Raw genomic sequence first — 72,089 nt, 5'->3', positions numbered from 1 at the left:
TTAATTTTTGGGGCTACAATGGTTGCAAAAACTTGGTCTTATAACAACATCAACTTAACAAAACAGGGCTGCTTTCTAACTCGCGGCTGGGATTCGATTTCAGGGGTATAAATCGACGATCCGGATGAGTTCCATTATGATAGCCGTGAGTTGGATTATAAAGTTCTTAATTAATTGGGAAAACCCTTCTTGTTCAAACCTTTCGTTCTCAGTCTCGCTATTAAGACCCCAATTTAAGACTAAACTCTTGGTTCTCCGTCTCCCTCTTTTTGGCCCTCACTCCCCCTCTCACTTGGGCTATTGCTTTCTGAAAACCCTAAGGGATAAATCAAATGGCAACAAAAAGTTTTTTTTTTAAATTACCGTGAAATTCTACTATACTGATGATTACTTCAGTGCGCATCTCTCGGATAGCATGCATGTATGTTACACTATCTTCTTCAATCTATGATTTTTCTTCTACAAACTTTTGATTTTCTTTAATATATATATATACATTTTCTTTTTGTGTAATTATTGATTGGAGTGTAAAATCGAGATAGCTACAAATTTTCAGTGATGTATTTACAAGTTTACGGTTTATGTATTGAATTAGGTAATGCTCATCTAAATATTTCCAAGATTACTACTAAGTTTCGAAGTTAGCAAAAAATATCTTTGCTATCAACATATCAATTTGCAATGAAGAGAAATTGTGAGGTACGTAAATTGAAGAAAATTGTTTCTTATAGTGGAAATGACTGACCTTTCCTCAGTTCCATTTGAAGTATCCCGAATTACATTTGGTCTGGAAATGGCCATGAGGAACATGAGCTGTTAACATGTAACCTGCGTAGGACACTTATGCATTTGTCTTTTTGTAATCAGGAACTATAAAATAGTGATGTGAGAATAGTTTTCATTTGGTTTACAAGTTACAACATGATACTAGATTTAAAGGTTAAGCTTGGAGAAGGCTTCTGTAAGGCTATATCGTTAACCATGGTAGTGGAATCACATAGGGGAGGGTGGTCTTCAGTTGTAGGCAGGGAGGTACTATTGTCTGGGTAGAATTGATGTATAAAAATCCTCTTATCTTTATGTATTCATCTATTTAATTGTTTGATATTATTTATCTTTTATGAATTTCTTATTTTTGAAGCCAAATGATTTTTTTACTTTTCTGATGCCTATTGAAAAGTTACATATCTGATATGGGTTATTGATATTAACTAACGTCTACGTGTCGGTGTTGAGTCAAGTTAAGAACTGTTTTGAGTTCGTGTTTTGGTTCCTTTCCTCTTTAAGTCTTTATGAATATCCACCATCTAACTTATTTGTTATTTGTTTATTTTTAATTTCTTTAAATCATGGATTGGGTACTTTTATGTGAATCACAGATCTTTAGAGGTCTATTTTGATCTTGCATTAAACACTCCATTTTGTTGTGATCATGTTGATTCATTACCTGATTTAGTGTGCTTCTGTTGCAGCCTTGAAGACTGCCTTCTATATGGGGACAATGGGTTTCCGCGCTATTATAGGTACTCTTCTTTAAGCTTTGATGTTGTATTTTTCTCTATTGCACAACTTTCTACTTTATATAGTCCTATCCCATATTAATCTATGATTTCTAATTGTAATGACATCTACTCTCTTACAAGCCTGTATAACCTAATATTTCATTTTTTTATGTACTTTTATTAAAGATAAGGTTAGTAGTTTCACATGGGCTTTATCTAAAGCAAGAGTCAATGATCATATGATTGAGAAAACATGGGTCGGGATGAGTGCCAGTGTGCCACGATGACAGCCATGAGTTGGATTAGGCAATAATAAAAAAATAAATCAAGTTCTTAATTAATTGGGAAAACCCTTCGTGCTCAAACCTTTAGGTCCTTGGTCTTGCCATTAAGACCTTGGACACGGTTGGGATTCAATCCTGCGGTGTATAAATCGAGGGTCACACTAACCCTTTTGGTTTTCCCCTCCAAGTTACAAAAACTTACAACAGTTCTCAACAAAAAAAAAAGCTTATGACAACGGTGGATTTAGTTCTCAGCCAGGTACTCATTAATTTCCAATTTCTCATTTTTAATTTTCAGTTTCATGTTTCCAACTTCATATTATTTCTTTCTTCGTTCTCATTTTTCTCTCATCAATTTTGCGTTCTTCACGTTTTTCAAATAGAAAGTTAAAGCTTTTTAATTTCCATTGGTCATGTAAAAAGTTTTGGCCAAGCAACTACATACATGTATATTACACCTATTTAGTAATTGCCACTCAGTTGTTGAATTCTGAAAAGTTAGGTTTGTTTAGCTTATTTTTTATTTTCACCATTTTTTTTGGACTTTTTTGGTTACGATTAATTTAGTAACTGATGATCTTATCAATATAAGTTTTGACGCTCATAAGTTTCGCAAAGCTTGAATTGTAAATTTCTATAGGCGTGCATGATTACAACATTTGATATATCACCTATGTATATACAATGACTTTGGCAGGTAAACCGTCAACCAGTTCCAAATTTTGAATTTTGGTGTCAACGCCACCCATTCTTTTTCATGAGCTTATACTGCATGAAGGAAGAATTTTTAGAATATACCACCGTGTCTACCAAATTCTTATGACACTTTTCTGAAGATATATGATATACAACAACTTGAGGTATATGTGTGTAGACATGTATTAATGTTGGTGTCACCACATTTCCTTTTAACTGTTTTGCGTTCCACTGATGACTTTTTTATACTTTGTATAATTTCTCCATGCAAACAACATGATGGTGCATAAGGAAGTCATACTTTATTTCTTCTCAATTGCTAAACATGAGCTGAGTGCTCCCATTTAATAGTTACCTAATTCAGTTTTCTCTTTTCAATTGTTGGAAGTAGCATGATGTTATGATCACTGATGGTTATGATCTTCGCAAAAAGCTATAGAAAATTTTCAAACATAAACTCTCACGGTATCTTAGAAAGAAATGATACGAGCAACTCGATCAATTGTTATAGAATGGAAACTTGATCACATTTTTTGTGAGGAAACTTCATGCATTGCAACAACCCAACACAGCGAAGGAACTTGAAGCGCTAAAAAAACAACATTATTGCTGCTGTTGGTGTTTTTCCGAGATGGGGAGAGAGTAAAGTTGATAATTGTATCTCTAAAACTTCCCTTGAAGAAGGTATTGAATCCCAAACTCTTTTGCTATTTTGCAATTGTCTGTAGATTATCTATTTACATTCTTGCGTTGAACCTTAATGGTCAGTCACTATTCTATTGCATATTTGCGAATTAGTAAAAATTCTGAGTGGGGTGAGTTATTGGTGGGAGTTTTCATTTTTCAGTGTTTTATTATTTTACTTTTTTTCCTTGGAATTGATTGGGTCTTTTATTATTTTTACTTAATTTCTAAGAGGGCCTTGCAAGTTTCTTCTTCTAACTGGCAAATATTAGGTTAAATTTTTATAAAATGAAAGTAACTTCAACATTCGCAGAGTCTCAGTAGTAGCCTGGTGGGTCCTTATTTGCTACTTTGTTTGTTGATGGTGTGTTTCATACCATTCCACCACGTGGATTAGGAATTAATTAAAGGTCTTAATTTGTGAAAACCCTTTCGTAGTGTAAACCCTTGGTTCTCACTTTCACTACTTCTCTCCACCCGGTTGGATTATATATTAATTACCAGTCTTAATTATGAAAACCAAACGAAGAGAAAATCTTTGGGTCTTCACAATCAAGGAATTGGAAAAAAATTTATCTATCCCAAGAGTCAAAATCCTTCGTTTCCCCACCCCTAACTACTCTTCCTCTTCTTCAGCTCTATCTCTCTTGAATCTCAACATTAGTTCGTCTCCTTGATCTATAATCCGCTTAGGTATTGTTCTTCTCTCTCGAAAGTCAGTGTCTTATTATCCTCTCTATTTAAAACTAATTTCTTCCTCTCTTTTCATCATTATCTTTTTTCAGTTGTGAGGCCCTCATCTTTCAGGTCATCTATCATTTTTCCTTTGTCTCTTCTCAAACTCTCTAATTTGACTTTTACTTTCTTTTAATTGGTTTATTGGCAAACGAATTAAGAATGACAGAAAATAGGAAATGTCAATGATACTTAAATGGATTCATTTTGTCGATTGGTGGTACTCTTTTGCATGCTCTATTCAAGTAATTGGAATGGGGTAACGGTAGGTGATTTGGTGGAACAAAGTTTTTAGTTGTTGCTATTTTTTTTTTTTTTCTAATATAGTGTGTTGATGATTTCACTGATCAAGTTTTTATTGCCTTGTGTTTAGAAATGAAGGAAGAAAATAAAAGAATTATTGAACCTCTTCTGGGTAATCCCGGTGAGTCCGGTATGTTCTAAAGCTAACAACTAAAAAATTATATATATATGATATTTGTTTTTTGTTGTCGTTGCTAAGATGTACGTACTGTAAGACAACAATATTGACTATAAAATATTTTTTTAGTTATTAATTTTAGATTAATTTGATATCTGCTGATATTCAACTGAATTAGAAGGGTGGCTGAGGATAGAGGAGCTTAACCAAACTTTGGTTTTTTATGCAGGCAGTAAAACCCAGAGAAGAAGGATTGCCCAATTGTCTAACCTATGTTTCGAGTCCTCATCCAATTGCTGCACCGTTGCTAAAATTGTGCAATTTTCAGAGGTATGTTGAGATTATATAATTGTTGGGTTATCATCTTCATCCATTTGTATCAAATAGAATAATGAATTGTGAACGATCTTTTTAGATAGCCTACTTTTCTTATGGACAACTATTATGGAAATATAATGATGCGTAGAGTAATTTTGACAAATTTCTCGCGGCCAAGCAAACTAAGTGTTGTGAATTCTATGGTTGCAAGCTTTATTCCATTTTTTAAATCTCTTTTCAAATTGTCAGTTCACCCTTGAATAGTTTGGAGAATAAATACGGTTGGAGCATCATTTCTATGAACCAGAAATACATGGAATGTCTGACGAAAAAAAGAAAAAGAGAATGAGAGAACTCAACGCAGCATGGTTACATATAAATTTTTTGTCATATCTATTTGTGTGGTCCATCCTAAAGAATGCATTGGTGTTGAGGTGAGATTCCATTGATTTCATCTATATGTGCGGTACGGTGTTAGTACCTAATCTTTTGCGTTCTGATGCTTCCTATTTATGCTCATTTAGTAGTTGTTTTACTCAATAGGCTTATTGTCACTTTTGGAATCCCAAACTTGGTTATTGTTATTGAATTGTTTAAATACCGCGTGATTACTGTTAGCCATCTTTCTATCATTTGTCTCTTTTCCATGTAGTGCTCAAGTAGTCTGTCTAACGCTTGAAATCGAAATCTCCCGAGGTAATTTCTCTTTTCCAAATGTTTCATATTATAGTTTAGATATAATGGGTTCATGTTTTACGTTCCAGTTCCTATTCTTTGATTGATTGCTTTTAATTCATTCCTTTTAGTACGTGGCCATTTTTTAGTTGAGGTTAGTGTTCGTGATATCACAATGTTTTTTTAAAAATGGTGCTATATTTGCAATTTTCATAGTTCTCCCATGCGCTTGAATGGATTATTATCATTGTACCATTGTAGGTTGTGCTATTTTCTTTTATACACGTGTGTTTAGGGTGTCATTTATTTCAGCCATCTTTTTAGCAATAAATTTAAAGAGTGTGTGCTAAAGGCTTATATGTCTCTTGCATGCAATCTAAAAAGGGTGGTTTTAGGATTTATTTCAAAGGCTCATATATTACTAAATACGTTTGAGATATTACACAACGCACTCTCCTTAATCTCTTCTCTCACATCTTCAATAATTGTCTCATAATACTGAAAAACTCTTCGTTTTACCGCTTAACATAGAAACCATCTCTTTCTAATTCCTCAATTTCTTTCCCGAGCACTTTGCCCAATTCAATTCTTATCCCCTTATCGGGATTTCCAACATTAGGGTGTTCAAGGGATCACCCTCATCAAGGTTTTCTTATTAGTTCCCCTCCCTCAGTCCCTCTAGCTTAGAACATCTCATTTGATTGATTGTGAATGGAGCATGCCAACATAGCTTTAACTTTGGTTTAGGAATTCAATGCGATGTCATTTACTTATTAAAGTCTTACATCGCATGTCCCTCACCCCCTTGCAATTATTTCCATTGACGTTTTCAATAATATTTGATATCTTTGGTTGTGTGACTCAGTTTTAGGACTCTATTAGTTATCTAGAATTTGCATTTGTTGTTTTTGTTTTATGTGAAATGGTAAGGGGTTCAATATTTCTTTTTTCTTGGAATAGGTAATGAATTGATTCAAGAAATTAGTATGCATTTTGGATTGATTCATAGATAATGGATTCTACGAGGAAGAAACTTATAAAATCCCTTATTACCCTTGAAAGGTTAGGTTCTTCATCTTTTGATGTTATTTGATCAAGTTGCGAATTTACACTGTTTTACAGTTCCAAATTTTCGATTGATTTCCTAATGTTGGATCTTTGAAGAAAGTTGCATCATGAAACCGACCTTTGTGGTCATGTGATAATGTTAGATATGAATATCGTAGTTTGTTTTTGTATATAATGATTGGTCTCATCACTTATTCCAAACAATGCATGCATGATTCATTGGAGGTATGCATGCATTTCTGATTTTCTATAATAGTTCCATCATCCTTACATTTTCATAAAAATAAACAATTTTTGTAAGAAACAGTTTCACTTGAGTTCTCCCGAGTCTATATAGGCATTTTTTTTTATCCATAGGAAATGTAATGTATGGAGTTATCATTGGTGTTGGAGTCGGATTCTTTTTCCGAATAATGACCGTTCATCAGTATGTTGCTGCAAATTAGAAATAACATAAAAAGTACTATGCAGTGTAGTTTTGACTATGATCAATTATAATTCATTTGGTTCTAGCTTATAGGCTTCATTTTAATTTTTTTTTAAGTCAAAATACGTGTCTGCACCAAAAAGAAGAAATAAACAGTTTCACTTGAGTTCTTATAAGGCGAGGCATTGTTTTTCCAATAGGAAATTATAACACCCCGTGTTTTAATTCTTTTATTTTCCTAATAATAATAATAATAATAATAATAATAAAGATAATAATAATAGATAATAGATAAAATAAAATAGGATAAGTGTTAGTGGAAATAGGAGACGTGGGTTTATAGGATAAACCTTCTTCCCTATTTCGGGGGTTTTGTTTTGAACAGAACAAAAAACAGAATAGGGTTAGTCAAAAACACCACGAGAGTTTTACAGAAAAGGGAGAAGTTTTACTGACAACAGAAAAGGAAGATTTTTCTTGGTAGCTGGCTGATAGTCGGAGCGCGCTAAAGGTGAGTAGTTATTTTGCTATTTCACCGGATTTATAGTTTACGTATATCGGCGTATACTGTCTAATGTTTTTTTTTTGTACTGCTCTTTGTCTTGTTTTTATTCTACGTCGTGTTGTCGAGTTGTTAAAACTCTAGAGAAACTCGGATTTGATATAGAACTGTCAAACTGTAATACTGTGATACTGTGTCTATATTCGGTCGACATTGAAAGGGGTGGTTGAACTGTCGGTGGTAGTGGGGAGTTTGGGTGTTGATTGAAACGTCAAGGACGCGAGAATGGCAGTCGGATCCAGGGACGACCCTGCGATACTGATGGTGGTTTTGTTTGAACTCTCCTGGTTTTGGTTTTAAACCCTCACTAAGGTGGTTATGATGGAATGATGTTTGGTGGCTGTGGTGGAGTGTTGGGTTTGAGGTATTGACGCTGGGTTGGATTCTGTCGAAGCTTGGGGAGGCTGTAAAGGGAGGCGCGAGCCCAAACCTCCTCCCCTGTAAAAAAAAAACGTTATTACTGTGATTCTGGGGATTTGTTTTGATGCGTTTTTAAAATAGTTTAAACTGTTTTGTTGGTGATGGGTTGGTTAATTTAGGTTTGGGGGTAGTGTGAGTGTGGGGATGTATATGGTGCTGTCGAGTGGAGCTTGAGGCACCATTAATGGCAGCCCGAAATTTTCTGATCTAGATTTAGGAAGAGTTTTGATTGTATGATTTTCGGTTTTTGGCTTTTGTTAATGTTGTTTGGTTGGTGATGAGGAGGAAAACCGTGGGGTCAAAATGGGTGGTCAATCGGAATTGGGGGTGGCCGGTTTTGGTGGTGGCTGTTGGAGAAGATGACACTGTTCATCTTAGTTGGGCCTTGGGCCTTGGTTGGTTTTGTTTTGGGCCTGCTATTTTGTTTGGTTGGGCCAGTTTGTTTTGTTTTGATTGGGCCCGATTATGTTCTAAATTGTTGGGCCAGTTCTAATATTTGTTTTGTTTGGGCCTTCTCCCATTTGTTTTCGGGCCGAACTCAGTTGTGTTTTGGGCCAGTTCAGTCTGAAGTTTTTGGGCCAGTTTCTAATATTGCTTGGGGCCAATCCATAGGAGTTAAAATAGATTTTTTTTGGGTCTTTCAATGTTTAGACTTTCGGGTTCTGAGGTTTGGGGTTGGCCAGTTGGGTCCGAATCATTACCTTAGTCATGAGCCCATGAGCCATGCACATTGACCTTAGCCATGAACCACAGCTATGACCCTGAACCTGTTGAACATGAAAACGGCAGTTTGACTTTGACAATGACGTGTTGACTTTGACAATGATGTGTTGACTTTGACCAGAGTTGATTGTTGACCAAGGTTGACTTTGACCAGTTGACCCAATTTGACCTTTTAACTCGGATTATGATTCGGTCTATTAGGATAGGTCTAGGGCTATTAGCATGCTTGGCTTTAGGCTAAGACCTTTCTATATATACATGTGTACGTGTATTAACTACTCGGTGATTTTGCAGTATTTTATGATATGCAACGTTATGACACTTAGACATCCATGAAATGAATAACGCGTAAACCAAAAATACATTTATCAAGATACTCATTCGTTCTCTGAAATGATATATACAATAAAGTTCAATAATGCGTAAACAATTTACCGCAACCTTTTAGAACTCTCCACGCCTAAAGTTTTGGAATTGAGTTTTATGACTGTTGATGTCATATGTTAGGTGGGCATTTATTAAATGTGTCATAAATGGCCCGTTAGCGTTATATAGGGGTATTCATTGAATGTGCCATGAATGACCAGATTGTTTGGACTGCCCTAGAGAGGAACTAAGGTATTCGCCTTGCGGGTTAGTGGTAATAATTTGATTATGTGAGTGTTTGGGTTTACTTTTGAATGCCTAATATAATATCTACAAAGGTTATATAGAAGTTCTAACTTTCTTTTGCAGGAGGGTAGGACTTAATAACATTTTGTGTAGGGACGCGGTCCTACCCTTATATAGCAGTGGATATCGGTAAGTTTTAATTAAATGATTTAGATATTAAAACGAGTTATTTGAATGAGTTAATATAATGGAAGTTTTGCTTGGGAAGAAACTATGCCGGTTGAAATGACGGAACTACCTGTCTTCCAAGCTGAGAATGATTAAGTTATGGGAAAATATAAAGTGATTGTTTGGATAATTAAAGTATGATAATGTTTATTTGTGGTTAGTCTACTCATACCAGCAAATTCCATTTTGCTGACCCATGTTTGCTTTGTTTTGGCAACGTGGGTGTGTTCTTGGGAACACAGGTGGAAGGCAGTGGAACCGCGGCGTGTGATTTGGATTCTCGCCTGGAGCAGTCTGGGAGTTTAGTTCATTAGGTCTGATCTTTTGGAAGTATGTAATAACGTAGTTTTCTTTTCATATGACATGATAATCCGATGTTGAAGACCTGTTATTCTTATAGTGGTTTGCTGTTTTATTGGGACGGAAGATAGTTTTTTTTATAAAGTAATAAAGAGAATTTTGGAGATTGAATTTGTGGTTAAGATTGTTTATGATGTGGGAATTTAGGTTTTGACATGTGTTGTATCCACCCCGTCATAGCCTGGGTTTTTAGACAATTGAACCAAGTGATGTTTGAGATATTTATATTTCAAATATTCATTTTTTTTAATTGTTTAGAAATTCGGGCTGTGACAGAAATGTAATGTATGGAGTAGTTATTAGGGTTGGAGTTGGATTCCTTTTTCAAATCTTAATAAGAGCATGTTGTTGTTGATTAGAAATGTCGCCAAAAACATTCCACACAATGTAGTTGCAACTATGATCAACTATGATTCATTTGGTTCTACGCTATAGGCATTCCAATAACGTCCCTGCCCTACAATTAATTTGAATTAAGTTGCAGTGTATTCTTGGCAAACATAAGGATGGGACAAACATAAAAAAAAGATTGTGTTTTTAAGTTAAGACGTTGTAAAGTCATTAAAACATTGTAAGACGTAGATATTGGTGGCTCATTTTTTCTAAATAACTAATGACAAGATTATAATTGTAAGTAAGCTATAATTAATAGTTTATTCATTAGACATTATCGTTCTTCTATGACCTTAAACTAATGATTAAGTTGTTGTCTCAATGGGTTGAAATATTTGTAAGTGGCACTGAAACTTTTTTGGTCGTAGTTGTTATATTTTGTTGTTTTGTAAATAGGCAATGCATATCTTTACTTATCTATTAGCAAGCCTATGTAAAGTCAGTATTGGAAGTTGTTGAACATGTTGCTCTTATTAAAATAAACTTGCATATGCACCAAAAGAAGTTTTATATTTTTATGCAGGAACAAAGGAGTTGTTGCTGCAGTTATTAAAAATAAAGAAGACCATACTGTAACAGATAATCAGTTCCCCTATCTTTTTAAGCATCTACCAGGAGGATGACTAGAAGAACTCCACAAAGGACATGGAATTGTTTAATAGCACTAATGACAAGGACCATGTTAGACCTGACCAATTGTTCTTCAACTTTTCGGAAAAGGGAACCGAGATGGGTGTGGGTGCAAAAGGTGAGGAGGGCACAAGACAATGGAAGAGAAGTAGTTTCACGTGAGGACTTTAGTTCAGATGATAGGCTTTTCTTCTTCATTGTCATTCTGTTTTAGATAGTAGGTTGTACAATTTTGGTACTAGGTTATAGTTTTAAATATTGTAGTTGTGTTGGATTTGATTAATAATAAGCGAAAAAGTTTAGTAAAATTTTGTCTCTGAGTTGATTTTGCATGTAATAACACTGAGACTCATCGATTGCTACATATATTCTGACTTTTACACCTGATGTAATTACAGAATTCAGGCCATATACAATGATTCACCATTTGCATCAACTTATTAAGTGTAACATTTTTATTTGTCTTTGCTACCTTTGTGATGAAAAACAAGAAAAGGTTGCCCAATGTAGAGGTGACTTTAAATCTCAGACGGAATGTTTGATTCCTTCTGAATGTAAAAATTGAAAAAAATGAAACATCTCGTCCGAAAAAAAAAACGAAAAAAAAGTCAATAAAACATGCGGGACGGAATACATTTCGTCAAAAAAAAAACCAAAAAAATATAAAAAAACATACGAGATAGAATCAAACAACCCGTCCAAAGTTCACAACTCAGCTACTATCTCGGTAACTTTAGAAATAGATAGGGACGTTACTTGGAGGGACGTCCGAATGTTTCTTTTGTTCAGACGTGTGTTCAAGTGTCGCCCGAGCTATTTATCAACTGATAACAAGATGGGGAATTCCCCACCCCCTCTATCAACTAATAATCTATTACCTACGGTTTAGCACCCCCATTGGATAGAGTTTTTTTGACACTTGGGGTGTAAACTTTCCACTTTATACGGTTTACAGTCTTACACCCCCATTGGAGATGCTCTTACGAGTTAAAATCCCTTTGATAGTCTCTTATCGCACAATTCCTACAAGAATAATTTTGTAATTATTACGTTTTCCAATAATTTTGTATCGTACATTTCCTTCTTCGAAATGTTCCACGTCACTATCCTACTTCAAAATGCTTTCTATTAATTTGGCACAAGAATTATCAAAGTAAACTAATCTACGTACATCATTGAATTGAATAACACATTAATTAGACTTTTTATCAAGCTGCCTACTTATCAATTTTTTTTTCCCGTCACAATAAATAGTAAATGCATGTGGAATTTTAAATCACATTATCAATAATGATATTTCTTTATGGAATCCGTGCCGAAGGCACGAGCATTAACTAGTATATATAACAAATTAAGGAAGTGTAGGGCTCGCAAGGCCTCCCATCCAATGGCCCAAACAACTTTCTCATGTTTTAATGCTACTTGTGGTATGGCGAAATGTAGGGTTAGTTCTTTGGTGGTATGTCATTTTATCAACACAAACCGGCCCATAGGATCATCTCTTTTCTTTAAGTCACACTAATAAAGTAGTGGTCAACAAAGGCTACATGGATTGGATACTCTAACCATTTCGACTGGGCTTTTTCGTATGACCTTTTTACACCATTTGGATTGTTGCAACATCGGCCCCTAAACACTTTTTACCATTTGGTATGGGCTTTTAAAGTCGGTTGACTTGCGTTGAGATTTTTACAACTGTGTCGTACGGGTAGGAGTGTAAAAAACAACCGTTGACCCATCACCCGGTCTTCACCTGCAACCCAAACCTGCACCGACCCGAAAATAGACCCGCCCCGCTCCGCCACCATTTCTATGCAGTCGGGCTATGGGTGTAGGTTTTATGCTCAAACCCGACCCGTTGAGCTGCCTGACCCACACCGTGGCATAAGCCGTTGACCCAACCCCATTGACCCGCACCGTTTCAAGACACTAACTCTAATATTTTTGTATTTTGTTTATAATTTCTTTTAACTTTTGTAGAAATTTCAGATATATGAACACAAACTTATGAGTTCAACATTAATTCCAAATGTTCAAGTTTGAACATTGGGCAAATATCAAGAGTTCAAATTCAACTTTCGAATTATGGAGAAGATGAATCATTCATCCTTGTATTAATTTTAAATTCTTTTAGTTTATATTTTATTGTTTTGTACCATGCATAGATGATAAAGATAAAAATGATCGTTTACCTACAAAATGAACGATGAAACTCAAAACGTAAGTAAACTAAAACTTATTACGAGCCTATAATTATCAAAGTTGTCTACTCTCAATTCTATCGAAATAGAGTGGAGTAATAAATTCGTTCCACTCCTAGTTCTCTAGCATGGAATGTTTTCTAGTCAAATTAATCGGTCTTAAGTCTAATGAGAGATTTACGAAGGGAATTCTATACTACGAGGGGAAAACAATTAACAAGTTACGAATAACGAAATGAGAGAATGCTAAGGGTTTGAATCTAGATAAAGAATTAAAGGGAATTGAATCCACCTTTAACTTCGACTTAATCCTACTAACAAGACTGTCGTCGATCCATATTGAATGCTTTGCATATCAAAATAGTAGTTATAATCCCTAATTATACATGGCATTTCTACCAATTCATAACTAGCATGTGAGCGATTAAACCCATTCTCATGGTGAATTAATCGGTCCTAGAGTGGAATAATTATCACGACGATTCTTAAGTTTAACAAAGATCAAGCGTCATCAAGGCTTCTTTAACCCCTCTAATGGAGGTTTAGCCTTGATTCATACCACTATCATTTCCCATTGAATTATAACTAGACATCATATAAAAATTCTATCTTTATGCAATTTATCTAAACAATAATTGAAATCTTAGGTAATAACTAGGAAATGAATAACAAGTAATAAAGGAATTTAGATCTAAATAATTGTAAATGACAAAAATCGAAATTGACAAACTAACTATTTTATTTGTCAAACTAATGAAGAACAACGATTCTAAGAGTTTAATTTAAAATAAGAATTGAATTTAAACTAAATTTAATTTAATTAATGAAAACTAGATTTAGAATTATCTATAGTTTTAGGTCTAACTAGCAACCATTAACAAAGAGCTAAGCTTTGGTTTTTATATGTTTAGATCCAAAAATCGTGCATGGGCTTGGATCCATGTTTTGGGCCAGAGAATCAGGCCCAAAACCCAATACTTTCAGTCCAAAAAAGCCTCTTCAGCTGTAGTTGGCTTCGACAGACTTTTCGTCTACTTCCGCTCCTCTGATTGGGCCAAGGCTTAGACCATTGGAAAGCTCTTTCCGAGTCGGTCGTTTTGACATAAGGTAGACCCAATTCTGAGGTCTGAGTCCAAAGATACGGCCTTCGGAAGTTCTACTGACTTTGTGTGCTGTTTCTGCCCGCGTTGACTTTGACTTTTCAGCTTTGACCGAGCTTTAGAAAGGCTTTGTCTTCTTGAATCTTGGCCTTTAATCACAGAACTCCTTAGCAACCAACCATTGCTCCTTTATCTCATCAAAGTGGCATATTTCTGCACATAATTGACTTTGAAGCCTGAAACGCATAAAAACACGTAATAAGTATTAACTCTTAATTATTACTCACATAATTGGTCTAAAAGTATGATCATTATGGGTTAAAAAAACTAGTTTTGGGCTCTTGTCAAACCACCCCCAAACAGCATTTTCCTTGTCTTCAAGCAAATATGAGAAATTAGAATAAGTGACCAAAAATGGAGTTCTAACTACTCTCGTTTCGCTGAGTGCGATTACATTGACCATATGCAATAAGGCCTTAAACCACTAGGAGTTCCCTAGTGGACGAGTTATAGCCTCGTGAGAGTTTTCCAGTGAAGGTACTCACAAACTTCATCTATACTACAACGACTAAGAAATAAAACTATTGTTTCCTCATTCATGTCTCAACTATCTATTTTTCTCACTAGCAAATGAATAAGAATAACCAAGTCAAAAACCTAAACTAATATATGTATAATAATCAATCATCTATGATACAAATATATATACTATGAGTAATACTATGAAATGCCTAGCGTGTTTCGTTTCTCAAAACTCAAATAAGCGTCCTTAAGTAGGTCCTCACATAAATGTCAAGACAAAAACCACTCGATTTTTCCGGCTCAAGTTTAAGTTACTCTCCAGGTGTCAGGCAGTGGGCACACTTTACCTTACAATCTCAATGACAAACAAGGAAGCCGAGTCGATCAAACACATCTGCCACTTACTATCACACTAACCTATTCCTAATTGAGCTAGAGGTCTTTATTAGGTGTTACGGGATTAGGAGATGGTTTAAGAAGGAAGGAAATGGATATTCAAAAGGACAAGTCCGAGATAATAGAGTCTTCATATTATGTAACTTAGAGAAAACCTTGTTATTTTCTTTTGCTTCTATACTTTGTTTCCATCCTTAGCCATATTTTTCTTTTTCTTTCTTTGGCTTTTGACTCCTTTTTATTCTATTTTTGGAGTTTTTATTTATTTCTATTTTTTTTCTTTTCCTTGGATGGAAACTTCTTTTCTTTTCCTCAAGCAACTAACTAATTTTTGTTTACACGGGTTTTCTCTTCTTCTTTCTTCACCGATTCTATTCTCGGACTTATTCTAGATTGGGTAAGTTGAATTTTTTATTTTGTTTTGTTTTTGTAACAGGGGTAAAGGAATTGTGGTTTATGGAAGGCTAAAGAAAGGCTCGGAGAGGGGCTTACTTAGCGGAAAATAATTCATAGGTTTGAATTTCTGGCTATATCGATCCAAAGAGGGCCTAAATTCTCGCTTAGGATATGGCATAGTGATCAAGCAAGTGGACGCGTGATTTCTCTATCCGATTTTACTTCTCCCTTTGTGTCATTTCTCAAATGTTTCACTCATATAAGGCTTTAGGCTATATTCTCACAGGATTTGTAGAATAAGTACTCTAGCCTAGATTTCGAAACTTATCGCTAACAATCATAGATACTCATGTAATATATTTATAGATAGATGCAAAGATTATTACCTATATATTAACCTAAGTTTCTAACAATTATTCTGATGCAAAAGCTATGTGAGACTTCTAGATTGTTAAGAGCATAGAGAAAGAAAACAATACCAATATTCCTAAGTGTATAGCATAAACTTATTTATTTATATTTTTGAAAATTTTAACTTGAAAACAAATGCATATTATACATATCTATATCCTAACAGATGCCTTAATTACACGTGTTTCTATGCCCACCCCCAAACAAGAAGCATGCTTTGTCCTCAAATCATTTAAATAAAGAGGGTAGAAAAATACCATGGAAACGTGTGAAATTCTGGAACATCTGCAAAACAAGGTTAGAACATACTAATATAGGAAATAAATAATAAAAAAAACTGACGCAACTCTATAAGAGTTCCACCCGTTAAGGGGTTAACATAATTAACTTGCTTGGGACATAAGCGCAAATAACAAAAAACTAAAAACTTACCTTATCTCCCCGCTTTAACATCCTCCTCCTCATCAAAGAGATGAGGTTCCTTCGCGATCCCCGCCAGCCATTATAACTTGCCAAGCTTGCCGCCATTTATCATCTACTAATGCTAACCCGTTAAGTGTTATTATGTCCGATGGGATGTACGGGGCTACCAAATGAGGTCGCACCGCCATCCAGGCCAAGTCATAATTCGCGAATGAAATAACCACCCAATTGGTGGGTCTCATGACTTCAACCCTTTTCCAATCTGTGAATTGTGCACGTAATCACGTAAACAACTACGATGATGCGGCTTACCAAAACAGGCATAAGAAGATACTTACGCCTCATGCTTTGGGCTCTCTTAAGACTAGCGACTAAAACTTCGGGGAATGTCATATCGGGCGACGCCCCTCATTCAAAGCGAGGAAAATGTCACCAGCATCGCTTCGTTAAGTGAACCGCCATTCTCCCAAAATATTCATCGAATGAATAACATGGTGGTGCCTACATTTAGGGACAAAGCTACCAAGGGCAATGCTATATATCGCCTCGGTCCATTACTTTCAAATACCGCTCCCCCCATAATACTCATGAAAATATGTATAATCATAAAGGTATGCATTATCGGTCATATATCCCCATGTGTGAACAGGATCAGGTATTGGTAATCCCGGAAGTAAAGCTACCACATATTTATTGAATTCTAGTGTCGTGTCATCGACTACGACGGAGAATTCTTATTCTCCATCCTGATTACAATAGAAACTAATGTGGTCGTAGAAATAAGCAGTAAGCTGTGCTGAATATGAATCGTCATCACTTACCAGTAGATGGCGCCATCCTAACTACACGATCCGCTCGTGGAACGATGCTCCATAGGTATCGGTTCCCAACACGTCTTCGAAAGACTGTTCAGGTATGACTATAGGAGATGTCATCTCAACTACTCTTTTGAACAGCTCCAAAAATCCTGGAACAACCCTCAGAAAATTGGAAATTTTCGTGTTCACGGAGGGAAGGGCGCGGGTGCGCTCCACTCGGGCGCAAGTGCACTCGTAAGTTTTTGAGTTTCTCAGGTGTTTGCCGAAGTCGCTAACTCAACTTGGTTGCGCCTCGATAAAATTTTTGGCAAAGTCTGTCTAGGGTGCAGGTGCGCTCTCTCGAGGCGCAGGCGCCGTAAGGCCGGGCGGCGAAGTTTAAGAGAGGAAAAAGAAGGAAAAGCTTGGAGTGAAAGGTGAGGGATGATGGTGGGGTGTAGTGTGGTTTGTGAGTGTAGAATGAAGGTAGTTTAAATAGGTTCTGAGCTTCCAAAACGAATCGACAAGTTGCCAAATTGTTTTAAGGCAATTTCCAGAAATAGAAAAATTCCAAACCCGAAAACGGAAACAACCCATATTCTTGATTTTCTAACAACTCTGGTATCTTTTATACTGGATTTAGAATAGTAACTGCTAAACTCTCCTAGGTTTCATGCTACCACCACACATAATCATAGATATGCCGATATCGGCCAAATTTTCAACCTTTACTCCAAGACAACCTTACAGAAGATGATCATATAACGAATTATGCTCGGTATAAATATTACCACCCCCAAACAATTCGGGAAGGTGGGATTAATGATAAAAACACGCACAATTCGAAAATAACCAATTATATTAAAAATAAAATTTAAATCCAAACAACATAAAACAAACACATTAATATTTAAATTTAAAAACTGAATTAAAATCCAACTAATAAAACAATAAAAACAATGAAATAACAGCGAACACAAACTGATGGTGAACACCTAGCCATGTGATGAAGATGGACCCTGAGATGGAGATTGGTCCTGGGATGAAGAATGGCTTGAGCCATCTGTCCTTCGGCGACGACGCTCATGCCTCTCAGACTTGTCTGAGCCAGAATCCTCCAAGGTTGGCATGCGACGTAGCATCTCTATTTGAAGCAAGCGCTGTGCTTCCATCTCAGCCTTTAGTACTATATAGTGGTCCTTTTGGCGCTGGTGCATAGTCTCCATGTTAGATAAGATATCTTCCTGACCCCTTTCGAGCATTTCAACTATCGTCTGAAGGTTCGTTTGTTTATTTCGAACTACAATCTGTCTATCTCGGATATCTTCACAAATACCATAAACGCAACGCAAGCCAGTTTGCAACACTTGCATGCGTTCTAAATTAGAATTACAACTATCTAATGCATCGTCATCCGTATTATGTCATATCCTCCCTTTCATCCTCCGACTCAACCACATTTCCTTCGCATAACGGCCAAGTCTCTTGGATGCAATCCAGATAAATACTTGCATTAGAATGCAATTTGATCTTAATAGGAGCAGATTTTGCGGCGGCTCTAAATGAGAGCATGATCTTAGTGATCAATACGGGAAGAGGCCATGCTCTTTCCCACTTCTCTAATCACATTAAAAATTAAATCGAGGATGCAGAAATTATACTTATTCGCTTGCAAAATCCGAGAACGTCACGGACATTGCGCATCGATGTCACGCCGACTTTGTCTTTCCCGGGATCGTTCCTACCAATCCACCGAAGCTACACCCAGTTGATTGGTTCTCGTGGTTGCTGGCGCTTAACGAATGAGAACTCGTATTGTATTCACCCTCCACGACGGTATCTTTCATCAAAGCAGGAACTCCAAATCTAATCGATTCCCGAATGGTCGCTTCTAGGTTGCTTTCAAGCCGTAATTCCTAACAAATTTCAACAACAACCGTCTGCGTTACTTCCTACTGCTCCTCGCTACCTTAATGAAAATCCTATCCCCCTCCAATTCTCACTTCTTATAAAACTGTTCTACCAAATCATAGTGATAGAACTCCTCAGTCGAGTACCATAGTCCATTCCAATTTCTCCTAATCATCTCCGGCGTCAGAAAATGGCGCTGCCGTCGGCCGCAAAATCGTGCTCGAAATTCAATTCTTCGTTGTAGCGCCATTGAAGTTTTTGAAACAACCAATGGTTTTGTAGACGGTGGAGGAAGAAAGTTTGATGAAAAACAACTAAAAACAACGGTGGTGGGGATGTTGGGTATGGTGGCAGGTTGAATTGGTGGGGTTGGTGGTAGTAATGGTTTGGAGAAGATTTCAGTTTGGTTTAACTGCTTGGCGTGGGTGTAGTTAGGTTTTCTTTCATTTTTTTTTTTTTTTTTAGGTTGAAAACTTTGTTAATAGCGGTGGTGGGATTAGAACGCCGATATCGTTCGCTTTGGAAGGAAGGAAGGCGGTGCGCTTGCGGGTTGTGAAGTTTGGGCCCAAGCCCAGTTTGAATTCCGAACTTTTTTCGGTATTTCGCACAATTTCAAATTTAATTTGCCGCTTCGTTACTGGTCCGATTTTGGCGAATGAGTTATGGAAATGATCAGTAGAGAATTTCCAATCCAATGATCCATAAAACACTCAATTCCAACCATGGGTGACGTATAAGAAGGTAGAAAAACGTCTCAAAGTGCGTGTGTGACGTAAGTTATGCGAACGAAGGAATCTAAGTTTTAGATAACGTCAACCCAAATGAACTACAACTAATGGGCCTAAGCAACACAAATGGAAATTTCGAGCAAACCGGATGGAAAGACCGACTGCCCACCCCCAAACAAATTTTTAAACACAAAATTTGTTTTAAACGTCATCGCTTAAAGTCAGATTCCCAAGACTTGTTAGATTGCTATTTCTATGATTTTAGAATTTTTATTTTTATTTTTATTTTTTTATTTTTTATTAGTTTATTATAAGAAAAACAAAAAACAAAAAATACATAATTCACCCCATAGAGGAACATGACTCAAAAACTGAGAAAACATGCAAAAGTGGAAAACGTGAATTATGTGACACGTGGACTTAGGATCCGGTACTTATAGCCACACACTCCATAGGGAGGGCCCGGTTACCTGAATGGTGTACTTACCACTATATGGAAGTGAAAGAAAGTACACCAAATGACAAAGGTCAATCCTTATAGGCAGGGTCCTGTAAAAGGACTTCCTCTACATCAGGGGACATAAATTCGTGAAAATGTTTTAACCGTTGACCATTAACTTGAAAGGTACTGTTGTCCATGGGATTTACCAAGGTGATTGCCCCGTAAGGGGTGACTTCAGTAACCATAAAAGGACCAGACCAACAGGTTTTTAGTTTCCCTGGGAAAATATGTAGACGGGAGTTGTAAAGCAATACCTTTTGACCGACCACAAACTCTTTGCGCAAGATTTGCTTATCATGAACACGTTTCATGTTAGCTTTATAATCCTTCGCGAGATCGTAAGAATCGCTTCGGATTTCTTCAAGCTCATTCAATTACAACTTCGTTTGACACCCGCCTCATCAATATTGAAGTTAAGGCTTTTATAGCCCACAAATACGGGTGCTCTAATTCAACGGGCAAATGACATGGTTTCCCAAATACAAGTCTAAAGGGAGACATACCTATAGGAGTTTTGAAAGTCGCCCCATATCGCCCATAAGGCATCCGATAGACGCTTCGACCCGATCTTTCCTATCGATTTTACAGTTGTTTCTAAAATCTTTTTGATTTCCTTATTAGAAACTTCTACTTGTCCGCTAGTTTGTGGATGATAAGGAGTTGCTACTTTGTGTGTAACTCCATACTTTTTCACTAGGGATGCAACAACTCATGTTGCAAAATGTGTTCCACCATCACTAATGATGGCTTTAGGAATGCCAAACCGGCGAGAAAATATACTCCTTAATAAAAAATACAACCGCCTTATGGTCATTGATAATGACAAGCCATGACCTCTATCCATTTAGACACGTAGTCCACGGCAACTAGAATATAAATGAAACCGTGGGGAACAGGGGAAGGGACCCATGAAATCAATGCCCCAAACGCCAAAAATTTCTACTATCAAGATTGGATTTAATGGCATCATATTACGCTTCATGATCCGCCTTCCAAGTTGTTGGCAACGAATACACGCCTTGCAATGCACTTGGGCATCCTTAAAAGGGTAGGCCAATAAAATCCACATTGAAGAACTTTAGCGGCTGTTTTCATTCCACTAAAATGGCCACCACACTCTTTGTCATGGCGAACGATAGAACTTCATTATATTCCCAATCGGGAATGCAACGACGAATAATCTGATCCGCACAATACTTAAAAGGTAGGGCTCATCCCAAGAGTATAACTTAACTCGCCAAGAACTTCTTACGTTCATTTCTTGACCAATTATAAGGCATAACATCAGCCGCTAAATAATTTACAATGTCAAAGATACCATGGTGCTTGAAAAAATAGCATCTGATGCTCATCGGAAAGAGTCCGGTATGGACTTAGAATCACTATTATCGTCGTTTGTAAGTCTAGATAAGTGGTCGGCAACTACGTTTTTGACCCCTTTTTGTCCTTTATTTCTAATGTGAACTCTTACGGAAGGATCCATCGGATTAATCTCGCTAGCATCCTTCTTTGCAAGAAGGTACTTAAAAGGTCGCATGGTCCGTGTAAACTAAAGTTTTAGAACCAACCAAATAAGGACGAAACTTATCTAAAGCATAAATGACAGCTAAGAATTCTTTTTTGGTAGTTGAATAATTTCGTTGAGCATCGTTTAAGATTTTACTAGCATAATAAATAACAGTGGACTTATTATCTAGTTTCTGTCCCAAGACAGCACCAATTGCATAATCACTAGCATCGCACATGAGTTCGAAAGATTTAGACCAATCGGGAGGCTGTATAATTGGTGCAGAGGTTAGGGCGGCTTTTAAAGTTTCAAAAGCCTGTTTACAGTTAAAATTAAAATCAAAGATTGCATCCTTCAAAAGTAGATTAGTTAAAGGCCTAGCTATTTTCGAGAAATCTTTAATAAAACGCCTATAAAAACCTGCATGGCCTAGAAAGGCTCTAATATCACGGACAGTCCATGGTTTAGGTAGAGTCGCTATCTTATCTAGTTTGGCCTTATCTACTTCGATGTCATCACTAGATACAATGTGACCTAGTACTATGCCCTTTTTCACCCTGAAATGACACTTTTCCCAGTTTAAAACGAGGCTCTTTTCTTCACACCGTGTCAAAACCTTAGACAACCGAGGTTAGACAAAGCGATGTGGAAGGAGTCTCCATAGATAGAAAAATCATCCATGAAAACTTCCATAAAGCGCTCTACCATGTCACTAAATATATGAAGCATACACCGCTGGAAGGTACCAGGAGCATTACAAAGGCTAAAAGGCATTCATTTATAGGCATACATTCCAAAGGGAAATGTGAAGGTAGTCTTTTCTTGGTCATCAATATCAATAATAATCTGAAAATAGCCTGAGTAGCCATCCAGAAAATAATAAAAAGCATGACCAGCTAGGCTTTCAAGCATCTGATCTATAAAAGGTAAAGGAAAGTGATCCTTTCGTGTCATAGCATTTAAACATCTGTAATCAATACAGATTCTCCATTTCATAGGACCTTGTGTGACAACATAGTCACCCTTTCCGTTACGTACCATGGTAACTCCCGATTTCTTAGGAACTACATGAATGGGGCTTACCCATTCGCTATCGGAGTTGGGTTTATTGATACCCGCATCGAGTAATCGTAAGACTTCTTCCCTAACCACCTCTTTCATGGCAGGGTTCAGACGACGCTGAGGTTCGCGAGAAGTCTTCGCGTTATCCTCCAAATGGATGCGATGAGTGCAAACATTAGGGTCAATTCCCTTAATGTCAGCTAGGGACCAACCAATTGCAGACCGATGTTCCCTAATCACCCTGATTAAACGTGTCTCTTCACTCTTAGTTAACTGAGAAGATATAATTATCGGATGACTACCATTCGGATCAAGTTGAATATATTTTAACTGCGGGGGAAGAGGTTTAAGCACTGGGGTGGAAGGAATGTCAATAGATGTTTCATCAGGGTCCCCATTTTGCATAATGAATACTTGCTTAGGTAGCAAGTCTTCATACTCAGTATATGGAGCAACCGAAGGGTCTACAATTGGTGTGGACTCAAGGATGGTGTTGACTTCCTCTAAGTAGGAGTCATTTACAAAATCGGAAGTTCCAAAAGAAAGGAATTTATAAATCTGGTTTTCGGGAAACGTGTTGTTAAAATAATCTTGAGCTAAGCTCTCAATCATGCTAACCTCCCCATCTATAGACGATTCTGGTAACTGTTTCATCATTTTAAAAACATTTACCTCAACAGAAAGATGGCCAAAAGATAAGGACATCTTACCATCGCGGCAATTTATAAGCGCATTGGCAGTTGCCAAGAAGGGGCGCCCTAAGATGATCGGTACAGAGTCGTTAGCGACTTCTGTATCGAGGATAATAAAATCAGCAGGATAGTAGAAATTCTGAACCTTAACAAGCACGGTTTCCACTACACCTTTAGGATACTTAATTGACCTGTCCGCTAATTGCAACGTTATTCTTGTAGGTTGCATTTCCTGTAGACCTATTTGTTTATACAAATAATACGGGAGTATGTTAACACTCGCCCCCAGGTCTAATAAAGCGGTCGTCGTGTGAGAATCTCCTAAGGTGCATTTTACAGTAGGACGACCAGGGTCCTTGTACTTAACAATTCCATTATTTTCGGATAAAGTTGGGAACTGTTCAGTTAGAAAAGCGTCTTTAGGTATGTTGGTCTTACGCCTAGTAGTGCACAACTCTTTAAGAAACTTAGCGTGGTTAGGTAGCTTTTTAATAGTTTCGAGAAAAGGAAGGTTTATCGTTAGATTCTTGAAAACGTTCCTAATCTCCTCGAAGTTTGTATCCCTAGTTAGCATGGCTAATTTCTGAGGGAACGGTGGTTTCGCTCAATATTTAGCGTATGGCTCGACTTGATGTGTAACCTTGGCTTTCTGTTTCTTAGTTTGTTGTTTAACTGGTACCTCTACAGTGCTAGGCTCTTCAGTTTCTATTTCGGTATCTAGTTCGATATCCGGTGTAGTATCTTGATGGGGTAACTATAGGCATAGTTACTTTGTTATCAACCACTCTTCCGAATCGGAGAGTGGTGATGGCATTTAGGTCACCTACGATTGTAGTTTCCGTACTAGTATTACCGTTTACCTCAAAGGCTGTGTTTGCTATTTTAGGGTTTGGTATCGCTTGTCCTGGAAACACGCCTTTTGGTTGGGTTTTCTCTTGGGCTAATTGTTGTATGCCCTGATTTATGGATTGTAAGATCTGTTGGTTTGATTGAGTCATTGTTTGGAAAAGTTGTTGGGTAACCTCAGATAAAAAGCGTCCGATACGATCCGGTTGTGTAGGTGTAGTAGTCACAGGTGGTGCGACTAGAACTATCTCACGTTGATTATTTATGGGTGGGTTGTGATAGTTACTATTGTTAACCGGAACGATACCTCTATTGGTATTATAAGTATTATAATTACCCTGACCTTGTTGTGGTTGCGCTTGGTTGTTATAATTATTATAATTCCCCTGACCTTGTCCTTGTCTAGGTGGAGCTTGGTTATAATTGTTTGCTTGCCTAACATTTTGGTTATTAAACCCTGGAGGTGTAACTTGTTGATTGTTTCGCCAACTAAAGTTAAGATGTTGTCTCCATGGGGCATTAGGAATAGGATAGCTATTAATGGAGCAAACATTATCTTGCTCTAATTGTTGTTGTTCATAGGCGAGAGGATAATAGGAGTCAGGGTGCTCAGGACTCAAACAGAAATTACATGGGTTGGAGTTTACATTCATGACGAGGATAGGCTTTTGTTGAACAGAAATAGCCTCTACTTTTTTAGTTAGAGATTCGATTAAATTTTTAAGTTCGGATCGGGTTTCATCTCAAACATACCGCAGCCTTAACTCAAGAAGAAGAACTAGCGAGGAGGGGGATATCATCACTACCCCCCACAATTATTATTAAGGCTTTAGTTTGATCTTCTAAAAATTTGTAAGCCTCCAGGCTCCTCCTTTACTTAGGAAACTACCCCCATTCATTATGTCAAGGACTTCTTTATGGTGGTGTAGAAGTCCTTTGAAAAGGCACGAACTAACGTGTCTTTTGCTAGGTTATGGTGTGGACACTCTATAAGCAGATCGGTGAAACGATTCCAAGCCTCGAGAAAATAATTCATGAGGATTCAAATCGAAAAAATGAATCTTGGAAAGCATCTCATCCGCCTTTAGGGGTGGGTAAAAATATTCCATAAACAAATTGAACAAGTTTAGCCCACGAAGTTCCACCGGACTTAGGCTTTTGGCAATTAACCAAGACGCTTACCTTATCGGGCTAAGGTGAAGGGAAATACTCTCGGTTTAATTTGTTCCGCACCAACCGTAGGATGATGGAATGTTGTAAGGACTTGTTCAATCCTACGCATGTGTTGATAAGGTTTTTCATGGTCTAAACCATGGAAAACGGGTAACAAATTAAATATGTTTGGGGAATTCGAAAATCCCCCACTGGGTCTACTAGAACGATGCAAGATTTAGGGCTATCGCTCGGGCTTTGTAAAAGTCGAGAGAGGAGTCTCTTTTCTTCACCCATTATGTCAGGTGTGGTGGGTGGAATAATAGCTAGAGGTGTAGTGATTGGTATACTCGATAGACTTGTTTGTTGACGTTGACGGTTAATTACGTTCGGTGTTTTTCTCCGACCAGACCTTAATCTCATGCAAGTCTAAGTCTAAACACGACAACACTCCAAATAATCTTGATATATTAGTATAAACCTCTAACTGGAGATGCGAGGTTTGGAAGAAAGGAATACCTGATTGCGTCTTTGCTTCATTTATGAATAACGTCTTGTTTACGTGTGTTCAGTGTATATAACAAGTTAGAACACTGAAAAACTTAAAAAATCAAAGTTCGAAACAAACCTGTGGAAATCCGGCAAAATTCAGCTCGGGCGCGGGTGCGCTCACTTTGGGCGCGGTCCCGCTCCGTGTAACTTCAAGTTACAGTGTTTTAGGGCTGGTCGCTGATTTCGATTTGGCGCTGGTCGCTCAAAGGTTCCAGCGTTTGAAGCAGTCGCCAATGTAATTTTTCGCGGAACTTTTCAATGCTGAAACGGACAACCACAGTATGAATCAAACAAGGGTGGGTGGGTTTAATGAGACTTAAAAATGACTAATTATACTATGAAAACAATGCTAAAGGTAACTAAAATGGCAGCGACGCCATTTGATAAAGATAAAAATGATCGTTTACCTACGAAATGAACGATAAAACTCAAAACGTAAGTAAACTAAAACTTATTACGAGCCTATAATTATCAAAGTTGTCTACTCTCAATTCTATCGAAATAGAGTGGAGTAACAAATTCGTTCCACTCCTAGTTCTCTAGCAGGGAATGTTTTCTAGTCAAATTAATCGGTCTTAAGTCTAATGAGAGATTTACGAAGGGAATTCTATACTACGAGGGGAAAACAATTAACAAGTTACGAATAACGAAATGAGAGAATGCTAAGGGTTTGAATCTAGATAAAGAATTAAAGGGAATTGAATCCACCTTAACTCGACTTAATCCTACTAACAAGACTCGTCATGATCCATATTGAATGTTTTGCATATCAAAATAGTAATTATAATCCCTAATTATACATGGCATTTCTACCAATTCATAACTAGCATGTGAGCGATTAAACCCATTCTCATGGTGAATTAATCGGTCCTAGAGTGGAATAATTATCACGACGATTCCTAAGTTTAACAAAGATCAAGCGTGATCAAGGCTTCTTCAACCCCTCTAATGGAGGTTTAGCCTTGATTCATACCACTATCATTTCCCATTGAATTATAACTAGACATCATATAAAAATTCTATCTTTATGCAATTTATCTAAACAATAATTGAAATCTTAGGTAATAACTAGGAAATGAATAACAAGTAATAAATGAATTTAGATCTAAACAATTGTAAATGACAAAAATCAAAATTGACAAACTAACTATTTTATTTATCAAACTAATGAAGAACAACGATTCTAAGAGTTTAATCTAAAACAAGATTTGAATTTAAACTAAACTTAATTTAATTAATGAAAACTAGATCTAGAATTATCTATAGTTTTAGGTCTAACTAGCTACCATTAACAAAGAGCTAAGCTTTGGTTTTTATATGTTCAGATCCAAAAATCGTGCATGGGCTTGGATCCATGTTTTGGGCCAGAGAATCAGGCCCAAAACCCAATACTTTTAGTCCAAAAAGGCCTCTTCAGCTGCAGTTGGCTTTGACAGACTTTTCCTCCACTTCCGCTCCTCTGATTGGGCCAAGGCTTGGACCATTGGAAAGCTCTTTCCGAGCCGGTCGTTTTGACATAAGGTAGACCCGATTCCGAAGTCTGAGTCCAAAGATACGGCCTTCGGAAGTTCTGCTGACTTTGTGTGCTGTTTCTGCCCGCGTTGACTTTGACTTTTCAGCTTTGACCGGGTTTTAGAAAGGCTTTGTCTTCTTGAATCTTGGCCTTTAATCACAGAACTCCTTAGCAACCAACCATTGCTCCTTTATCTCATCAAAGTGGCATATTTCTGCACATAATTGACTTTGAAGCCTGAAACGCATAAAAACACGTAATAAGTATTAACTCTTAATTATTACTCACATAATTGGTCTAAAAGTATGACTATTACAGGGTTAAAACTACAGTTTTGGGCTCTTGTCAATAGACCCTCCCATATTCATTTTATCTTGCTATGGAAGATAATCAATTTACAATTAGTAAATTACGATAAAGAAGTTTCAAATTTTCAAATATATATGGTTTTGGGTTCAAGTTATAGTTTTTCATTTTTGTTTATTTTTCCTTGATTGATTCCATTAATTTTCTCTATGTTGTGAATTGGAAAGATATTTCTTGCAGAATTAGGAAGGTTTTTTTTTTTTTTTTTTTTTTTTTTTGTTTTGTTTTGTTTTGTTTTTTTTTAGATTTTTTTGATAATCTTGATAAAGAATTTTACAAATAATTAGGACAAGCGTGCAAACAAGTGCTGCCCAAGAAGTCCTTTCTCGAATAGCAAATCCTATTCTTCTAAAACAAACTCGTTAGAACCAAGCTTGTCATAACATTATTCGTCCGTAACTTTCAAGTCTCTTGAGAAGTTTAATGATCATTGTTCCAAGAAACCGAAAGTGTCGAAACTAAACGAAATGAAACAATCTTTGGTTAGCCGCGCAAGCTTCCTCATGCTTCTCCATCTTCCCCGCCGCTGCTCTCTTAGCTGCTCCCCACCTCAAAGACTCCATTCCCAAGCCCTACCAACGGAGAGGCTCCAGCTTATCAACACATGCATGTCTCCCCTCGCACTAACAATCAGATATCAATATATCTGCAGGTCGGCGTGGATCTTCCCTCATTCGGATCAGTGAGAAAATTCATAGGAGCCTCCTTCTTCACTTGTACCCCAGTCCTCCAAAATGCATCACATTTTCCAAAATTCACAGGAGCCTCATTTTTTTTTTTTAAAATTGGGTTAAAATGACAATTTCCACCCGACCCGGATGACCCACCCAAAACCCACCCGCCCCGTAAGCTGACCGAACAGGCCGGGTGGTGGTAGTAAGACATAGCACTTCAACCCGCCCCGTCCCGTCGGGGACCACTATATTTGTATCCCCTAGACCCGCCATGCCCCGACCCGACCTATCACTATTTGACCCGCAGTTGACCCGCCCCACCTTGTATTACACCCTACCTACCGGGCACGGGCAAATACTACTTAAAATGAAAGTTAAGTTTAATACTAGTTACAATCAAAGATAAGTTTCCCTTGTCAAAAAAATAAATAAAGAAAGATAAGTTTCCAATTTCAATTTTTTGTTGGATGAATTGCATGGATCTAAGTATTTTTAGAAGCTTGATTTACTATCTGGCTACTAATAAATAAGAGTTCATGAAATGGATATTCCAAATGGGTTCTTAGTTATGACTTTTGGCCTCACCAATGATTTGGTATTTAGACCATTCTTGCAAAGTTTTGTTTTGGTCTTGTTTTATGATCTCCTGGTTTACACTTGGAACAACAATGCCAACACTTGGACACAGTTTTTAGTACTTTGCCGGATCATTAATTATTCTTAAAGCCGCAAAAATGCATATTGGAAACTCTTGAAGTAGGTTAACTGGATTATATTATCTCTGCACAAGATGTGGCAGCTGATCCTCAACATATAGCTAGCATGCTGGATTGGCTTATACAGTTATACCATAAACACTAAGGCATTCGATCATTTCTAAATTTCTTGGTCTTATTAGTTATTAACTTATTATAGGAACTTTATTCATACCCATAGTGAACCCTGGACTCAATTATTAAAGTATGGCGCGTTTACATGGACTGGTGAATTGATGGGTCTATGAAGGCATTTTATGCTATGAAGCAAGCAATGACTTCATCCCCCGTTCCGGTGGTTCCTGGTTTTATTTGGTGTAGCTACAATTAAATTGACATAAGTGCATCTCCAATGGAAGGTGTAAACTGTATAGAGTGGAAAGTTTACACCCCAAGTATAAAAAAACTCTATCCAATGAGAATGCTAAACCGTAGGTAATAGACTATTAGTTAATAGAAGGAGTAGGGAATTTTCCATCTCGCTATTAGTTGATAAATAGTCTGGGCGACACTTGAACACAGTTTGAAAAAAAGAAATGTTCGGACGTCCCTATCTATTTATAAAGTCACAATTTGAAAATTTTAGACTTGGAGACACTTGAAGGAAAATTAAAGAGGGACGTCACTTCAAGTGTCATCCGAGTTTAAAATCAAACTTTTTTACACTTCTCCGTTAGGAACAATAGAGAGTGGATATTTATGAACTATACAATAATTTGCAATTGGAGTTGTAAAATCCTAATAGCACCTAGGTGGAGCCTATATGGAGGTGTAATTTTACACCCTCTATTGGAGATGCCCTAATGAGATATTGTATGTAGAGTTATATAAAACCGTGTTCACTTAGGATCACCCAAGGCTGGCCCTAACTTCCAGTAGGCCCTATGCAAGTTCTCTAAATATGGGCCTTTTTTGTTTTGTTTTTTTGGTGGATTGGGCTTTTGTAATGGATTTGTAATGGTTTTTTAACACTATAGTAGGCTTTTGTAAGCAGAATGGAACCCTTATTTTTTCTTTATTTTTGGGGGCCTCTGCAAGGACTTAGACAGCATAGGGGTAACCCTGTACAAAAAGGAGAAGCAGTCAAGAATGCAGGTGGTGCTGCAATGGTGCTTACCAACAGTGGCGGAGCCAGGGGGGGCCCAGGGTACGCCTTGGCTCACCCTGAGTTTTGGTATAAAAAGTGATTAGTCTTGGTAAAACTGAGAATATCCCTTTCCTTGCGGGCTTGAGCATACCATTAGTCTTTATATTGTCAATTTTGCCTATCAAATGTAAAATAGAATGAGTGTCTCTAGTTAGATATGTTAAGGGTCTAAAAGTAATTTCGCCCTTTATTAGTTAGCATTTGAAAACACGGCACATGGGTTATCACACATACACTTCAACTGAATATGGTACTTGATGGTGTGCTTAGGTAAGTTTGTTCAACATATGGGGGCTTGACAAAAGAAGAACATAAATGAGAGAAAAAAAAAATAAAGTATAGACAATATAATTAGATAGTACACCTTAATTATAGAAATTATTAATTAACAAAACAAGCAACTTAATGAACTATTCTTTGCAATTCATGATCTTGTTTACTCCCATGAAGTACAATAGGTTTGAGTTATGACTATTCTTTCATATTAAAAAAATTCGTTATCTGAACTATAAATGATTTTGATTTTGAAAAATTGACAAAATAAAATAATAATTGTCTGTTTGCATTTAAAAGAAAGCAATAGACTGACAAATATTACACTAAAGAGAAAAAGCAAGAAAAACACGTGTATACTCTAATTGAGTTGTGCTGAAAATTTGTAGCGCTAATCGGCTCACCCTGTAGTAAACTCCTGGCTCTGCCACTGCTTGCCAATATGGGTAAATTCGGAGAAAGTGTGAAAGTTGATGTTATTAACCTACTCCCCATATTGGGTATCCCTATCTCAGTTGCACAAAACGTTTTCGAGTATTTAGCCTCATCCAAAGATCCAGTACGGGCCATGATTGTCTTACGTGGGACTAAGTTGAATGTCAAACCCGCTCCAACAGTCAAACCCGCTCCAACAGTGGCCATCTTCTCATCAAGAGGGCCAAACGAAATATCAAGTTTTGTGATCAAGCCTGATTTAGTTGCTCCAGCCTCCAGGTGTTCACATCTTGGCGGCTTGGCCAGATATTGTAAGTCCTACAATATACTCCTGTGACACAAGAACGACACAATTCAGTATCTTATCTGGTACTATACATATAACAATCCCAATTTTTAAAACAACGTAAATTACATTATTTAAATTGAAAATAATTATTATAAATTCTAGCTTGTTTTAAAATTTGTTATTCTTTAGTGAAACATTAGTATTCATGTTGTTGTTGATTTTATGAAGTAGATTATTTGAATTTGTTGTTATAACTTTTGTGGGTATTTGATAATCATTTTTTCGACTTGAAGACACTGTTAAAATGTACCCATTCATTCATATAGGTATGGATATTGGGTGTTTTTAGACCCTTATGTGGCCAATATATTAATTTAAACAGTCTTAAAATATTGAATAAAGAAAACCGAATTTTCTATTTAAAAAATATTTTTATTCAAAAACAAACCCCTAGCTTCCATTAAAAATAAGAATATTTTTTATTGAAAGAAAGAAAAGAAGGGGAAGAAGAAGAAAGATGATTTGAGAAAATGAAGTTTTGGTATTCTTTTATTAGTATTCAATTCAAAGTGAGTAGTCTAAACTTTATTTATTTTAAAATTTTAATTGGTTGATTATCATATGATTTATATTAGTTGAGTATTGATTTATTTATTAGTTTTTTGTGATCAAACATTATTAATTTGATTAAAGACATACTAGAAATATTAAGTTATTGACACCAAGATTCTTCTTTTTGAAATGCAAGTTTTATGAGTATGCTTATATGTTCGATAGTAATCTAGTGAAGTTAATTATTGAATAGCTTGAGTAAGAATTTAATTTTTGTAGAGTTATAAAGAATTATATATTGCTGTTAAAAGCTCTCTATGTAGTAATTTTCATATTTGAATGGTTGTGCTTTATTAATTGTTGATTGGTTATTAAATTTCACATTTTGATAATTCTAGGTAAATTCCCATTATTATATGAATTGTTTTCTTAAAACATGTGTTCCCGTTATATTACAAGTTAGAATAAATTGATTCCAATTTCTATACATAGAACTTTTGAGTAGGTGTGTTTAGGCATATGATTCACTGTTTTTGGATAATAAATGATTTTGCTATGATTTTTGCTAAATATATGTTTTGTACGATTTTTAGGAATTATTTATGACCGTCAGAAAATTCTAGATTTTTGTGAGTAGGTTCCTGTAAGTTTCTACTAGACGCTGTATTAATTTTGTAATTTTTGGAGTCCGTTTTAGAAGGTTGTGAACTTGTGTGCTTATAAGATTTATCGGCCAATATTGTAATTAATTAGTGCAGCGTCATTAATTGAGGTTTTCTGCAAAACCCATCAGAAATATCAGAAAAGTTCCTTATGACGAAACGTAGGTATTTTCAATACGATAGTTTTGGTATATAGCTTGTTCTGTTTGGATATATGGTTAGAAAGTTATATTAATTTTTCCATAACAATGGTTGGTATTGATTATGATAATTTATTGTATGAGCTATATAGTTGATTTTTCGGATGATTTGAATGTTTATTATGTTATACACCCCTTAGCATTGATTTTACTATTTTGGAACATGCATGATATTATACTATATTAATATTATTGTGAGAGTTCTATTGTCATAATGAATTGGATAGTATGGATTTATATATAGTTTATCTTGGTACAAATTACCAGTGAAGTATATTGTCAAAATGAGAAATTGACGATGATAGTAGAATCTTGAATGTAGATTGGATGTAGGAAGACATTAATGAATTGTAGGGTTGTATGTGAAGAAAACATATTTTGGATAGAAAACACTACTCATAAAACTGTTTTGTGCAGTCTTTTCTTTCTGCCAAGATAGAGATCCTTTTGTACTCGGATGTCTTTCAAATTTATTAATCAGTTGTTTCCTGACACATTATAGTATGACATATTAGATTTTTAGATCTATCCGACGGTTGAGTTTCTGTTAAGGCTTCCATTAGTGGGACTGGTTGTAGTAGTAATAACTACACCAGAAAATTGCAGTGCAGTCTTTGCATCTGATTAGATGGAGGTTGACCCATTTTGAGATTGACCTCAAATTGCATTTGTAACTTTATTGTACTAGAAAGTATGACATATTAGAGTTCAGAGAAATCCAATGGTGGATTGTCAGTCGAGACACAGATTAACAAGGTTGTTAGTATTAGCTAAAGTTTAAAATGGATATAGTTAGGTGTTTAATTTGGGTGATTACATGATGGCATTATATGGTCAGCGTTTATACTTTCGATATATTCTTACTATTGTGGAAATATTGGCGTGGAATGAAAAGATATCTATATGTTTTATTTTATCGTAATTATTAAAATATTTGGAGAATTGGTTATGGCTATAGCTAGTTATTGAATTTTTGTTTGTGTATCTTGAATTTTTTTGCATTTGTGATCAGCGGTATGTGAAACTTGATTGTACTCATACAGAGTGTTGCTCTCCAATTGGGAGTGTATTTTAATTGAGGAGGCATTCAATTAATGCGTTGCTCATGATTGAAAATGTTGATATATATATATTGAGGTGAGTTGAATGGCAATTGTGTTTGGTATGTTTCGTAATTATTATTTTGCTTGAGAAGATGATTTCATGATGAAAGAATTATATTTAATAAGAACTCTTGGGTGTTAAAACGTGGTGTAAAAAGTCTTGTGAAAATTTAATGTGTCGCCCGCATTTTTAGATCTCTCCACGCCTCTTTGTCAAAAAGAAAAAGAAAATTAAGAAATGTTTATGACTACTGATGTCATGTGAAAAGCCACCCTAGAGATGAACTATGGTATTATATATATATATATATATATATATATATATATATATATATATATATATATATATATATATATATATATATATATATTGAATGGCAATTGTGTTTGGTATGTTTCGTAATTATTATTTTGCTTGAGAAGATGATTTCATGATGAAAGAATTATATTTAATAAGAACTCTTGGGTGTTAAAATGTGGTGTAAAAAGTCTTGTGAAAATTTAATGTGTCTCCCACATTTTTAGATCTCTCCACGCCTCTTTGTCAAAAAGAAAAAGAAAATTAAGAAATGTTTATGACTACTGATGTCATGTGAAAAGCCACCCTAGAGATGAACTATGGTATTCGCCTTGCGGGGTGGTTATATTCCTTGGGTGTATGAGAATGTAGGTCTAGATTCCTTGAATGTACGGGAATGACCTGTTATTTTTTTTATGCCCAAATGAGGCTTTGTTTATGTGCTCGAAAAGCCCAGAGATGACTGTGACCCTCACAAGTTATGAGTTTACAAGATGGAAATATGTTTCTTGGAGGTGATATCCCTGCTTGGAACATATATATGTCTTGTAGTGGTACTCTGTGTGAGAGAGGCACACGGATATGTGTAATTTGACAAATGTGTGAAGTGCAAATTGTAGAGTAGGAACTAAAGATTGGGCTGTGTCTATTGATAAATGAGTAAACAAGATAATTAATAAGCAAAGTGAAATATTAATTTTACATTGACTAAGTTATTACATATGAATATTTATGTATTGTGATGTATATGATATATTATAAAGGAATGTGTATATGGTTTGTGTGAATTGATACTCACGATGGATGAATGTACTCCCTAGATGTGATTTTCCTTATTCTCATAAGTAGACGAGTGGTTTTTGAGTAAAAGATGTGTATTTGGTTTGTGGGATATGATGGATATGGTGATGTTATGAACATTGATATTTGTGATATCTCTAGTCTGATTATGTATGCCCATGGTGGTTGCTGTGAGAGTGAAATAGATGCATATACTTTAAAATATTATGTTTAGGAAATCTAACTTTGTTTTACAAGAGGGTAGGACGTATTAACTTTTTTATGTAGAGACGTTGTTCTACCCTGACATGATGGGATATATTAAAGGTAAGCCATAATTTGTTTGTTTACGTACTAGTTTGAAATTTTGTATAGTGAGCTTGCTTGGAAGAAACTACACATCGTTTTGGAAAACGAAATTAGCTTGCCTTTCAAGTTGAAATGATCGGTAATGTTATATTTATTTACTAAAAAATTGAATGTAGTACTGTATATTTTATTTTTAGTCTTACTCATACCAGCAAATTCAATTTACTGACCCATGTTTGATTTCTTTTGCAACGTGAGTGTGTTATTGGGAACATAGATGGTGAAGTACAGTGGATGAGGATGCTTGATTTGGATTTGCTCTTGGAGTCTTCTGGTTTAAGTTTTTCTGTAGTGTACGGTTTTGTTTTGAGACAGATGTAATAGAGTTGGTTAGTTTGTTTTTGTTTAAATAATATAATGAACGGATTGTTCTTTTGGTTTTAATTTGATCTTTATTCGTAATGTTGTGTTTGATAATAGGTTAGGTTTTCAAATGATTGAATAGGGTGGCAATTGAGATATTTATATCTTGAATAATTTCCTGTTGTAATTGTTTGGAAATTCAGGGTGTGACAATGCATCTATGTACGTCTTGCCCCATATTTCAGGTGTTGCCAGGCGCTATTAAAACAGGCGCATCGTGATTGGTCACCCTCCAGAATCAAGTTAGCCTGCAATCATGACAATCCTATGTAGTTGACAATGTTGGAAATCCAATGCTCGAGGAAATTGCCTACAATGCATCCACGCCTTGGGATCATGGATCAGGAGGGTTGGTTTATGATCTTGCAAGTGAAGACTACATCGATTTTCTTTGTGCGTCTAACTACAATCAAAAGGATATTGCTGTGATTTCAAGAAGAACAATAAGCTGCAAGAAGGGACTGAAAGCTTGGGATTTAAATTACCTATCAATCGCCGTGGCATTTAACCAAATTGATGCCTTGAGATACCAAGTTATGGTTACCTGGACGGTGGCTCTGGTAAGTGAAAATGCCTCCATCTACACTGAAAATAGAGAATCCCCCTCATGTATTGGTAACCGTCGACCCTCTAGTGCTGGAATTTAGTGAAAAGGAGCAAAACTTAAGCTATGTGGTAAAGATTTCAGCAGAAAAGTTTGCATCACCGGATAATATGACAACTAGTTCCTTTGGTAGGATCACTTGGAGAGATGGAACACAGAATGCTAGCATGGCTGTTGCTATTACACAGTTTAATGTATGATGTTTGATTCCCATGTAGATAAAGTGATAAACAAACAACACATTCAAATAACTCACTACACCATTTGGGCCAAATAGGAACAGTATAGGGCCTGTTTCTGTTAGGTCTATCTCTAAATTGTGAAGACAACTGCTAGACTTTTAGCCTAATTTTGATATGGGCCTAACAGAAACGAGCCCCATCTGTTCCTGTTTGGCCCAAATGGTGTAGTGACTGATGAACATATCGAGTTTCTTGAGAGCATTCCTAATGCAGGTAGATATGGTGGGTTTGTGACTTTATTCACCTCTTTTTTGTTCAAAACCTTTGCCCAATGCAAAGGTGAATATGGTGGTGACTATTTTCCCAAGTCAAAACGAAGGTGAAACATTCAACCGAGAGAGTCACTGAGTTGTGAACTTCGGACGAGATGTTGGATTCTGTCTCGTGTGTGTGTGTGTGTGTGTGTGTGTGTGTGTGTTTTTTTTTTTTTTTTTAAAATGGGTTTTTTTTAGACAGAATGTTTCATTTCGTCTCGCGTGATTTTTCAACTTTTTTCTAGTTTTTTTTAAAAAAAAACAAAAAAAAATAAAATCAAACGGGATGTTTCATTCCGTCCGGAGCGTTTTTTCAATTTTTACGTCAAGACGGAATCTAACATCCCGTCCGAGATTAATATTCACCTTTGCATTGGGCAGCCTCACCTTGTTTTTCACCAAAATGGTGGAAAAGAGGAGAAATACTGCTTATGTGGAGGTGAATAATAGTCAACTACATTGGGAATGCTCTAAGAGGTAGAATTTAGTATTACTAGAAAGATGCCACGTGCTATTCATTAATTTGGCACATCTGTTGTGCCTCTTAGTTCAGCCTAAATAGTTTACCAAATTAAAATTAAACAAGACTAAATTTGTAAATATGCAAAAGTATATGGGTAAAACTATATTAAATCAGACAAAAAGTGACAAAGTAATTGAGAGATACATAAAAAAAAAATATTAAAACACTATTGCGGGACCTGTGTAGATGAGAGGCGCGATTATTAAAGTATTTTAGATTACAGTTTACACATCATATGAATTCTCTTACATTTGCCATACTATCAAATTTTCCATCAGCCATTGCACATGCTAGCTAGTATTGAAGAATTGTTTTAAGCTTTCTTGGTTAGTTCTTATATCATTCACTATTTAATAAGTTGTACTTCCTTTTGCTTAAAGCACCACGCGGTTCAATGTAATTATGTAACAAATTAAGGATGCTACACAGTGTATGTATCCGCACAGAATGAACTGAGCTAGTGGATTGATATGCTTAAGTTCATCTCTGTACATTCACACTTGTATAAGAGCGAACAAAAAAAAAAAGGTTATTAGACGTGCTTTTGAAATCTTAATTATGTGCACTTTTATGTGTATTAAAGTAGGAGTTTACTTTGGCAGTTACTGATTCCAAATGAAATTTGCAAGGGCATGGTGCATTAATTAAGGTTGAGTTATGTTGAAGTATGTAGAGTCTCACACATTCTATAATTGTGAGTTCATATCTTATTTAGTAGTTTCTATTTCGGTGAAACCTATCACACAATATAAATATATAAATCGTAGGTTAGAGTAAATATACTCAAAACCCTACCTTCTTCTTGTGCCTCCATCCTTCTTCTTCTCCACTTCATCTTTTTAAGCTAACCAACTAACCACTATATGAATCTCCTAACATAATTTAACATGGTATCGGAACCGACTCTGTTTAGAGAATGCTAGGAGAAAGATCCGCAGTTTCAAGGTTCCAGTTTTAGTATTAATTGCCGTCTTAGTATTGTTTTGCTTCCGCAATCTCTCAGTATTGATAAAGAAGAGTACGTCAAGTTTTCAGAGGGGAAAGGCGTGGTATCACCATCTCCATCTCTCAGATTTCTAGAAATTCTAAGTACAAGCCAAGACGCCGGTTTCTCCTTTGCCAAACGCCTCGGTCTCAGGTCTATCTCTCAGTTTCTTGTTGCAGCCGCACACGCGCTCAGTTTCTCCTTTGCCAAGGCGCACACACGCTCTGGGTCAGTATCTTGCAGTTTATCTTCCTTTCCATATAGTGAGTTTTCCTTCTCTTTACAATGACTGAAGTTATTTCAAAATCCGATGAATTTGGTAATACGTCTGTGCTCTCTGTTGGTATGACCTCTGTCAAATTGGAGGGTGTTGCCAATTACCTTCAATGGGTAGAAACAGTTACTGTTTATCTTACTAGAAAAGGTAAGAAAAGTCATATGATAGATTTCTTAAATGATAAATTAAAGACAACCTGGACGAAAGATGATGCCTTGGTTAAGAATTTTCAGTGGAATACTATGGAAAAGGATGTTTGTAATATTGTGCGGTTTTTCAAAACCTCTAAGGAGATTTGGGAGTATCTACAAGAATCATACTCTCAATCTCAGAATACTTCATGTATCTTTCAGTTGTATGAGAACATCTTTGATCTAACTCAAGGCGATATGTCTATCTGAGTATTATAATTCTCTTCGTAGCAAGTGGGAAGAACTGAATATTTATCACCCACTTACTACATATATAAATCAGTTGAAGAAACAATGAGAGGAATTTCGAGTCTCAAAATTCCTATCTGGGCTATGTCCCGAGTTTGCTAATGTGAAAGCCCAATTTCAAGCTGAATCTAAGCTCCCTACTATGTCTGAATGAAGCATATTCTTGTCTTTCTTGTATCACTGCACTTCCTCCAAAGCACAATGATAGTGCAGCTTTATTGATCCCTCCAAGCAGCAATAACTCTAACAATCCCTCCTCTGGTTGTGTTAATGGAGGTAGAGGGGGTAGAGCCAGTCGTGGACGTGGAGGTGGTCGCAACCAAGGGATAGGCTGTGGTCGTGGTATGGGTGGTTTTGATCCTTGTGGGCGCACAAATCATAGTTCTGATTTTTGTTGGGATATAACAGGTCACCCACCTTTGCACACAACCAACAATGCCACAGTAGTTGATCAGAAAGTGACCGACTTTCAACAAGTTCAAGAAGACCTTGCATCCCTGATGAAGCGAATATAAGCTATTCCAGTCAGTTCATCGAGTCCATCTAACCAACCCTAGCCGACTCAGGTAAAACATGTCTTCATACAAGTGGTAACAACTCTTGGGTCATTGACTCAGGAGCTTCTGATCATATGACAGGTAATCCTCAATTGTTTTCTAATATTGAGTATACTCATACACCATCATCTATCATATTAGCAAATGGGGCTAAGGCTAGTATTCGTGGTCGGGGTACTATTCAGTTAACTCGTTATGTGTCACTTGTCTCTATCTTGCTTATTCAAAATTTCCCCTTTAATCTATTGTCTGTTCATCGTCTCACCCAATCTCTTCACTGTAATGTCATATTTTCTTCCACTCATGTTGTGTTTCAGGATCTACAGACAAAGACACTAGTTGGTGGGGGGTATGAGCACAGCGACATCTATTACTTTCAAGAGAGTTATGGGCACTCTCACCAGAAGCATGCTATCACAGTCTCGGTCTCTCCTGTTCAGTGGCATAGACGTCTTGGTCATCTTCCTCTGGCTAGTTTGCGAAGTTTAGTTCCCAGTATTTATTCTAGTATTCAGTCTTTAAGTTGTGAGGTTTGTGAGTTAGCTAAACATCATCGTGCTACTTACAAAAATAGGTTAAATAAGTATTTTAGTGGTCCTTTTCAGTTACTTCATTCAGATGTCTGTGGTCCTTATAGAACCATTGGCCTTTCTGGAGCCAAGTACTTTATTACTTTTATCGATGATTTCTCTCGTGTTTGTTGGGTATATATTATGGAAAATAGTTCTCAAGTATTCTCTGTTTTTCAAAAATTCTATGTTGAGATTACTAATCCGTATTCTGCACACATGCATGTTTTTCGAACTGATAATGCCAAAGACTATACCTCTGCCATATTCAAGTGTTTTTTTGATGACCATGACATTACACATCAAACCTCATGTGTGGATACACCTCAACAAAATGGGGTTGCTAAAGAACAGACCCATTCTTGAAGTTACCCGATGCTTAATGTTTCAAACAAATCTCCCAAAGTTTTATTGGGTAGAGGCAGTCCTTACTGCCACATACTTGATTAATCCTATGCCCTCTTCAATGTTAGGTGGAAAAATACCACACTCTGTTCTTTTTCCTGGTCAACTGTCCTTCCATCTTCCCCCTCGTATTTTTGGTTGTGTTTGCTTTGTTCATAATCTTCAACTGAGTCGTGATAAATTGGACTATCGTGCTATTAAGTATGTTTTCCTTGGGTATTCATGTACACAGAAAGGGTACAAATGTTATAGTCCTCATCTGCGCAATTCCTTTGTTTGTGCTGATGTTACTTTTTTTGAAGATGTCCCATTTTACTCTTTAGTAGGGAAGGTGTCCTCTGAACCATTTGAGGATTGTGTTATGCCATCTGGTGTTGTTGAATCTTCCTGTGACTATTGGTGTTCATGGGGGAGCTAATAATCAGGTTATCACTACTGATGTTGGAGAGCCAGCAGACGGAGTGCGTGCGTGTCCCTTGCATATAGCTAAAGAAGACGGAGTGCGTGCGTGTCCCTTACAGATGTCCTTATAGGAGCACGTGCACGCCCATTGCCTGCAGCTGATGTTCGAGAGTTTGAGGCCGAAAGTTTAACTGCTCCGCTGCCCTCACCTCTTCCCACTATGTCTGTGGATCCTATTACCATTTTGTCTGACCTTGATGTTCCTATTGTCCTACGGAAACTTGAACATCCACCTGCCAGTATGTGTCTTCCTAGTAAGACGTATGCCCAATATTCTATTTCTCAGTATGTTTCCACTGATCATTTACCACCATCTGTCAAGTCTTTTGCTACGTCCTTGTTGTCTGTCTCTGTCCCTTTTGACTACAGGGAAGCTCTATCCCATCTTGGCTGGAAGCAAGCAATGGACGAGGAGTTAAGTGCCTTGTATTCTAATGACACTTGGGTCCTTATAGATCTTCCTTCTGGGAAGAAAGAAGTTGTTTGTAAGTGGGTTTTCATTATTAAGCATAATCCGGATGGTACTATTTCTCGTTTAAAGGCCCGCCTTGTTGCAAAAGGCTTTATCCAGACTTATGGATATGGTATTGATTACTCCGAGACGTTTTCTCTTGTTGCAAAGTTAGCCTCTGTGCGTATTGTTATTTCTATTGTTGTTCATCATCACTGTCCTCTGTTTCAGTTGGATGTGAAGAATGCATTTTTACATGGAGATCTCCTGGAGGAAATCTATATGGTACAACCTCCTGGTTTTGTTGCTCAAGGGGGGAAAGTCTGTCGATTAAAGAAGTCTCTTTATGGGCTCAAGCGGTCTCCTAGAGCTTGGTTTTATGGGTTTAGCCGTGTTTTTGATGGCTAATGGAATGACTAGGTGTGAATATGATCATTTCGTGTTTTACCAAAAGACCCAGCAAGGAATTATTGTCTTAGTTGTGTATGTTGATGATATCATTGTCACAGGGTCTAACAAACCGGGTATTGCTCGACTTAAAGTCAATCTATCAAGACAGTTCCAGACCAAAGATCTAGGAGAACTGAAGTATTTCTTAGGCATTGAAGTTACAAGGTTCCCTGGTGAAATTCATCTCTCATAGAGAAAGTATGTATTGGACCTACTTAGTAAGACAACTAATTTAGGAGCTCGCCTAGTAGAGAACTCCTATGGATTTGAACGACAAACTCCAGTAAGATGTTGGAGAGTTGTATGCCGATATTGAGGGATACTGTAAACTGGTGGGAAAGCTGATATATGCTACTATCACTCGCCCAAATATCTCGTTTGCAGTTAGTGTAGTATCTCAGTATATGCATGCACCACTGATTCCTCACTACCAGACAGTTATTTGTATTGTGCGGTATTTGAAAGGTTCTCCTGGTCGTGGATTGGTATATCGTTATAATAGAAATTTTGATGTTGTTGGATATTCAGATGCTGATTATGCAGGATCAGTTTCAAATAGACGATCCACCACTGGGTATTGTACCTTCCTTTGTGGAAATTTGGTGACATGGAAGAGTAAAAAGGAAACAGTTGTGTCAAAGTCTAGTGCAGAGGTTGAGTATAGAGCTATGGCTCAGGGGGACTGGTGAGTTAATGTGGATTTGTAATCTGCTACATAAGTTAGGTTTCGAGGTACATCTACCGATCCCTCTTCATTGTGACAATCAAACAGCCATTCATATCGCTTCTAATCCAGTATTTCATGAGCGAACTAAGCACATAGAGGTATATTGTCATTATGTCAGACATAAGGTTGAAACAAAGGAGATAAGTACTCCTTATGTGGCGTCTCGAGATCAATTAGCTAATATCTTCACCAAACCAGTGATTCGTCCAGTTTTGAATTATATTGGTAACAAGCTGGGCATGAGCAATATCTATGCTCCAACTTGAAGGGGGGTGTTAAAGTATGTAGAGTCTGACACATTCTATAAGTGTGAGATCGTATCTTATTTAGTAGTTTCTATTTCGGTGAAACCTATCACCCAGTATAAATATATGAATCGTAGGTTAGAGTAAATATACTCAAAACCCTACCTTCTTCTTGTGCCTCCATCCTTCTTCTTCTCCACTTCATCTCTTTAACCTAACCAGCCAGCTAACCACTATATGAATCTCCTAGCATAATTTAACAAGTTAAAATTGAACTAATGGCTCGAAATAGACATACTGACTTATTGATACTTGAACGCGATGCACATTAACGTGAGTTTAGACTATATGTTCTTTCTATCTAATAAATATAAATATACATAATTTAGTTGAATTAGTATATAAGTAAAAGAGTCAATTACCAATTCCATGGATGGGATTGATTTCTTGGGGATCAAGTAATCTATTACTCTCTATAAATGGTATCTTTTCCAAAATATCCTCTTCTTTTGCTACTTTAAAGTTATTTCATTGGCGCCTTTCCAGTTTCTTCTCTCGTGTAGTCCTTCCATCATATTTCCCAACGTTTTCAATTGTACGTTCTCGTTTTAATACAGAGCAACCCCTTACCCCATGCCTTTTTGGTTAAAGCATCTCAAAATCTCTTCATTTTCTGAAACATTTCATCCTCAAAATTTCCTCATTATCATGTTATCCTCACTACATTTTATTCTCTTAATGTATGCAAAATTCTTCTCCAGCAGCAATGGATCTCTAACTTTCATGATTTCTCCAATGGTATGCACGTATTGATTCATCATCTGAGAATTGTTATTCCCTTTTTTTTGCACAACAATCCGATCTCCCGTTCATGTTTTATTGTTGAGATGGTACGTTTTTTGTTACATCAAAAGGGTTATCTTCTTCTTCTTTTTTTAAAATATTTAGAGGGTTAAGGCTGACCCACACCGGTTACATCGAAGGACTCTAGCCTGAAGACTTACATTGCTCGAAAGCTTATCAACCTCGGAGAGACACTAGCCCGAACTTACACTGCCCGAAGACTCATTAACCCCGAAGGGAACCTAGCCTGAAGGCTCTTGCCAATATGCCATTTTGAGTAGACTCAATCACTTCCACCTTGTCCATGAAGACTTGCTTTCACTCCTTGGTCCACCTATCTTAACAACATCCTTGTTACTAGCCCGAAGGCTCACCTAGCCCAAAGGCCCATCACATAATTACACAAGGAAGAAATCCCAACCAACACTTGGTGGGATTCAAACTTGCAACCTCTCCCATGAGGAGAGGGGTACACAACCAATTGAGCTAGAAGCTTTTGTGTTAAAAAAAAGAGGTTATCTTTAATATATTTTAAAATAAACTTTTGGGTTTAGGACACAAATCTAGAGATTATTTGATTGGTTGCAGACTATATACATGATTTTCTATATGATACTAAAATCTCATGCCCCTGTGTCCGTATTTATATCACAGGGAGAAACTCTCCAAGATAGATCGGGAAAGAAAGTAACTCGGAAGGAAACTTTTTTTTAATCACTCACAAGAATCGGGTAGATGAAAGTTCAAGTATACCCTTGATGCGAAATTAAAAACGGCTCGAGTAGATGAAATGTCAAGTATACCCCAAATACGAAATAATAAGCGGCCCAACCCAACTGAAATGACCCAGTGTATATAAGATGAACAATAGTGTATGAGCAATCATTATTCATACCTCATCATGGGCATTGAACAATCACAGTTCATATGAACAATCAATGCTCATACCTATTTGGGGTTTGAACAATCATTGTTCATACCTTAATATAATGTATGATCAGTAAGAACACCTATTGGAGTATAAACAATCATTGTTCATATCTATTTGGGATATGAACAATCAATGTTCATACATTTTTTTTTGGTTGGTCAAATGTGTAGGCAAGCCTAAATGTTCATACCTCAATATAATGTATGATCAATAAGAACACCTATTGGAGTATGAACAACAATTGTTCATATCTATTTGGGGTATGAACAATCATTGTTCTTACTGGTCATACATTATATGATGTATGAACAGTATGAACATTTATTGGAGTATGAACATTCATTGTTCATACCTATTTGGGGTATGAACAATCATTGTTCATACCTCAACATGAGCTATGAACAATCATTGTTCACACCTATTGATTGTTCATATCTCAATGTAATGTAAGAGCAGTAAGAACATCTATTGGAGTATGAATAATCATTGTTCATACCTTAACATGAGCTATGAACACTTATTGTTCATATTGTTCATACATCAATATAATGTATGATCAGTAAGAACACTTATTGGAGTATGAACAGTGATTGTTCAATTCATACTTATATGGGGTATGAACAGTCACTGTTCATAACCCTATATGAGCTATGAACACTCATTGTTCATATCTATTTGGGGTATAAACAATTAATGTTCATACCTCAATATAATGTATGATCAGTAAGAACACCTATTGGAGTATGAACAATCATTATTCATATCTATTTGGGGTATGAACAATCATTGTTCATATATCTCAACACGAGCAATGAAAACTCATTATTCATATGAACAATCATTGTTCTTACTGATCATACAGTATGTGATATATGGACAGTATGAACAGTCATTGGAGTATGAGCAATCATTGTTCATACCCCAAATCACTGTTCATACCTCAACATGAGCTATGAACAATAATTGTTCATACCTATTTGGGGTATGAACAATCAATGTTCATACCTCAATATAATGTAAGATGAGTAAGAACATCTATTGAAGTATGAACATCATATTTGGGGTATGAACACTCATTGTTCATACTTTTTATACATCAGCATAATGAATGATCAGTAAGAACACTTATTGGAGTATGAACAATCACTGTTCATCCCCCATAATGAACTATAAACACTCATTGTTTATATGAACAATTATTGTTCATATTTATTTGGGATATAAACAATCAATGTTCATACCTTAATATAATGTATGATCAGTAAGAACACTTATTAGAGTATGAATAATCATTATTCATATCTATTTGGGGTATGAATAATCATTGTTCATATCTCAACATGAGCTATGAATACTCATTGTTCTTACTGATAATACATTATGTGATGTATGAACAATATGAACACTTATTGGAGTATCATACCTATTTGGGGTATGAACAATCATTGTTCATACATCAACATGAGCTATGAACAATCATTGTTCATACCTGTTTGGGGTATGAACAATCAATGTTCATACCTCAATATAATGTAAGATCAGTAAAAACATTTATTGGAGTATGAACAATCATTGTTCATACCTATTTGGGGTATGAACAATCAACATAAGCTATGAACATTCATTGTCCATACTGTTCATATATCAACATAATGTATGATCAGTAAGAACACTTATTGGAGTATGAACAGTGATTTTTCATACCCCCAATATGAGCTATGAACACTCATTGTTCATATGAACAATTATTGGTCATATCTATTTGGGGTATGAACAATCATTGTTGTTATTGATCATACATTATGTGCTGTCTGAACAATATGAACACTTATTGAAGTATGAATAATGATTGTTCATACCTATTTGGGGTATAAACAATCAATGTTTATACCTCAATATAATGTATGATCAGTAAGAACATCTATTAGAGTATGAACAATCATTGCTCATACCTCAACATGAGCTATGAATACTCATTGTCCATACTGTGCATACATCAACATAATGTATGATCCATAAGAACACTTATTTGAGTATGAACAATGATGATTCATACCCCAATATGAGCTATGAACATTCATTGTTCATATGAACAATTATTGTTCATATCTATTTGAGGTATGAATAATCAATGTTCATATCTCAATATAATGTATGATCAGTAAGAACACCTATTGGAGTATGAATAATCATTATTCATATCTATTTGGGGTATGAACAATCATTGTTCATATCTCAACATGAGCTATGAATACTCATTGTTCATATGAACAATCATTGTTCTTACTGATCATACATTCTGTGATGTATGAACATTATGAATACTTATTGGAGTATGAGCAATCATTGTTTATACTTATTTTGGGTATGAATAATCACTGTTCATACCTCAACATGAGCTATGAACAATCATTGTTCATACCTATTTGGGGTATGAACAATTAATGTTCATATCTCCTCAATATAATGTATATGATCAATAATAACATCTATTGGAGTATGAACAATCATTATTCATATATATTTGGAGTTCATACCCCGAGTTCCTACCTATTTGGTGAGGTGTGAAGGCCTTTCTTACTTGTGTTTGTTGAAGTCATACGAGAATCCAGGATAGTATGGAGTATGGACCAAGTTCCTACTGATTAGTTTTGTCCTTATTTTGATTTTTTTTTTACTAATTAATCGTATGAACACGAATTATAATGCATCATTTCTATTCGATCCAAATGCACAAAGGCATTCCCATCCATATAACACACAAAATAGAACTAACAACAGCCAAAATCAAATCAGATATCAAATCCAACCCAACATTGTTTGCAAACTCATTCTACATTTTACAATAATTAGTCAACACAAACACCAAAACCAAACATCTCCAGATTCGAAATTGGAATTATTCAAACTCTTTAAACTTATCATTATAAATCACACTTACCCATTTCGGCTATTCATTAGAAGATTGATTATTATTACTATTACCACCTTCAGTATAATGTAGATCAATGTAAATAGACTTTCACCTCTACCATTTAACCAGGATTAAAAGCTTGCAAGTGTTCGAGTTATTGAAAAACGAGTAACGAGTACAAACATAAACAGCATAACAAGGGTCACCTAGCATAGCCAGTAATCAACACCAAGAAATGCAAATAAATTCTAAATTAATATAAATTCTAAATTAATTTATAGTGGTGGTGGGGTCGGTGGAATGAAAGACATCATGATCATGCAGAATGGGTTTGGTGAGCATTACTTGATGCAAGAACACCTTTCTAATAATGGCGAAGAAGATGCTTCACTTGTATATCAAACTACGAAGGGTATATTTGGAATTTAAAAAAAGAAAAAAGTCTCATGTCAAACAATTTTGTCATTATGAGCTATTTTTTATTTGAAATATGGTTTCGTGGGCCATTATAACTTCGGATTTGGTTGTGTGGGTGATTTTCAAAAAAGCTTGTCCTCTGGAGTTGTTTTAATGCGAAATTGGGTCTTGGGACCAATTTCTTGTTTATATCAATTATACCACTATCGCAATTAATTGTTTGTGTTACATGTTATTTTCCTTGCAGTTCTTGAATGTATATACGTTGGTTGTCTTTTGAATTCTTACACCAATACAGCTTACGAGGATAGGAATTTTACGGATTGATGTGGAACTATTTTACTTATCAATGTGGCTAATGTTTTGCCGGCTTTGAAACCTCTTTGAGTTGTTAGTTAAAATGTCAGTCGATTACAAATTGGATTCAAAAAATGTATGTTCACGTTGCATGACTGTACATGGAAGTGTTGAGGTACCATATATCTAATTAAGCTAATTTTGGCCACCTATCATACTACTATTAGTTTTCAAATCATTGTGACTAGAGATAATGGCGACTCTAAGGGTGTGTTTGTTAAATTTTAACTCGTGGAAAGGAAAGGAAATAAAATGGGTGGTTCACTATGGAATGGAATGGAAAGAAAATAATTTTAAATGGTATGTGTTTGGTAAACTGGGGAAAGGAAAGTAAAAACTGAGGAAATGAATAATCATGTTTGTTTGCAAAAGCTATGGAAATGAATAATTGTATTGTTGGGTCATGGGTGTATTAGTAGTAAGCCCTATCTATCTATTTCCTTTCCTTTCCTTTCCACAAAATTTTTAGGGGTTAGCTAAGGAGACAAAACCTTTTCCATTTCTATAATTTTGTTTCCATATGGAAAAGCCCATTTCCTTTCCATGGGTAAACAAACGCCTTAAAAACTATGGAAAAGGTGGACCACTCTTATTTTCCTTTTCTTTCCATAGTGTTTCCATCATAACAAACACACCCTAAATGTTGCAGTTGAGATGAGATAAAACTCGCTGTATGATGTATATGTTAGGAACTTAGGATGGGTCATGGGTCTGTAATAGAACTGGTCGATGGGGACACAGGGCCAAGGCCTGCTGATCGCTTTAGGCCTTCACTATTCTCTCTGTCGAGGAGACCATCCCCATACAATGATATGGAGGCATGGAGATATGGTGAAAGAAAGGGCAGCCTGAGTTGCCCTAAAAAGATAAACTATGGGCCACAACATATATTCACAATTCTTCTGATATCAAAAGAAAATAAAAAGAAATATAATACTTGACAATTCTTCCACGATGCTATGGAGGTGATGTAGCATAACAACAGTAATGTTACATTGATTAAGAGAAGCGCAAGTACAGAACAGCCACACTACGATTGCCTCGAGTGAAAGTGAGCGAAAAACTAAACTCTTATTTGAAAAGACAATTGACAAAGAAATTTCCTTGTGTGTTTATTTGGATGGATCAATTGGCCTGAAGAATATAACAAATTACTTTCACAGCATGATATGATGGAAATTGAGTATACTCGTTTACTTTACTTGAAATCTTTAAGGTTAGAAAGCAATTTCTTCCATAAAAAAAGAATAACTTAATAACTATTAGCCTGCTACTGATGCTAAAAAGAATCATTTGCTCATTTAACGGGATGCAAACCAGAAGGTTAGGATGTTTTCTCAACTGGCCTTTTCATTGAATTCGTAAGGATGCAAATAATAAATCAGAGTATTCCTTCTCCAGCAACTGCTCTGCACGTATGGTCAACAACTCTTCTGTTCGCTGCTAGAATGCAAGTAACTCGAAACCCTGTCCTTCTCTCGTTCCAAACACTCCTCAACCTTCAACAAGTACTCTGGAAAAGAATTTTCTTCAATCCACTTAGAAGACATTTTACAATAATAAGCAGAAGTATCATCAAGGAAGTCCACTTCAAAGTCGTTTTCATAATACTTGAGGCCAAGTTGAACGAAAATATCCAATACGTTCTTCAACAACGTTCGATCAATCCGCTCGCCCTCCCGCTCTCGGTCAATTAAAGAGATTACAACATCTTTCACTTTTACTTTAATATTTTCATAGACCAAATCGCGGAAGCAATTAAGGCCAACATCTTTAAGTGATACCAAGTTCCGCCGAGTAATGTAAGAATGAAAGAAAGCCACTTTAGCATAGTTTTATGATTAGCCCACCTTTCGACAAGTTCTCTCCGCATGCATTCATCCTGCGTTTCTTGTATAGATGGCAAAACGATGGAGGCGATATAGTCATCAAACGCCTTTTTGTATCGGTAGTAAAGTTCTTGACTGTGACGGCAATTACGGCTATATGCGGCACAGGTTGTAGATAACTGTGTATAGCTGCATCTTTTCTGCTGGCTTCATTGGTGACTCCGGAAGCCCTTCAAGAATCCTTATCAGCTTTGTTATTTCCAACTCCATGAGTCGCCATCCTTCCTTCTCGTTGCCATAATAAAAAACTTGAACAAAGACACAAATATTTTGATTGGTCTACTCGTAACAAAACTCTATAGAATGTCTTATTGTCTTCTATACATGGCCATTTTCAAGCTCAACAACAATCATATTCATCTTATCCCTCTTCTTTCTTGTTCTCTTCTCTTATCATCATCTTCTTTCTCTCAAAACTCTTCCACCACGACACTTTCTTCTCCAACTCACTATATTCTTCATCTTCAACACTTCCTACAAAACAGGAGGACACCCCAAATTCTGTAGTTGTCAATGCAGTGAAACTACCAAAACAGAGGAAAAACAGGGCAGAGACTAATTTGATAAAAAAATTGAGTTCTTGCGATTTTTTTTAGTGGTACTTGGGTTTTTGATGATTCTGACCCGGTTTATAAACCTGGGGCTTGTCCATTTATTGATGATGCTTTCAATTGTTTAAAGAATGGAAGACTAGATTCTGATTTTATGAAATGGAAATGGAAGCCTATTAGGTGTTTGATACCGAGGTCGATACTCGACACACAATCTTTTTATTGAGTTATGTTATCTTGCTGTGTTTTGAAAACTGTGGCGTTTTTATTTATTTATTTTTTTTTTTGTAGGTTTGATGGAAACATAATGTTGGAGATGTTGAGAGGAAAGAGACTAGTTTTTGTTGGTGATTCTTTGAACAGAAACATGTGGGAATCACTTGTGTGTGCTTTGAGAGAGTCTTTGGATGATAAAACTAGAGTTTTTGAGGTTTCTGGTTGGAATGATCTCAGATCAAAAGGGTACTACTCATTTCGATTTGAAGTAAGTTTGAGAACTTAGTTTTCTTTAGTTCAATGGTGCATTCATTTTTGTTCTGTGTTTTAAGAAACTCAAGCAATGTGTCCATATGTTCTTTGTCATAGGCTTCATTACAGCATAAGTTTGTTTGATGCGTGTCATTTTATTGGACTGATTCAGATAAATGAGACTAGGTTTGTTTGTGGAATTTTTGTAGGATTTTGATTGCTCAGTGGAGTTTGTCCGAGCGCCATTCCTTGTTCAAGAATGGAAAACCTTAAATTCAACTGGAGCTCACAAAGAGACCCTTAGACTTGATCTGATAAAGAACTCATCCTCTATTTATCAGGATGCTGATATAGTCATCTTCAAGGGTAATTTTCTCAAAATTTCTCAAGTACATGGTATTTGATATGGTCACAACTCACAACCACCTATTAGATCAACTGTATGTCAATGCATGTGTATGTGTCTGTGTCTGTCTAACACATCTCATTTCCTATTACTTCCCCTTTTATGAGAACCTTCAAAATGCACCCAGATTATCGTTTTCATATCCCAGTCCATTTTATTTTCAGAAAAAACTACTATCAGGAAGGTACTTTTGTCTACAACTACTTGAAGGTAAAAGACGCTTATACTAAGGCATTGCATACATGGGCAGAATGGGTTGATGCTAATATTGACCCAAGTCGAACTCGGGTCTTTTACAGAGGATATTCAGTTTCTCACTACAGGTATACTGCTCTCAACAACCAAGCAAATGATGAGGTGAAGTTGTAGTTTTAACATATGTGTGAAGATTGGGATATGTTTCCTGATGTTATTGCAGGGGAGGTAGATGGAATTCAGGTGGAAACTGCGACAGAGAAACAAAACTAATAACAAATGTCACCACTTGGCGAGATATCCCTGGATGAGGGATATACTTGAATCAGTTATAAGGGAGATGAAAACACCAGTGTTCTACCTCAACGTTACAAGGATGACAGACTATCGAAAAGATGGCCATCCCTCGATTTATCACCAGCCAGAGACGCAGAGAACTGCAGGGATGTATCAAGACTGCAGCCATTGGTGCCTCCAGGAATTCCAGATGCTTGGAATGAGCTACTCTACACAACTATTCTACTCTTACATCATGATTATTTAATCCATTACTGTTGATTAATGTGTAAATTTCTTTTTGCTGTACTTTTGGCAATTCGAGGAAAATGTTGTATGTCAATGTATGTTTTGTTCAGAATTGTATTGATGTGGGGAATCGCATAAATTGGAAGCCTGTGAAGCACATGAAATATAATAATTTTGTACATCTTCTGCATCTCAATCAATTTTCTTTCCCCTCGTTGATGTTTCCTAGTTCAGTTCCTTAGCAAAAACATTAACGTGAACCTGTCATTTCAGCTGATGGTCTGAGACAGCTACTTGGGAGCGGCGTCACCTAGCTATTTAGATAGGTTTTGATTCAGAAACAGACTTCAGTATACCGTCAAAGAGATCACGTGTAATGATGAGAACTTTAGTCTATGTTTGATTGCACAGGCCGGAGGCCGGAGAAAGAGCACCAAGGGAACTTTGCACCCTCTGCAAGATCTTTCCTGTACGCCACATCTACAAAACTTTTATGCATCCCTATGCAATTTTTACCATCTAAATTGTTCTTGACAGTGGGGGGAAATTCCCTTGTATGCTCCTTTTGCTTGAATTCTATTTCCAACAATTGTGTTTCCCAATAAAAAGTTCCCTTATGCGCGCAATTGAACACACCCTTAGATAATTGTTTTCAACACTCAAAAGCTTTGGATATGTGTCCCAAGTAGACACACATTAGATACGGTTAGCTAATGTGTAAGAGTATCCAAAACTCCAGACTATCCACCACCACCACCACTGGGTAAGAGCACCAATACAAACAGAATCTCATAAAGTATACACCATCTGGGAGATGAGGTTCAGCTACAACGACCAGTGGAACTTTTTTGGGTACAACGAACCCAAAAACTTCCTCCATATCTAAGTCCCTGGGTTTCATTTGGTTGGGCAATTTCCAAGTGAATCCATGTATAAGATTAGCCAACCCAGTTTCAATGAATTTCAGTCCAAGACTATACCCTGGGGACCTCCTCCATCCTGATCCAAAGGCCAATAATAGCTCAAAATGTTGTCCTTTAGCATCAATGTCTCTTCCAATGAGCCTTTCAGGGGTGCATCCCACAATGTGGGATCTCTACCTATACTCCACGTGTTTATAAGTATTCGTGTTCTATCACTTGTTTGGTAAGTGTTGTGTTATTTTGAATAAAACAAGATGTGAACTTGGGCTTGGGCTTGGGTTCTTTGATCCCTTATCTTTTTTTTTTTTTGGTAAACCATTTTCCTTAAACTGTTTACGGATAAGTTTGGAAACATAATTGGATATGGATTGGGAAACAGAAACGGGATAGACTTGTAGAATCCAATCTTTATCAAGAAACTGAAGCAGTTCCCTAATCTGGATGTACTAAGTCTCTACGTTTTCCTCTATAAATACTCCTATAACAACAGCCTATGAGATATGCGAAAAACTATTTTCTATACTAAGTTGAGGGCTATCATAAGATCAGCATCGTGGTTCTTCTTTTCTTCTTTGGTTTATCTACAGTAAACAAAGGAGAGTATAACTGGCTGTTGTATCCTGGAGGTTGACGAGTTTTGTCTACATAAAGAAGAACAGACGTGAAACAACCTTAAAGAAAGCATTTGATCCGTGCCTCAGCCAGCCTTCTTATTCACAGTTTGTTCTTGTTAGTTGCAGCAATTGTTACTAACAATTTTAAGGTTGTTTGATAATGGAACATGAAGAAGGTAACCAGTCCAGGTCCCACAATGACAACAGTCATAATCGACCGTTCAAGTTTGTTGGTGAGCACTTCAAGCGGTGGAAGGAGAAGAGATGATATTCTATTTGACCCTAGTGAAAGTGGAAAACGTTCTAAGTGAACCGATTCCTGATGAAGATGTCTTGTTGGAACCTGCTCTATCTATTGTTGTTGATAAGTGGATCGCTGCGGATTTCAAGTGTAAGAATTACATCCTGAACTTACTTGCTGGTGATTTATACGACTTATACTCTGAACTTTCGTTTGCTTTTGATGTTTGGGAAGCCCTACAAAAGAAGTATGATATTGAGGAAGCTGGTTCCAAAAAATACGCTGTAAGTCGTTATCTTAAGTTTCAGATGATAGATGACAAATCTGTTGTGTCTCAGTGCCATGACCTACAGATTATTGTTCATGAGATACTTTCAGAAGGGATGAAAATTGACAGGCAATTTCAGGTTGCTGTCATCATTGATAAGCTTTCTCCCTCTTGGAAGGATTTCAGGAACATACTAAGGCATAAGTCTAAAGAGTTTTCGATGGAGAGTCTTATTATGAGACTCCGTATAGAAGAGGAATCACAAAAACAAGACCTTAATGAGGAAGTTGCCATGTCATCTGCTAAGGCTAAGGTTAATGTGGTAAACCAACAAACCAATAAGACTAAATCTAGTTTGAAACCTAATAAGAAGGCCATGAAGAACAAACCTATTAACAAGAAAGCTCCACAAAATTAGAACCAGAATCAGGTGCATATGAATCGAAAACCACCATTGACATGTCGAGGAAGTTATGCGCTATACTTGCAAGAAGAAGGGGCATTATGCTAGGAACTGTAAGAGTCGTAAAGTCAGTGAGGCTAATATTACTGAGGAACCTTTTGTTACTATGATAACTGAGGTCAATTCTGTTAATGTCTGTGAGGGGTGGTGGGCTGATACTGGTGCTTCTAGGCACGTTTGTTATAATAGGAACTGGTTCAAGAGTTATACCATAACTACGAATCAGGAAGTCCTACTTGGTGATAATCATATGACCAAGGTTCTGGGTACTGGTGATGTTGAGCTGCAGTTCACTTCTGGGAAGAAACTGGCATTAAAGGATGTGCTTCATACTCCCCGAGATTAGGAAGAATTTGGTTTCGGTTTTATTTTGAACAAGGCCGGATTTCAAAGAAGTCATAGGTAGTGATCAGTATGTGATCACTAAGTCTGGGGTTTTTATTGGTAAGGGTTATGCATGTAATGGGATGTTTAAGTTGAATGTTGCTGATATGAATAAAACTTCTACTTCTGCTTACATGATCTCTTATTCTGTTAATGTTTGGCATGGTAGATTATGTCATTTTAATAGAAAGTATGTTAAGAACATGAGCGTACTTGGCTTAATTCCTAACTTGGATGATGATTTCACTAAGGCAAAAATCACAAAGAAGCCTCACAAATCAATTGAGAGAAGTACAAGCCTGCTAGACTTGGTACATACTGATATCTATGAGCTTGAAGGAGTTCTGACTAGAGGTGGTAAAAGATATTTTATTACTTTTATTGATGATTGCTCGAAGTTTGCATATGTTTATTTGCTGAAGAATAAAAGTGATGCATTTGATGCTTTTAAAACTTATATACTTGAGGTTCAAAATCAGCATGATAGGAACATTAAAGTAATTCGAAGTGATAGAGGTACTGAATATAGTTCTGCTGATTTTGATCTTTTCTTGCAATCACATGGTATAATCCATGAGACGACAGCTCCTTATTCACCTGAAATGAATGGAGTAGCTGAACGTAAGAACAGAACTCTTAAGGAATTAACTGTTGCTATGTTACTTAGTTCTGGAGCACCCTCAAATTTATGGGGTGAAGCTGTTTTGACTGTTTGCTATGTGCTGAATATAATTGCTAATTCTAATACAAAGGTTACACTTTATGAGCTATTGAAGAACATGAAGCCTAATTTGAGTTACTTCAGAATATGGGAATGTCTGGCTTTTGTAAGGAAGCATGATCCTAAAATCTCAAAGCTTGGGGGTAAGGCTTTTGAGTGTGTCTTTTTAGGCAATGCTATGAAGAGTAATGCCTACGTTTTTCTAGATATGAAGAGTAATGTTTTTGTTGATCATCTTATATTGTGTTTCTTGAAGATAGATTTCCATATTTATCTAGAAATAGTGGGGGTGCTAGTGGGGGTATTATCCTCCAAGGCCCCTAATATTGATGTTTCTGACACTGACATATCTAGATTGTATGATAGAATCATGGACATAGAAGATGAACCTAGAAGATATAAAAGAGCTTAGGGTCATTAAGGTTTTGGGACCCGACTTTGTCACTGTACTTTGGAAGGAAATCTCTTCTCTATTAAAGAAGCTCTCATATCTTTTGATTTCGAGTTTTGGAGAGAAGTCATTCGAGTGAGATTGATTCTCTCATGGAAAACAAAACTTGGAAACTTGTTGATTTGCCTATTAGTTGTAAAACTATAGGAATCAAATGGGTTTTAAGAAGGAAGCTTAAAACCGATGGTTCAGTGGATAAGTTTAAAGCAAGACTTGTTATCAAGGGCTTTAGACAGAGAGAAAACTTGGTTTCTTTGACACATATTAACCTGTTACGAGGATAACATCCATTAGAGTATTATTTTCTGTTGATGATGTTCATAATCTTGTTATTCATCAGATAGATGTTAAGACAGCCTTTCTAAACGGGGATTTAGAAGAGGAAATTTACATGGATCAGCCAACAGATTACGTGGAACCAGATAATGGTAAAAAAGTATGTAGATTACTTAAGTCACTTTATGGGTTGAAACAGGCACCTAAATAGTGGCATGAGAAGTTTGATAACTTTATAATTACCAGTGGGTTCAAGATAAATGAAACTGACAAGTGCATTTATCATAAGTATTCTGATGGGATATGTGTTATTATATGCTTATATGTTAATGATCTACTAGTTCTAATTTACATGTTGTGAAAGCGACCAAGAACCTGTTGTCTTCTAACTTTGATATGAAGGACTTAGGTAAGGCTGATGTAATGTTGGGAATCAAAATTACAAGATCATCTGATGGCACATGGTTGGATTAGTTACACTACATTGAAAAAGTGTAACTACTTCAATTGCGTGACTGTGAGTATTCCTTTTGATCCCTGTATTAAATTATTGGCGAATAATGGTGAACCTGTGAGTCAAAAGGAATATGCAAGTATCATTGGTAGTTTGAGATATGCTATAGATTTTATAAGACCTGACATTGCCTATGCAGTAGGTGTTATTTGCAGGTACACTAGCAAGCAATAGATTCGGATTGGAATATCCTTTCAGAAAACTCCGAGGTCACCAGTGGCTATGTGTTTAGCATTGGTGGAGGTGTTGTATCTTGGAAGTCCAAGAAACATACCATAATATCATAGTATTCTATGGAGTTTGAGATTATTTCTTTGGCTAGTACGAGTGAAGAAGTTAGTTGAGTACTAGGCTTTCTTACTCATATACTAGTCTAAGATAGACGGTATTAGTTACAATTAATGATACTTTGTTGAGAGCATTACAGTTATAACTGGGAGAATCCATATTATTTTGATTTTGTGAGATCTAAAGATAACCTTGCAGATTCACATACCAAAGCTCTGGCCAGAGATACAGTGTGGATTGCTCTACTAGCATGGGATTGAAGCCAATTGAAAGATGAATATCTATGATGGTAACCCAACCTAGGGACTGGAGATCCCAAGAACTAGGTTCAATGGGAAGAACAAATCATAGAATGTTGGTTGTGAGACATACATTGTTACTTATCTGTCCCGTAGTTGGATAGTAAAATGTATGAAATCTTGCAGCGATAAATAAAGGTTGAGGTTTTCTGGGAAAAACTCTTAATGAAGTTCTATGGTCCTTATGGGCGGAGTGCATAGCTACAGGAAGCACTCTTGATAGACTCACCTAGTGAATGTGAAAGTAGAGGCCGCTTTCTATGAGAATAAGGGCTGATTCTCTAAATCATTCACGAATCCAGGAGAGCACAGAACCTTTAATGTGCAGAACATGAAAGGAGAACACTGGATATGTTGTGCGTGATTATGACTTATTGTATACTCAAGACCTAAGTTTAATACTTAGTCACTTATGGCTCTTATACTTTGAGTAATTTTCACTACGTAAAGGTTTAAGTCGTGGACACCTTCATCTATGCATAACATGTTGATACTTATATTGATTGCCCTTAAGTATATTTTCTATTTTGTTTTTATCAAAAGTAAGTGGGGGATTGTTATGTTATTTTGAATAAAACAAGATGTGAACTTGGGCTTGGGCTTAGGTTCTTTGATCCCTTATATTTTTTTTTATGGTAAACCATTTTCCTTAAATTGTTTCCGGATAAGTTTGGAAACAGAATTAGATATGGATTGGGAAATAGAAACGAGATTGACTTTTAGAATCCAATCCTTATCGGGAAACTGAAGTAGTTCTCTAATCCAGATCTACTAAGTCTCCACGTTTTCCTCTATAAATACTCCTATAATAGCAGCCTATGAGATATGCAAAAAACTATTTTTTATACTAAGTTGAGGGCTATCATAAGATCAGCATCGTGGTTTTTCTTTTCTTCTTTGGTTTATCTGCAGTAAACAAAGGAGAGTATAACTGGCTGTGTATCTTGGAGGTTGACGCGCTTTGTCTGCATAAAGAGGAACAGACACGAAACAACCTTAAATGAAGTGTTTGATCCGTGCCTCAGCCAGCCTTCTTATTCACAGTTTGTTCTTGTTGCAACAATTGTTACTAACAGTAAGTAATTAGAAGAATAGGAACGCAATGATCTTTGATGAGAAACATTCGAGCATCAAGGGCAGATTTGCTACCTAATCAAGAGAGCAATGATTAGAGCATACCATATGTCGAAGGGAAGCATGGATAACAACACTTTATTTGGATCTTGAAGTGCTGCATGGACTGACGTTGGGCACTAAACAATGAAGGGCACGGAGAATTCTGGAATGTTATTGGGTTGATCCACCTCAAGGAATCATTAAAGTAAACACAGATGGCGCTTCTAGAGGAAACCATACCCGGTCCTAGTGGTTGGGGAACATCTTTTAGAGGAAACAATGGGGTGTTTTTTGGAGCCTATGCAGGTGGTATAGGGATCACTACAAGCTACGTAGCAGAGAGCCATACTATAGTGGAGGGTATCAAAAAAGCATTAGACATGAGATGGAATCAGACTCAAGTGCTGCCATCAAAGCATTTCAATCAAACAAAGTTCACTGGAGCATCAAAGGGCTTTGGAATCATGTAAAAGATAAAGCTGAATGGTTAAATCTCACATGCTCGTGGAGGGAAACTAACTTAGCTGGAGATGCTTGCACCAGATTTGGAGCCAATTTAACAAAGGGCACCAAGCAATGGTAGGACGATAAACCACCTTTCATGCTTCATATAGAGAATCAACACCAGACGTACTACAAATTCTTGTAGTAACCTAGTGAGATTCAATCTTAATGTAAATTTGGCTAAAAACGACTACAAAGGGTATCGAACTGTACAAGTTTTGACAATATGGGGACTAAACTTTTTTTTTTTTGGTCAAATTGGGGACCAAACCTTTTAATTTTTACAATGTGGGGGCATATGTAACATGACATCTAAATTTCTCACACAGTATTTCACAATTCAAATTAATTTCTTTGGTCATGAGCTTGTAGTATGGATATACTTTGATAAGAAAGTGTATAACAATGTATGTAACTTGTGAATTATGAAACACCGTGTGAGAAATTTAGACTACATGTGTAACTAGTCCCCACATTGCAAAAATTAAAAATTTTGGTCCCCAATTTGACAGAAAAAAAAAAAAGTTTAGTCCCCATATTGTCAAAACTTGTAAAGTTCGATACCCTTTTTAATCGTTTTTCGTAAATTTGGAGATGTCTACATAAGACACTCAACTGATACAATTTTATTTTATTATTTTATTTATTTTTTATTTTTTATTTTTGCTATTAATACAACTAGTAAATGGGCACGCGTGTTGTGCCTGCCTGCAATGGCTAGAATGGTCTGAAAGATGTATTATGTGGTAGCTGGTTTTTAGAAGGGGAAAAAGATAAGTACACAATTTTGCAATATCTAAATCAATCAGAGACTTCCCTTAGTATCCCATCACTTTCAATTCACATGTTTGTAAGAGTAAAAAAGCACGATGATAAAGCAGAGGGCATGAAGTAATAACTGCAACGGCATAGGAACTTTCCATTTTAGCTTTTTAATCTGGAAAAAAAAATTAAAATTAAAAGCACATGATATGTTATATGAACTGTAATGCCCGTATTTAAAATATGTAATTTATCTATTTATTTATTAATTAATTAAATTATTTATTTAAAAATCGGCTGGATTGGATTTGGGATACGTGGGCCTGGTTTCTGGGCTCGGGTCTGTGTTGGGCTTGGCTTTCAAACCCAAGTATATAATCACATTGTTCTAGAGAATAGGGTTTTTAGAGAATAAAAAAATAATAAAAATGGAGGCAGAGATAAAAGCTAGATTGCTAGAGGGTGGAGCGCGACAATTCGGACTAGGAGGAATTCGTCGAGCTTTTTATACAAGTGAGTAGATATTTTATTGAATTTCTTTTATATAAAAAAATTCTCATTATTGGTCGATTTTACGATGCTGGAAAATGGTCTGTGTGGTGTTTTGATTCAGTTTGGTTTAGTTTAGCACTGTATTCTATTTTAGCGTTAACTGTGTTTATATTCACTTTGATGGTTTGAAGAAAACACTGTCTCCGAAAATCTTGTCCCGACCCCTTGATAACAAGCGAGTACTCAATTGATTTCAGGACTACTGTTAATAGATTGGTAGGTCGATGTTTAGATTAATGGTGGTCGCGATTTGGGGGAAGCTTGTGCGCTGTTCATGGCGGCTAAAGCCCCACCGATAGTGTTGTCTATAATTGTATTGAACTGTTGGACGGTTAAAACTCTGGAGCTTTGGTAATGGAGGCGCGAGCGCGAGCCCCATGGATCGTACTGCCCTTAGATTATGATGTTTGTATTGGTGGGTGTTGGTGTATTGGAGAGTTGGGTGGGCTGTTGAAGCTTGGTAAAAGCTTGAACAGCTATTAATGGCGGCGAGATCGCCAGTTAGGATTAGTCATCTATATATTTTAAATCTTGATGTGTGAATTAAGTTTTGATTTTTGATGGGATGATGTTTGGTGGTAGTGGGGAGGATTGGGTGCTTGATGAGGTAGGGATTGAAGCTTGAATCCGGCGTTAATGTGATCGCGATTCTAGATCTAGTTTTGAAGAAATACAGGGATCAAATGATTTGAGGTGTTTGTGTTAATTAAAGTTGTTTGGGTTTTAAGGGGGAGTGAAACTGCTGGAAGGAGGAGATGAGGGGTGGTGACAGGCGCGCGAGCTGGTGGTGGAGGCTGCTGGAGGAAGAAGATGATACTATAGCTGTGTTTGGGCTTGGGGATTGGGCCTAAACATTTGTTGGTTGGGCCGGTTTCAGTTCAAAGTTTTTGGGCCAGTTCTATTTATTTTGGTTGGGCCTTTTCCAATTAGATTGTTTTGTTTGGGCCCGATTTAATTAAGTTTTGGGACCAGTTTTAGTGTTAGTTGTGGGCCGAGTTCTATTTCGGTTTTGGGCCAAACTAATTAGTTGTTATGGGGCCAGTTCTAATTTTTGTAATCATGGGCCGGTTTTCTTTTATTTATGTAGGTTGGTCCTTATGTCCCCAATTGGGTCAGGATGAATAATAAGTTGGGTTAGACTTTTGGGTTTGGTGCTTGGCTAGTTGGGTCCGAACCATGACCTTAGCCTTGAGCCCAGGAACCATGCCCCTTTGACCTTAGCTATGAACCATGGCTATGACCCTGAACCTGTCGAACAAGGAAATGACAGTTTGACTTTGACCGTTGACCATTGACCGTTGACTTTGACCGTTGACCGTTGACTGTGGAATGTTGACTTTTTCCAGTTTTTCTCATATTTAAGAATATGGACAAATATAGTAATAAAATATTGTCGGAAATTATATAACGTTATTTTTCATTATCTAATTAATATTTGACGTGAGTAGTGTGTAAAGCATATATATATTAGGCTTTGATTGTGGACTGTTTTATTGTGCTACATTTTATGTTGTAAATTGTATGGACAAATCAAATGCTAAAATGCTGTGGAAGCTTGTATAACTTTGGTGGTCATTATCTAATTAAGATTTGACGTTGATATTGTGACATTATATAATATATTGGGATATATATATTAAATGCAATAGTTTTGGAGACATAAATGTATAAACGCTCCATTATTTTATATGTGAGATGCTACTATGAGATAGTATAGTATGTGTGGATATTTTCCCACGGGATTATGGCTTAGTGCAATAATATATTGGCACGTGAAAGAATGAAAGTGGTTATGAGATATAATTGAGATATTTTCTAAATATTGTGGCATAGTGCAATAAGGTATTTGACCTGCACGTGATATAGTGGAATTATTATGAGTCATAAATGGATGACACTTGAATAAATTACGTAACGAAAATCCTAGAACCTAGCTACCACAACTCATGTGATTTGGCCCTTCTGGCGTTTCAGTGAATCTGAATGGCCTTCGGGCGTAAGTAATGTGATTGGCCCTTCTGGCGTTTCAGTGAATCTGAATGGCCTTCGGGCGTAAGTAATGTGATTGGCCCTTCTGGCGTTTCAGTGAATCTGAATGACCCTTCTGGCGTAGCCGAATAGTGGCTTGATTATTCCGTTCGCAAAATAGAACGACGCCAGCGATATTTTATGCGAATAGTGGCGGCGATTTGCATAATGGCTTCCGTGTGAGGGTTACCTCGTGTCGCGGCATCCCGCCGAGGTAGTTACGCACGAGTGGTTCATTATGTAAGGGGAGGCATGTGGATGTACATGTTCGGCGTTGGGAAGCGATTGTGGTAGCCAGGAAAACTAGGTAAGACATAGATACGACGTGAATTTAGGGACACGCAAAGAAAGCCTTAAATAATATAATTATGGTAATATGTGGGTTATTGGTTTAGTTAGAACCTAAGGCGCCTCGATGGAGGAACTACATGCCTCATTTATTATGCGTATAGTTTGTTGTGTGGTTAGTGGGAAGTTAAGGCGCCTCAGTGGATGAACTACCTGCCTAAATTATTGTACTTAAGGATGTTGTATTAGTCGTTGAAAGTTAAGGCGCCTCGGTGGAGGAACTAATTGCCTTATGGATTGTGTATATACTTGTATAAGAATATGTTGTATTTTAGAGCTACTCACACCAGCATTTTTATAATGCTGACCCGATTTGCATGTTTGCTTATCGGGAGTGTTCATTAAATGAACATAGTTGATAAGTCTTGTTAGGTTTAGTGTTGAAGAAGGTTGGTTGCTGCTTGAGGTTTGCGTTAGCGTTGCATTTCAGGATATGTTTTGTTTTCCCTTGAGGTGATATAGAGTTTCAGTTGAGACAAAGTTATTTGTATTTTCATTTGTAAATTTTTGTAATGAAGAGGACTTTTGTTTAAGTTAAAATTTTTATTGGTTTTTAATTATCCGCATATTTAAAATTGTTTATGGGTTTTTGGAAGTGGAGAGTGTGTCACACCTTTGAGATCGAAGAGTCGGGAACAAATAATGTTTTTCCAAATTCTGTCGAAATTCGGGGTGTGACATAAACCCAAACTAATTGTACATAGTATTCATTGCAAACTACCACCGTGAATGGGTAACCAAACACTTTTTGCTAGCATGCTAAGGTATCCCACAATTGATTCTCAAAAAAAAATCTTGAAGAAAAGCTAAGGTAGCCCACAACTGTAAAATCAATGAGATAGTAATGCATAGACATTGCAAAACACAGATTTGAATTCCCAAAGTGTATATGAATTACAACAATTATATATGGAAGGAAACTTGAAAAGAAATATAAAGTTATCATTTCCTAAAAACAGTTATGAAACATATTTAAAGGCATAAAAAAATAAGCATGAGTTGTAGACTCGCACACAATGAAGATGTGCATGCTATTCTGATCATGAGAAGATGATATATGTTGTTCATGTGCATTAGACAACTAAATGTTTGGTGACATGTGCAGTATTCATATCTCTAATGCCTTCCTTCTTAGGTCTTCAGATGCCCTCTTCTGCTAGGCTTCAGGCACCGTACCGTTTGATAGTTCCATAACATTTTACCTTTGAAACCAAGAGATCTACAGCACAAACCTGTTAGTTGCCAATGGAGAATGGCTAGCCTTGCAGGTAGTAGCATGCTTTCTGATTAGTCATTGCAAGGGAGAAGACAAGTGAAACATTGAAATTGAAGTGTATAGTTTTAAGAACTTACCATCATATCATTTTTTTGGGGAACCTACGTAACCAATGATCAAACTCAGAAAACAACAATGAAGAACTAAAATTACTTCTTATCGCAAGACACATATTGCTGGAAAAAATCCTATTGTCAAGGAATGGCGCAATACACACATGCGCTTCTTAACATCTTCACTACCAACAGTCTCATGTAATGACATCCATAATGCAATCAAGAAAATGAAAATTAAAAAACATGCAAATCTAATATCCCAATAGTCAAATTTTCTCCCTGATCAAACACCAAAGAAAAAAGTAGCTAGACTAATAATAAGGAATCCTATGGTACAAAAAGCTTATCTACACCTGAATATAACTGAACACCTCATACAAAAGGATTCAAACTATAAAAGCATATGAACCTTGCAAGAGTAAAGGCTATTTCAATTTTGAACATCAATAAAAAAAAAAATGTGAATAAATCATACCTATTGAAAGTTTTTGTTTGTCAAAGTAAAAAATCACTGCAAATTAAGCGACGTATGAAGAGGAGAGAGTTAAAGAGGACGGTTGATGTGGATATATCACTGCACTAAGTAACTCTAATATAATAAACATACCACAAAGCATATAGTGTTTGTAGCTAGCAAGATCAAATTAAAGTCGAAAGGAGGTACTATCGACAATTTTAGCAGAAAACCTACTACATTAATTTGTCGTGTGAGTAATTGTGAATGGAGTCATCTAAGTAGCTAACCTTGTACATGGATTCAGCAGTTACTCTCCTTTCGTGTGTTGGGCATATTGACATAGTAAAACTATCTGCAATTTGCTTCCATCTCATCACGATCGGTTTGTCAATGTTCCTGCAAGAATTCTCACCATTCAGAGTACACACAATACATAAAAGTTATACTAATTTGGCCACTATAAAAAAAAAAATCTGAGGATGAATATTGCTAACATAATGATACCAAGTTTAATTACTTCTCATCTTTATCGATACATACTAAGATGTTCTGTACAGGGTTACATGCATAACTCTGAAAGTATATGGTTGAAGTACAGTTTCGAAACCATGGTTTATTGAAAAACCACTTGTTGTACTGAACTACTTGGAAACTTTTAACTCTAAATTTATCACCAGAACAGATAGTGATTATTATCCTACGACGCAATAAATTTTTCACCAAAACAGATAGTGATTACCATCCTACGCATCTTATCAATAAAACATTTTCCATAAATCAACCATTCTGTACTCGATTGTACAATAGGAACTGACACTTGTGTTCCAACCTGACACATACAATTTGTTTATAAACGTTGCATTATATCGTTGTAGCATCGGAATATACGTGTGATTATTTTTTTTAAAATGGTTGGAAGATAGCATTTATTGGGAATTATAGGTATATAAAACTGAACAATATGTAACAAAATCGAACATAGTATGAACTATAGAATCAACAATATATAGTACGTCAATCAAGTAGTATTTTAAAACAAACGACTTCTGGGAGCAATCACTAATTTTTGTTTTTAACACAGATAAGGTCTGTTGAATAAAGAATAAACCAGGATTGAAGTGTAGTCAATAAGTGAACGAAATAGTAACTAACTAAAAAGATAAACAGAAAATTTGAAGTGAAGTGCCATTTACATTAACTTGGATTTTATGAATCATTTGACATGAAATAGAAAACTTTAATCTAAGAAGAATGGCAAAGATAATACCTTCGCGTCTGAAGGGAAAGTTATCGGGTGCAAATAATGCTTCAACTCGATCAATGATTGGAACAGTATTGAGAAAAAAAAAACAAAAAGAAAAATAACACTTTAAAAAGGTAAGAAAATAGAATCAAAGCAAAGTTGTAGATTAGTACTTACAGGATTGTTTAGAGAAATAAAGGAAAAAAATATATTTGCGTATAAAAATGAAATAATTGGTTTCTGCGGAGATAAAATAGAAAGTTGGACGAGAGAGAGGAAAGAGTGAGAGTGTTGAGAAGATGGAGACCGAAAGACGCAACATTTAGATTGTAACTGATTTATTTCTAAATGACGAATATACCCTTCAACTTAAAACTGTCCGAAAATTTTCTGGGTGAAACTTTCAGGTACCCTTTTGATTTAAAAGATTGAGTTAAAATCGAGAATACGGGAACTAATAATTAAACGGCGGCAAGTTTTCCTATCATATATAAGAAATAATTGGTTTCTGTGGAGATAAAATAGAAAGTTGGACGAGAGAGAGGAAAGAGTGAGAGTGTTGAGAAGATGGAGATCGAAAGACGCAACGTTTAGATTGTAACCGATTTGTTTATAAATAACGAATATACCCTTCAACTTAAAACTGTCCGAAAAATTTCAAATAATTGGTTTCTGCGGAGATAAAATAGAAAGTTGGACGAGAGAGAGGAAAGAGTGAGAGTGTTGAGAAGATGAAGACTGAAAGACGCAATGTTTAGATTGTAACTGATTTGTTTCTAAATGACGAATATACCCTTCAACTTAAAGCTGTCTGAAAAGTTTCTGGATGAAACTTTCGGGTACCCTTTTGATTTACAAGATTAAGTTAAAATCGAGAATACGGGAATTGCGGTAAGTTTTCCCATTATATATAAGATATATAAGATTACCCATTTAGCGAAAAAAAAGTGTTCCTCCAACAATGTCATATCCATGAATTTCGCAATCTTCGCGTGCAAGATGTCGCGCTAGCAATGGTACCACTGCTCATAGTCTCGTGTACTATATATTGATTTAATGCAAGGTAGGTTTTGAATGTCCTCCTCCATTACCCATATGTTTCTGCCAATCACCCCATCCAGCTCTTTAGTTGCTTGCTTGAAAACATGCGGTTGTTTAAAAAGTTTGGATAGTGCCAATTCTATTGTTGTTGCTGAGGCGTCAATCCAACCAACTAAGAGGTCATAATATATTATTGATGCATAGAAGGTATTATTATTTGTTGAAATATGTTGGCTTCTAGAGAGACAAAAATTGTCTTTTTTTTTTTTGGGTTAATTTGAGATACCCTGTTTGAGAAGTTTTTTTTTGAGATACCCCCCATTTTAAAAATTAAAAGAGATACCGGCCCCCCACTAACGTCTCCCGTCAGTTAACTAGTATTTACTGACCGAAACACCCCTGCTTGCCATAGGGGATATCTCAAATAGTTTTACATATTACAGGGAGCATTCTAAGATAAAACATTGTATTTAAATTTTGGTTAATTCCAGAATCAGATGTTGAATAAAAATTTGTATTTAAATTTTGGTTAATTATACGTGCATCCTATGACATGATAACTAGAATCTAAGATATTATAAGTAGCCCTCTCAGGTCAATATAGAAAACTGTGTTTGTGTTCATTAAGTGGTTAGATTCAAATTTCAAGTAAGAGTTCCAGGAACACGACATGTGCATCCTATGACATGATAAGTAGAATCTAAGACATTATAAGTAGCCCTCTCAGGTCAATATAGAAAATGGTTTTTGTGTTCATTAAGCGGTTAGATTGAAATCTCAAATTAGATTTCCAGAACATGAAATGTGCATCCTATGTTCTGGAATTAACCAAAATTTAAATACAATTTTTTATGCCCCCTATAATATGTAAAACTATTTGAGATACCCCCCCCCCCTGTGGCAAGTAGGGGTGTTTTGCTCAGTAAATACTAGTTAACTGATGGGAGACATTAGTTGGGGGAGGGGGTGAGGATCTCAAAAATAACTTCTCAAACAAGGGGTATCTCAAATTGACCACTTTTTTTTTGGTCACCAAACTTGGCGTTCATGATATCATGTGATGTTCAATCTTTCCGAAAATTTTCCAATCCTGACAACATGGCGTGAATAATTGAGGTCCCAGAATTCAAAGTGGCAAGGAAACAAAAAGTTCAATCTTTTCGAAAATTTTCTAATCTTGACAACATACGCTAGGCCTTCAGGTGTACGTGGCAAGAAAACAAAACTTTCCCTGGTAATGGATTGAGGTCCCAGAATAGTAGAAAAACTTGTTCTTGCCCTGAAGAAGCACTGCAACCTGTAGAAGGTTACCCGTTATTTTAACCTAAGTTCTAACAAAAAATTTACAATCCCATAAGATAGCTAGGCCTTATATTCTCTAAGAATACTTTGTTGCACTGCTTCCAAATACTGACCAGACCTACGACCAGACACGAGTTCCATGCATTATGTATTCTAATACTCCATTTCTTTGCTAGTTTAATAGAGCCTCTGAAGTTATGGAGTTGTTGTGTAACTACAAATGATTGAGCTATCCAAGTCCATATATAGCTTTTGAGAACAAGTGCATGCCTAGAAGAGGTGTTCATGAGTCTCAGATGCTGATTTACATAATCTGCAATAAGATGTAAGAGGAATCCCGTAAGTCTGTGTTCTTTCATCGATGGCCACTCATTTTTTAATGATTTTCCAAGCAAGTGTTGCACTTCTCGGATGTATATATTTATTTCAAATAAATTTGTACCAACCATTCCTAGGCTTATTCTTTTTGATTTCCTCATAAGCCGAATTTGTAAAAAATTTACCTTTGAGGTCAGGGCACCACACAAGGTAATCTTCATGGATAAGATCACATTTCAGCACAAGACTTTTTTTTTTGAAAAGTTATGGTTAAACTCTTACATAAATCATTTCAAGAGCATCTTCAGTCACAATCCCATCTAAGGTAGCATCTAGCAGAGGAAGAAAATAAGAAACATGATCTATATTTGCAAGTTAGTTTAGCAAGATAATTAGCTGCTCTATTAGTCTCACGATAACAGTGGCTGGGCCGGTATTACATTATATTCATTCATAGTATCTCTCTTCAAGCATATAGACTTCTAGATATTTTGGCAATACCAGGGAGGTGGAGATCAAGGTGCCATTAGCAATGTTCATTGCCAACATAGAGTCGGAGCATATTTTTTTGAAGCCCATTTGGTTGTATCCCTCCAAACCTACATCAATAGCCAACTAAGAGTTCCTGTTATAGAACTGTTCTTCTACTATTATTGCATCCATTATATGCAAACAAAAGCTTAGCATTATAATCTCTTGTAGTGCCACTAAATCCAATGGAATGGTCATTCACTGAGCCATCAACATTGACCTCTATAATACCATTGACAGACTTCTTCCATTACCATAAGATAGGTTGGCGCACCTTAAAGGTTGTGTCAGTGCCCAACCTACCCATGAAGTAGTACTCTGACACTAGTACCATCTGCAACTTCTTTTAGTTGTCTGAGCATATATAACTTCATATCTTGGAGAATTTTAGCCATAACAAGTTGAGAGGGTCTTCGTTTACCTTTAAATTTCCTTGAGTTCCTCTCATGCCATGGTGCATTGATCGTTGCACAGATATAAGCTCATTACGTAGCATTCTTCTTGCAATCTTGTAGAATGGTGAGCCATTTACCATTTAAAGTAATAGTCAGAGAGCCCATTCCCAACTTCACTTTAATTTCACTGCTTGCCAAACCACCCTTAAGTAAGGATAGCCGAAATAGAGATGTCTAGAGTTTTCTCTAGCTTGTCCACATAAGCTACAACGTGAAGTGTGTAAGATACCCTTGTTGACAAGCTTATCTTGTATAGATAGACATCTAGATAACATCTGCCAAGTACAAAATGAATGCTTGGGAATAACATGACAAGTTTTCCCCAAACAAGTTTTGACCATATGACTTTACATTTGACATTCTTGAGAGCAACATATGCTGACTTAACATATAACTTACCATTCCGTGTCAACTTCTAGATTACTTGATCCTTGTCTGGTAAGTTAAATATGTCAGTGTTTAAGATACTAGCCTTCAAGTCACTATCTGGTAGACATAGAACTGAATTGTTCCATCTACCATATGAGATTAGTAGACATGTTAACACTATTCATGACATCATGCAACACATATTAGGAATACACAATCTATCTTCCACCAGTAAATGACAAACTTGAGTTGTACATCCCTTAAGCTCTTGGGAGTTGACATTAAGAAGTTGTTTTAAAGAATATTTCCCTAGCCAATTTCTTCTCCATATGTCTATGCTTTCACCATTAGCAACCACCCACTGAGATCTTGAGTGTACCTATTCCGGAAGATCCTTGTTACCAAACAAGATAGATGAGGGTTTATAGAAACTGATAATTTCACCATCCATATTATAATACTTTGCTCTCATGAATTTAGCAAAGTCACTATCTCCCATTAGAACCTCCTATGCAAGCTTCATCATCATTATAGTATTCATATCATGGATCTTCTGCTACCCAATCCACCCTCACATGTTGGTTTACACACATTTTCCTAGCTTACAGTTACACCTTTTCTAGTAGTTGGATCCCCTGACCATAAAAAAATTCCCATGATTGTCTCTGCCTCTTTAATCATTGATTTTAGCCATTTGTATATGGCCATGTTGTATCTAGGTATGCTACACAACACTGATTTGATGAGAATACTTCTTCCTTGAAAAGATAGCATTTGACTCTTTTTACTAGAAAGTTTCCTCTTAATTCTATCGAACACCTGTGTAACACATACTCTGGTGACTCTTCCTTGATGGAAAAAGATGCCTATATACTTTTCAGGTAGACTGACGAAGTAGGAATAGTGGTGATTGGGTTTTGTTGTTCATCTTGAATCTATGATAAAGAAAAGATGGGAATGAACCTACAACTTAAACTTATTCTTTTCCTATTTACTCTAGTTTATTCTCAAGTGGGATTTGAATGAAAGTATGTTTAAAATCACTAGTTGCTATAAGGACAAGATTAAAATATGAAAACTTGGGTAGTTTAGATCAAGACATGTATGTAGATGGGTTTATTGTTTAGTAACTAAGTGAACAAGTTGTATTCATTAAGATTGAGAAATAGATGAAAGAAAACAAACAAGATTGAGAAATAGATGAAAGAAAACAAACAAACAAGATCAAGAAAAACTTGAAATAGATTGATATGAAGAACCTTGAATAAGAACTTGAATTGAAAGGAACTTGAAGACAATAATGGAAATTGAAATAAAGCAAATAAAAAGACTTGAAATTAAAATGGCTTAAATGTAAATTTAGGTTACTCTACTCCTAACAAACCAAATGGTTTGGACCTTAATACATTGGATGGTTAATTCTCTACATCTCTTTGGTTTATATAGGACACCAATTACATATTTGCCCCTTCTTGAGGATAAGGTTAAGCTTTGTGGGCTTTTGACTCAAGCCCATCTAATTGAATTTTTGATTTGGCTTTAAGTCCTTGAGTCTTCAGCTTTTTGCCCTGAGTCCTTGAGGGTTGACTTTGACAGTTGGCCTTGAATTTTCGGCATTTTTGCTCCTAAGCTGGAATCTTCCCAAGTAGTGTCAATAGCAATCCTTTTTGCGCTAAAATGTACGTATTAGGAATATACGTCCTAAATGGCCTATATCCTGTAAAAGGTAACAAAAGTTATGAGTTGTCTGTTTATTAAGCATAAGAAAGACATATTTGAAGCATTGTAAAGGTAATAAAATGCACATTTGGGGACTAATCATAGACCCCCTTCTGTCATATTCAGTTATTCAAGCATTGTATTCTTTTTAGTTTGTGTAAAACCAAAGAA

The 72,089-nt window shown here is 36.3% G+C and overlaps 1 long non-coding RNA gene and 1 pseudogene across 3 annotated transcripts; both read left to right on the top strand.

The window, feature by feature from the left end:
• The first annotated feature begins 1,418 nt into the window (after positions 1-1,418).
• LOC147516717 (uncharacterized) lies at positions 1,419-9,818 on the top strand. 2 transcript variants are annotated; one of them, XR_015213728.1, is made up of 7 exons: positions 1,419-2,045; positions 2,874-3,166; positions 4,275-4,334; positions 4,552-4,652; positions 5,293-5,336; positions 6,276-6,377; positions 9,598-9,818. It is a non-coding gene; the product is annotated as an uncharacterized LOC147516717 (long non-coding RNA). The 2 variants fall into 2 exon arrangements; XR_015213727.1 differs by lacking the exon at positions 1,419-2,045 and having other exon boundaries at positions 2,115-3,166.
• Positions 9,819-41,893: 32,075 nt separating this feature from the next.
• On the top strand, positions 41,894-52,580 carry LOC147516716 (uncharacterized; annotated as a pseudogene). The gene is made up of 8 exons (XR_015213039.1): positions 41,894-42,104; positions 42,397-42,616; positions 47,873-47,984; positions 50,557-51,000; positions 51,097-51,289; positions 51,483-51,639; positions 51,844-52,002; positions 52,098-52,580. The product of XR_015213039.1 is annotated as an uncharacterized LOC147516716 (transcript).
• Positions 52,581-72,089: the final 19,509 nt, after the last annotated feature.

This window comes from Coptis chinensis, chromosome 2 (genome assembly GCF_015680905.1).
Source record: "Coptis chinensis isolate HL-2020 chromosome 2, ASM1568090v1, whole genome shotgun sequence".
Lineage (NCBI taxonomy): Eukaryota > Viridiplantae > Streptophyta > Magnoliopsida > Ranunculales > Ranunculaceae > Coptis > Coptis chinensis.
Note: the sequence above shows the minus strand (reverse complement) of the source record. Positions and strands in the feature narration are given on the sequence as shown.